The 72,089-nt window shown below is 36.9% G+C and overlaps 1 protein-coding gene across 2 annotated transcripts; it reads right to left on the bottom strand.

Moving 5' to 3' along the window:
- Window positions 1–44,581: 44,581 nt before the first annotated feature.
- Window positions 44,582–68,973, bottom strand: SERPINB7 (serpin family B member 7). 2 transcript variants are annotated; one of them, XM_043978860.1, is made up of 7 exons: window positions 68,806–68,973; window positions 66,789–66,791; window positions 65,959–66,072; window positions 57,991–58,108; window positions 54,311–54,453; window positions 48,188–48,334; window positions 44,582–44,980 (listed from the first exon to the last, which is right to left on the bottom strand). In XM_043978860.1, the coding sequence occupies exons 1-7, from the start codon at window positions 68,971–68,973 to the stop codon at window positions 44,582–44,584; spliced, it is 1,092 nt and encodes a 363-aa protein (XP_043834795.1). The 2 variants fall into 2 exon arrangements, with proteins under 2 accessions (XP_043834795.1, XP_043834794.1); XM_043978859.1 differs by lacking the exon at window positions 66,789–66,791 and adding an exon at window positions 66,692–66,733.
- Between the last annotated feature and the right edge of the window lie 3,116 nt (window positions 68,974–72,089).

Below are 72,089 nucleotides of genomic sequence, written 5' to 3'. Positions count from 1 at the left end.
GGTAGAAAAGTAGTCTGTGGAAGAAGACCAGAATAGGGGCATGAGCAAGTGGCATTATAGAATATCCCTAATTCCTCAGGAGCAGCCCCATATCCCTGGGAGGAGGAGGAAGATATAGCTTTTCTCAGGGACCAGACTCATCCATGAGAGTAGGAGTTGAGATAAAGATTCCCAGAATTCATAATGGCTACACATTGTCTCATCTGCTTCCCAGTAAAGGTTCTATTCCTTTTTTGATCTTATTTTTTGTACAAATACAGTAACTTTTTTGTTGTTCTTAACTTCCCTCATCAGCCTCAGTTCATTGTGAGCTTTAGAATTATTTACCCAGTTCTATAGGGCTTACTTCCATCTTCTCTACATTTCTTCTTAGAATCTAAGGGTGTTTTTTATTTTTATTAATTCCCTGTGCATCACCATTGGTCTCCAGAAAAATTATACTTTTCCTCTTATTGGAATAGTGTCCCTTTGTGTGTTTGGAATTTCATTCCTGAGTATTTCTTAACCCTCCTAGTCTGACATTTGAAGCATTTTATGTTTATGGTATCCTATGTATCTTTATCTTGAACTAATTCCATTCTATTTTCCAAAAATCTGGGATGTATATGAGAGTATACCCAGATTTCATCTCCTTTATTATAAACTCTAAGAAGTGGTTACTTCTTCCAAAGGTTCCCATCATTCTAATCCCAGCATGCAGTCTTCCCTTTTTAGTGAGAATCATGTCCAGAATAGGATTTCTCACTTGTGGTTGTCTTCATCTTTTGAAGGATGAAAGTATCAATAAGGCAAGTCAAGAAGTTATTAGTTACTCTGCTTATGGCACTTCAAGAGCTGAAGATGTCAGGATGATTGAAGTCCCTCATGACTGCTCTATTACACCTCTATGCCAGGACTGTGATCATTCCCTAAACTATTCATCTATTTCCTCTTTTTGCCCAAGTGTCCTATTCAGTCAGTAACGAAAATCATTTCAGCTTCTCTCTCTTTTGACCTTCACTCAAGTTCTCCACATCGTGTTTCCCTCTTCCGGCTCCTGTATTTCCTCACATGAGTATATTTTCATAAGTTACAATACTACTTCCTCTTCTATAGAGATATACTGTGTGTACACACACACACACACACACACACACACACACACACACACACTATACACACACACCTTATTAAAAAGAAATGGGTTGGGGGCAGCTAGGTGGCACAGTGGATAAAGCAGCAGCCCTGGATTCAGGAGGACCTGAGTTCAGATCCGAACCTCAGACACTTGACACTTACTAGGTGTGTGACTCTGGGCAAGTCACTTAACCTTCATTGCCCTGCAAAAAAAACAACAACCCCCAAACCCAAAAAACCCAAACCTAAAAAAAACCGGGTTAAATAAAAAGTGGTAAAGATAGGATGAAGTAACATTATAGATACATATACATATGTATATATGTACACAGATGCACATGTGCATATCTACACACATCTATACATACATATATAAAATATATAGGTAATAAACACATAAAATTATATATATGCACATACACACATATGTGTACAGATACACACACAGTCTAGCCATGTATTTCATCCCACAAATGTTCAATGATACCAAAGACGTAAAATTTGTTTCATGTATTAGGACTCCCATTTTACTTTAGTTTGTTGGGAAATTATGTATAAGCACTTGAGGCCATAGGTTTTTCTACCAGTTCTTTCCCTGTATTTTGTCTCATGAATTGCTATGTGTCTCAGATATATTCTTTTTCATCTACTTTTTGTGACTGCTATCTGTAATATCCAACTTTGGAGATACACGTCACCGCTTTCAAAGACCATTGGTATGGGACTCCATCCTGATTGGTGCAGATCAATGCTCTGTGCCTCTGTGAGCGGCAGGGTGGAATTGGTGAGAATGGGAGCTCTTCAGATTTCCTTGAGTTATCTTCGAGTCACTGAGTCTTGTCAGACTTTGGGCACTTCCAGATTCCAGAGAGAAGATGGAAGACACTAAGCCAACTTCAGGTTGCTGAAGGAAAGACTTCAGGAAGATGTGAGGAGTGGACAGTCTCCATTATGTCCCTAACCCCAGTTTGCTACATTAGTGACTGCAGGGAACTTCCCTTTGTGTAATGTGGGGACCAATTTTTAATTGGGGAGTGCTAGCTAAACAGCTCACCACAATATTGGGGCAAGGAAGGAGACCAGCAGCCTCTCTCAAAACAGAACAAGATTTATTTTAACCAGAATGAACTTAAAAAAAAAAAACACAAACAGGATCAGTAGGATCAAGGGAAAGGAAATAAAATGGGGAAAGGGAAATTATAATACCTGAAAAAATACCACCGCCCAGGAATCAGCTGAAAATACGCAGCAGAACGCCAGTCGCTTTCCAGCTTCCACCTCGAATACTCAATTCTCCTCCCCCTAACCTAGAAACACCCCACACAGCTCCAGCCAATGGGATGGCTGCTCTGATAGTCACATGACTGCCCTCACTAGGCTTCCAATCATTATAATTTTGCCAGGCCCATGTAGGCATCAGCGAGCAGTGATGACATGAGGTGCCAGAGCCCTGGCAATGGCTACAACCAGTGTGTGGAGCACCGTGCAGTTTGTGGAGCTCCAGGCCAGTGCATGCCTAGGCATAAAAACCTCAAATAACAATTAATTCTTTACAGTAAATTTCCCATTGAATCATTGATTTTGTTTCCTTTAGGAACCCTTCATTTTGTTCAACAACCTGGAGTGTGAAGAGGTATTCTTCAAATTCCTTCACCTTTTCCTCCTTGAAAAAGATCAGCCTACACTTGGAACACAGATCATATTTACTTCACTGTGACCAAAATACAAACATCTCACTCTCAATGCAAGTTTCTGCACTATCTCCCCTGCTTTCCATAATGGTTGGAAGAAATCAAGTAACCTGATTATTTGAGTCCACTATAAATGAGTGATTTCTAATTTTATCCACATCTTCACTGCAGTCTTACTGATTTTTAATGAGAATTTATGTCATAACCGAGCAGAAGCCAGGGAGTTATATGGTTTGATGAGCTCCCTGCTCTCAGTCTGACATTCATTTCTGAAAAGTGATGTTATCAATCTCTGATAGAAAATTTGGCAAACTTTTCAGTGTCTTCAGTGTTGGGCCTTCACAATCTAACTGCATTATTTTGCTTAAAATATTATTAAGGAAGGTCTTACATATCATCCCACAATTAAATGAAATTAAAATGTGTATTCCAAAAGCTAATGATAAGCATGTTATTGTCTGCCTTTTGGAATTCTATATCACTGTTCAAATCATGAGTGAAGAGAAATAAAAGATAATGATATTTAATACATTGTATAGAGTCAAAGTAGAATGCTTCTTTTTCCTTTTCTTGATGATGTAGTGACACCCTCTGGCAACATTAATCTATTACAGTAATTTTCAACTGGTTTAGTTTAATAATGATATGTATTCTTTATAGGAAATGATCAGATGTTATGTAACTAAGTATACTCTATCCAGTGTGGAAAAAATATTACAGAAGAAAAGGGAATCCAACTGGAAATTATGGTGATTATATTTTTCAAGAAATTGGGAAATATTTGAAACTGGCCTATTCTGCTATGTTTGCATCTTCTATAACCACGAAGGAACATAATTCTTAATATCTTTATGGACAAATTTTGGCAAAATATCTAAGGCAAATATTTCTAATATATTATGTCTAGAGCAGCCTCAATGGATGACTTAAGGAAAGACACAAACTTCCCAGAAGCTGAGAAAGTATAGTAAAGTAGTGTAGTATAGTAGTAAGAGTCAAGTCAATAAGCAATTATTAAATGTTTACTATATGACAAGCCCTCTGCTAAAGTTGGGAAAAGGCACTGTTTCTGGATACTTATTACCAGTTTGACCTTGAACAAATCATTTAACCTTCTAGGGCCTCAGTTTCTTCATCTCTACAATGAGGGGGTAACACTAAATGGCTTCTGAGATCCCTGCGTTCCTAAGGTAATGAAATAACTTTTGACAAAAACTAAGTAAGGTATAAAAAAATTATCTACAAAATGAAGAGATAATACTTATGATGTCTCAAAACCAGGAAGACCAAGGTTCAATTCTGGACTGTGACATATACTGACTGTGACTTTGGGCAGGTCATTTCACTTCCTAGTGTTCTGGACAATCAATACTATAAGTTATAAAGAAGGTATCATCCTGTACTGGTAGAGTTTTTCTCAACTGGAAGTTTCCTGTACTAGACATTCTTTTTTTTTTTTTTTGGTTTTATGGTTTTTTGCAGGCAATGGGGGTTAAGTGACTTGCCCAGGGTGACACAGCTAGTAAGTGTCAAGTGTCTGAGGTCAGATTTGAACTCAGGTACTCCTGAATTCAGGGCCGGTGCTTTAACCACTGCGCCATCTAGCTGCCCCCGTACTAGACATTCTTAAAGTATTGTCCTCAGACTTCCGGAGGTCCCCAAGACCCTTTCAAGGGGTCCACAAAATCAAAACTATTTTCTTTCTTTCTTTTTTTTTTTTGCGGGGCAATGGGGGTTAAGTGACTTACCCAGGGTCACACAGCTAGTAAGTGTCAAGTGTCTGAGGTCAGATTTGAACTCAGGTCCTCCTGAATCCAGGGCCAGTGCTTTATCCACTGCACCGCCTAGCTGCCCCAATTTCTCCAATTTCAAATCCATGGACACTGTTCCCCATTGTCTTTAATTTTAATTGTGTTATGGTTTCTAAAAGATGACATTAAAATATCTGTCTTACATGCATTTATAATTCCTATGCAACCTAGAATATAGTATAATTTCATGGAGTATCACAAAATATTTAGAAATTAAGTATATTTTAACATTCTTATTCAAAAGAATGTAAATCTTTTTTTAATTAAAAAAATTATTTAAAGTAATCATTCTTAAGTGACTTGCCCATAGTTACATAGCTGGTAAGTACCTGAAGCTGGATTTGAACTCAGGTCTTCTTGACTCTAGGGCTGGGGTTCTATCCACTGGGCTACCTAGCTGACTCAAGACTGTATGTTTTGTGATCTAGTTTTTCAGTCTTTTCAATTCTTTCTTTTCATTTTAGTGTACTTTTCTGATATGTTTACCCAACTCTGAGAGAACAACATTAAAGCAATACAATTAATAGCAATAGTAGCTGTTTTTACAATTCGCTTAATTTTCTTTTAAGAATCTAGATACTAAAAAAAAAAGAATCTAGATACTATGCCATATAAGAATATATACTGTTTGATGGTCTGTGACACCTTAAATCAATCAATTTCATTAAGGGTTTACTATATGCCAGGGACTATGTTAGGGGCTGGTGATTCAAAGATAAAAAAAAATGGAACAATCCCTACTCTCAGGGAGTGTGTGTGTGTGTGTGTGTGTGTGTGTGTGTGTGTGTGTGTGTGTGTGTGTGTGTGTGTGTACATAAGCTAGGAAAGGAGGGCACTAATAATTAGGGGGATCAGGAAAGATAGCGTTTGGGGCTGAATCTTGAAGGACAGAATGATTCTTTGAAGTGGAAATAGGAGGGCAATATACTACAGAGCTGTTGATGTTGGGCTGTTGTTTTCAGGCATGTTTGACTCTCCATGACCCCATTTGGCGCTTTCTTGGCAAAGATACCCAAATGGTTTGCCATTTCCTGCTCCAGTTCATTTTACAGATGAGAAAACTGAAAACAGAGAGGGTGAAGTGATTTTCCCAAGGTTACACAGCTAGTGTCTGAGGCCAGATTTTAACTCAAGAAAATGAGTCTTTCTGATTTCAGGTCCAGCACTCTCTCTGCTGAGTCACCTAGCTTCATTCCAGAACTGGGGGACAGCCAATGTAAAGGAATAGAGATAGGAGACGTGTTGAGTGGGAGAAATAGAGAGAAGCTAATTTAACTTGACTGTAATGTGAGAAAGGGAAAAATATATCATGAAGCTGTAAATATAGGTTAGGATCAGATTGTAAAGGGCTTTAAAAACCAGAGGAATTTATATTTAAAATTAGAGGCAATAGGGATTCATTAGAGTTTATTGAATAGAGAAGCAACATAAGCACATTTGTGCTAAAGGAAAATCACTTTAGCAGCTGTGTGGAAGATGGATTGGAAGGGAGAGACACTTGGGGTGAGGGGACCAATTAGAAAGTCAGTGCAATAGTCCAGGCAAGGAGTGATGAAGGCCTGCACTAAGGTTGTGACTAAATAGGGGGAAATGATCAAATTTGAGAGATGTTTCAGATGTAGAAATATCTAGATTTAGCAACTTATTGTATATGCAGAGCTAAGGGGGAGAGTGAAGAGTGAGAATAATGCCAAGGGTGACTTGTCTAAAAGTATGATTGCAATCCCTTTTTTTAAAAAAACAAACAAAACACTATCTAATGCTTATTAAATTTTGATCAACCACTCATTTTATCCTGTATGTACCTGAATTTTTAAAAATATATTTCTTGTATGCAATAAATGGGATTTAAAAAAATCCCTTCTGTCATTCTCTTCCACTTGAGGGGGAGGGGAACTGGATGTTAATCAATTTACATTTAAGGTTATGATTGTTAGGAATGCCTTTTTATCCACTTATTTCTTTTGTATTCTGTCTCCCCCCACCCCCATTTTTTTAGGAGTGAATATTTCATCACTATAACTACTTTTGCTTACACTCATTTAAACCCTAGGCTTTCCCCACATGTTCTCCCCAACAGTTCTATCTACAGTTCCTGTTTAACTGCTATATATTCCAAATTCCTTGGGTTGCTTAAATTCTTTGCTTCTCTTTCTTTTCATTTACTTATTTATTCCACCTTTTTACATCTTCTTCCTTCTCCATATAAGAATGAAGTTTAAATCTTCTTTGTCCCCCTCAATTAGTTCTCTATTCAACTTCAATTAGAATAACATTTGTTTGGGGTTCAATTAGAATAACATATAATTTTGGCACTCTTTTCTGAGAAGCGTTCATTTACATGGCTTCCTTATTTTAATCTCCACCTATAAGATTTTAATAATAGGTCTAAACAAAACAAAATCTAGTCTCTTCTGAAGTCTATCTTCCTGTTCATGGGTAGTAGGATTACATGTTCCTTCCATTAAAACACCTCATAAAAAAGTTTGGGAGTGCTTTGAGAAGACAAGAGTTGAGCTACCTGCTCTATCTCATTCCTGTGTTACTACACTGTAGATCTCAAACCACGTCCTTCCCTCCTATTTTTTGGTTGGGTTTTTTAACCCTTGGTGGCATGACTTTTCTGTCGTTCCTTTTCCAAAGAAATATCAGTTCAAGAAAAAGGCAATGGGATGTGATGAATTATTCTCAATGTGACTCCCTACCTCTGTCATTACCACTTACCCATCCTAATTTCGGTATATCCTACTTCTGAATCTCTACCCACCCCAACAATCCACCAAATAGGTTTATTCACCCTCAGTTCTGTTAAACATAACTCAGTCTAAAAAGTTGTTTCCTAAAGTCTTTATGCCCCCACACCAGAGCTATCATGAGCTCCTTGTTACTCCCTCTGCTCTGCAGCCCTTCTTCCTATCACCATGAGTATATACCTTTTGTTTCCCTGTCCAGTGTAAGACTAGACTCCTGCTATTAGTCTCTTGCAACTGGAGAGTCCTTTATTTCTATTGCTCCTATCCTACTCTCTTATACCCTTTCATGCTTGTTGAGAGAATGAATGACTATTCCTTTTCTACTCACATCCAGACTTAGTGTGTGTATATCTCTGGCTTTTCTCTGCTTATTTCCATTTCCCCATTAAAATTTTTGTTTTTGTTTTTATTTTTGTTTTTTTGTTGTTGTTGTTTTTGCAAGGCAGTTGGGGCTAAGTGACTTGCCCAGGGTCACACAGCTAGTAAGTGTCAAGTGTCTGAAGCCGGATTTGAACTCAGGTACTCCTGAATCCAGGACTGATGCTCTATCCATTGTGCCACCTAGCTGCCCCTTATTTCCATTTTCAATGGAAGATTATGAAAGAGAAAGGGAAAAGAGAATTTATTGAGCTGAAGGAAGAAATTAGGTAAATTGGAGAAGTTTAGACTATATACAATAGTCTGAATTTGAATTTGAGAAAGAGAAATTGAGAAAAATTTGAAGAAGGATAATCTCCTGGCCTATTTACTGGTCCAGATCTTCTTCTGAGTTGAAAGAGGAACTGGGTCAAGCACAACTAAGGAGGACATAAAGGAAATAGAGAGGATTAAGGAGGATCAAACATGATTAGGAAATAGAACTCTTCAGGAGACTCAAGAGGGAAGAAAAGATAACATGGAAAAAACAAGGTAAATAAGAAAAGGTAAATGGAGCAATCAGAGAGTAAAGAAAATTGAAACAGAAGGTTGTTGCAAGGTGGAAGGGAGATAGGTATGATTGTGGAATTATTGATATTAAGGAAGGAAGTTTGAAATTGGTTGCAAAAGTTTTAACCAAGTGCTTAGGGTTAAGGTGTGTTCATAAGCTCTTCATTGTGAGTAGGAGATGGTATGGGAGGTTGGTATTCCTGTCATAGTCAACTGACTATTATCAGTGTTGTAAGTGTGAGCTGAGCTGATGTACTTCCTGGAGGAGAAGGTAAAGGGGCTCAAAAAAGCCTTGTTCACACTACAGGCTGCTAGGGTAAATGAAGTGTTCCTTTAAAAAAATATTTGTTTTATTGTCAATATATGAAATAAAACAAGAATTTCCATAACATAGTAGAATAAAAAAGATGATTGTACAAATCTATACAACAAATCTGTACAACTTTCTATTCCTTTTAAAAAATAACGAAGTTATCATGTAAATTTTTTTTCTTCCCTTCCCTTCCCTTCCCTCACCCTAGAGATGGCTACCATTAGACCCAAATATGTGTGTGTGTATATATGCATGTGTGTATAGGTATGTGTATATACATATATCTGTATACATATACATATATATGCAAACTAATTCCATACATACTTGTATTTATCTGTTTTTTCCTCTGGATGCAGATAGTGTTTTCCTTTATATGTACTTTGTAATCAGTTTGTTATTTATAATAGTCAAAATTACTTAGTCTTTCAAAGTTGTTCTTAAAATCATATTGCTACTACTGTATACAATATTCTCTTGTTTCTTTAGGAGGTTTTTTGTTTTTGTTTTTGTTTTTTTTTGCAGGGCAGTGAGGATTAAGTGACTTGCTCAGGGTCACACAGCTAGTGTCAAGTGTCTGAGGCCACATTTGAACTCAGGTACTCCTGAATCCAAGGCAGGTGCTTGATCCACTGTGCCACCTAGCTGCCCCCTATTCTCTTGTTTCTGATCATTTCACTCTTCTTTATTTTGTACAATTCTATCCATGTTTTTTTCTAAAATCAATGATCTCAGTATTATAGCACAGTAGTATTCCATCATGATAATAGACTACAACTTGTTCAGCCATTCCCCAATTGAACAAAGTATTCCTAAAGGAAATAAGAAATAAGGTTTTCATAGGGTAGAGGGGATGGGGAGCATGTGAGGAGACAACTGGAGACTTAACTTTATTAGAATTCTGGAGAATAGCCTTCTTGGCTGCACAGAAGAGACAGGAAAGGGAAAGGACCATTGCAAATTTAGTTCAGCAAGAGAGGTGAGGCTCTTCCTGAAGAGGAAGGAGCTAGATGGTGTGAGGAGAAAGAAACCTCCTAAGATCAATATAACAGAGCTATAGAAACTATCAGATAAGAGATGACCCAAGAAAGGTTAAAAGAAAAGTAGTCATGATTGGTGATTCCTTGTTTGGAGCTAATAAGGCATAGGTTTGTCAACCTAAAAAAGCAAAAGACAGGTCTTTTATCTTCCTTAAGCATTTATCAAAGACATAACAGAGAATCTCCCAAGATTTAGGAAAATGAATGACAGCTACACACTTCTGTGTCACATAGACAGAAATGAAAACAGCAGGTCAAATGTAAAATAATGTTGTCAAAAATTATGAAGCATGAGAAATAAACCAAAGATATTTGACACATAAATTGTGCTTTCTTCACTATTGTTCATTGAAGGCTTGAATGTAGAAGAGAAATGACTAATTTTAGAAAGAGGCAAAGGATTAAAAAGGAAGACAGAACAAGATAAATAAGAAAAAGTAAATAGGGTAATTAGAGAGTAAAGCTAATTGAAACAGAAAGTTGTAAGATTAAAGGGAGGTAGGTGTAATTGTGGAATTGTTTGTAAATTGTTGATAATGTTAATTTTTTAAAATAATGTTGGGGGCAACTAGGTGGCACAATGGATAGAGCACTGGCCCTGGAGTCAGGAGGACCTGAGTTCAAGTCCAGCTTCAGACATTTGACACTTAGTAGCTATGTGACCCTAGGCAAGTCACTTAATCCCAATTGCCTCACCAAATAAATAAATAAATAAATAAATAAATAAATAAATAAATAAATAAAAATAATGTTAGACTATCCACATAGCCCTCCTTATTTAGAATGTGGGGACTGAGAAGGTATTTGGACTTCAGGATCAGGATTTAAAATATAAGGATGAGATGAAGTACAGTTATGCCTTCTATATCACAACTTTCCCCATCACCATTTCATTATATCATTGGTTGGCATAAGAGATTAAATGGGAATCTGGGGGGAGTTTTGCAAAAGCTGAAGATGACACACAAACCCTATAGATGACACAGAAAAATTAAAAAACTTAGAAATGAGTAAAATATATGTATTGTATTGTATAATATTAACATTATTTTATCTTTTAATACCATAATTATTCAAACTTCTTCTCTGGTACAAAAGGAGCCCCCCCCCAATTTTTTTTTTTGGTGAGGCAATTGGGGTTAAGTGACTTCCCCAGGGTCACACAGCTAGTAAGTGTTAAGTGTCTGAGGCAGGATTTGAACTCAGGTCCTCCTGAATCCAGGGCTGGTGCTCTATCCATTGTGCCACCTAGCTGCTCCCCAAAAATTTTTTGTGAATTTTCCAGATCAGGTGGGAGAAGGAGGAGGGGGGAGAGCACTGTATAAAAAGAAAGAAGGAGGAGGAGGAGGAGGAGGAGAAAGAGAACGAGGAAGGAAGGAAGGAAGGAAGCATGCAGAAGTTCACAGGAGGTAAAATCCAAGAAAAAAGACAGTAGTAGAATACATGGTTTCACATTTATAACATAAAGAAGAGGCTTGGGATAGGGACTTTGATCCTACCAGCCAAAGGAAATCAATTCAAAAGACAGACTAAATAACTACGGATTCTAATTATCTAGTTTGCTTGTCTTTGTTCCAAAAGAATTTAACCCCAGGGTTAAGAATCTGAGAGTTGATGGACTCCTTACTGCAAAAAAACTGCTTTTACCTAATCTGACAATTGAGTATGTGCCAGGGCCTTGAGCTAAAGTTTAGCCCCTAGGCAAAGTACTTAAAAAAAAAAGAGGGGGGGGGAATCTAAGTCAGCCAGCTCTGTCCTCTGACTGGGAAGAGCTAACACCTCAGTTGAAGATCACATTCCCAGGCAAGACGGAAAATAGTAGGGTACAGCAGAGACATGTAGTGACACCCAGTAGGGAGCAGCAGAGACACAACCCAGAGTGACAGAGAGGGCGATGACATCATCAGAAGCTAGGCAGCTTCTGATGCTCCTTCATACATGCGTGTTCCCCATCCATGATCCCTATGCTGATGGTTCCTTTCTCCCCATTGGAAGTTTATATATTATTTGTCACAGAGGATGCCCCAAGTGTTGTTTCCTTTGGTGGTGTGGTATTAGATTGTTTTATTGCTACTTTTCTTATTATGCTATTTCATTAAATGCCTTTAAAAAAACCTCATATTTTATTCATTCATTTGTTTGTTGTTAGTTAGTTAGTTCATTTGTTTGTTTGCCTCTGGTTGACTAGTAAAAGCCCCAATGGTTGGAGCTTGTAAACTGGTTTTCACTGGATGTGTACTCAGAGTCCTAGGAAGCCTGGGTACCTTTTCTAGAGGGACCATTTGTGAAAGGGTATGCACAAAGTACTACATACAAATACCATTCCTCTTTTCCACCTCTTCAGATGGTATTTTTTATTTTTCTCATTTTAGATATAGAAGGGTAACATATATATATGTATACATACATACATACACACATATAACAATATATTACATGAATCATATTAATAGAGTATATAATATATTACAAGTTCTCTGATCATGAGTCCAAATGTACCAACACATTCCCATAATCTTTCACTCCCCTGAGTCCCCATTCTTTTTATTCTTCCTTTTTTTTTTTAGCCAAGAATGATGTACGTATTCAGCCTCTTAAGTCAATAATCAGCTACAAGCAGTGGAGCTCAGGTGTCTAATATACACCAAAATAATTGGCATACCACACTAGAAGCAATTAAAATCCAAATCTTGAGTTGAAAGTTTTTGAGAAAGATACCATTTATGCAGAACAGATATTTACTCACCTTAACAAAGGTAAAGCAGGATAACAACTGTTTATCAAAGTTTAGTGTGTAAAATGGAGCACATGTAATCATACTTTAATGGTCAGTGGAGCTCAGGTATCTGACACTTATTGAATGGAATGTAATATAAATTCTATGACTATACTAAAGTATACAGAACCATGTCATATCAGAGAGTATAGGATTATTGTACGAAGACTACTATGGGCATCTAATAAATGCTTAATAATATACTTCAAGCACCCATAATTTCATCTGCTTAGGTATTCCCTCTACTTGCATAGATCACAATCTTTGTCCACTCCTTGATCTATTTCTCAAGTTTAGCACTAGATGACCAAAATTCTAGCCAGGAGAGTAAGCAGGAATAAGGAGTTAAAAAACAAGATGCCACAGTGGAAGACCTAGGAAAACATGAGAGCTCTGGAAGCTTGGGGCACTAGGGCACTAGTTAGTTGGAGAAACACACAAAATAATGGAAGTGGGATGGTTCCATATGTAGGTTCTGTCAATTTAAAAAAATTGTATGGGGCTGACCCTGAGCTCAATGAAAAGCAGGCAATTCTCTTCTCTCTCTTGTAGTGAATATCCTGCTGTTTCCAGGATCCAGAGATCAAATAATGTGAGTTAAATAGGCATTTGTGGGATGACCCAAGAATCTAAGCATCATTTTCTTTTCTTTCTTTTTTTTGGTGAGGCAATTGGGGTTGACTTGCCCAGGGTCACACAGCTAGTAAGTGTCAAGTATCTGAGGCCAGATTTGAACTCAGGTCCTCCTGACTCCAGGGTCGGTGCTCTATCCACCGTGTCACTTAGCTGCCTCCTCTAAGCATCATTTTTTTCCCTAAGCAACATTTTTAACAAAGCTTCTTAAACTTACATGACCCATATGAGGTCATGTAAGTGAATGTGTGGGTTGCAAAAAGTTTGGTAAATAAAACATTATATATACATACTTTACATACCTATATGCCTGGGGTAGCATAAAAATTTCTTGGGCAAAAAAGGGTGGAGAGTGGGAAAAGTGTAAGAAGCCCTGATTTATAACGTTTCTATGCAACACTACTCCAAGTGTCAAACTGACTTTGGAATGAAATCTTGGAAAAAGTTTATTTCCATGTTAAAGATTTTCTGTATTATAAATTTACAAAGATGGAAGTTATGTGGAAAATTGTTAATCATGGAATAATTTCATCTCAATTTTTATGAAGTGTGTGTGTGTACATGGTATGTTTTATTTGACCACACTATGTAAACTGCTGCAAGCAGAACATATTCATACAAAAAAGCTGCAAAGACTTGAGACTCATGGATTTGACTGTTCCCACTTTTCAGTTGCATATCTGCTATATGTAAATACTGCAGCATCATAAATGCCAAGTTTTTAAATTACTCAGACAATTGTCTTTGTCCCCAGTGTTTATTAGGCAGTTAGATGGCACAGTGGATGGAGCCTGGATCTGGAGTCAGAAAATCTAAGTTTAAATTTAGCTTCAGACTCTTACTAGTTGTGTGACCCTGGACAATTTTGGAAACTTCTTAAAAATTTTGAATCTTGGAGGTTTCATTGATCTTTTTGCATTTCTGCCATCTGAATAACTTTTTGCTTAGCTCCAGAATTGAATGTTCCTCCTTGAAGAGATGGTGTGCACAGGATATACTGAGTTGGAGTTATTTTATATGCAGCTTGAACTAGCACAGCTGTGGCAGCCTTGCCTCATTTTTCTCAAATGTAAATGGGGATTGTTGTGAGGACCAAATGTGATAATATTTATAAAGCACCTAGCATAGCACCTAGTACATAGTAGACACTACGTAAATAATTTGTTCTGACTTTCCCCCAATTTATAAAATCGGGATTTTTTTCTTTCCAGTTCCTCACAAAAAGAATTGCTTTAAATATTTGTGTACATATAGGTCCTTTCCCTCTTCTGTTGATCTCTTTGGGGTATCAGGCTAATAGTGACATTATCAGGGCAAAGTGTGAACACAGTTTTAGTGAATTTTGGAGCACAATTCCAAATTACTTTTTAGAATAGCTGGATTGATTCATAGCTCCACCAAAAGTGCATCAGTGTACCTATTTTCTTGCAGATACTCCAACATTTTACATTTTTCTATTTGTCAATTTTGCCAATTTGATGCACAAAAGATGGTACATCAGATATTAACTAGGTGACACAGTGGATAGAGAACTAGACCAAACTCAGGAAGACTCATCTTTGTAAGTTCACACCTGGTCTCAGACACTTACTAGCTGTATGACCCTGGGCAAGTCACTTAACTGTTTGCCTCAGTTTTCTCATGGGCTGGAGAAGGAAATGGCAAAGCATTCTAGTATATCTGCCAAGAAAACCCCAAATGTGTCATGCAACTGAAACTGACTAAACAACAACAAAAACCAAGGATATTAGTGCTGAATAAGCATATTTATGATTATCATAGAATTAAGAATTTTATAAAGTTAGAGAAGCATCCTCCTTACCTGGAGGTGTTTGGGGGTGCAGGGAGGAGGTTGGAAATTTTATCATTCCCTGTATTCATTGTCAATTGAAAGACTAGTTGACTATGTCATATCATTTAATATACCTCAGTGGTTTGTACATGTATATGTATGTGTATGTGTATGTGTATGTGTATGTGTATGTGTATGTGTATGTGTATGTGTATGTGTATGTGTATGTGTATGTGTATGTGTATGTGTATGTGTTTGTGTTTGTGTATGTGTGTAAGAAGAAAGAAAAAGAAAAAAGAAGAAAGAAGAAGAAAGAAGGAAGCTTATGTCTTTCATAATCATGGATAAGTGAAAATTTTGTAACCAGAAGTGCGATGCATGAGATCATAAAAGACCAAATAGAGATGTTCAATTATATAAAATAATAAACCTTTTGCATACCTAAAATCAATATAGTTAAAATAAGAGACAATATGTATCAGAGAAAATCTTTACATTAAACAAAATTACAAAACATTTCACATAAAGTCAGATATAAATCACTGGAAAAATATTACTTGCTCATGGGAAAGCCAATATAATAAAAAAAGAAAATTCTACCCAAATTAATCTACTTATTCAGTGCCATAGTAATCAAACTACCAAAAAATTTTATAGAGCTAGAAAAAAACACAATAAAATTCCTCTGGAAGAACAAAAAGTCAAGAATATCAGAGAAATCAATGGGGAAAAAAGGTAAAGGAAGGTGGCCTAGCTGTACCAAATCTCAAACTGTATTATAAAGTGGTAATTATCAAAAGAATACAGTAATGGCTAAGAAATAGAGTGATAAATCAGTGGAATAGAATAGGTACCCAATACATCATAGTAAATGACCATAGTAATTTAGTGTTTAATAAACCCAAAGACCCAAGTTTTGGGGACAAAAACTCACTATTTGACAAAAACTATTAGAAAAACTGGAAAACTACAGCAGAATTGGATACAGATCAACATTTCACACTGTATATGAAAAGAAGGTCAAAATGGCTACATGATTTATACATAAATGGTGATACTATAATCAAATTAGGAGACTATGGAGAGGTTAGTTACTTGTCAGACCTATGGATAAGGGAAGAATTTAGGACCAAAGAAGTATAGAGAAAAAATGTAAAATGAACAATTCTGATTATATAAAATTTAAAAGTTTTTGCACAAACAATACCAATGAAACCAAGATTAGAAGAAAAACAGAAAACTGGGGGAAATTTTTATAGCAAGTATTTTTGATAAAGGCCTCATTTCTCAAACATATAGAGACCTGAGTCAAATTTATAAGAATACAAGTCATTCCCCAAATGATAAATGGTCAATGAATATGAATAGGCAGCTTTCAGATTGAAGAAATCAAAGCTGTCTATAGTCATTTGAAAAAATGCTCTAAATCACTATTTATTAGAGAAATGCAAATTAAAACAACTCTGAGGTACTACCACATAGTCATCAGATTGGCTAATATGACCAAAAAAAGGAAAATGATTAATGTTAGAAGGGATATGAGAAAACTGGGACTAATGTACTATTGGTAGAATTATGAACTGATCAAACCGTTTTGGAGAACAATTTGTTCTCCCAAAGGGCTATAAAATTGTGCATATCCTTTTATTTGGCAATACCACTAGTAGACCTGTATCACAAAAAGATAAGAAGGAGGGAGACCTATTTATACAAAAATACTTATAGCAGCTCTTTTTGTAGTGGCCAAGAATTAGACATTGAAGAAATGCCCATCAATTGAGGAATGGCTAAAAAAAAACTGTAGTATATGATTTTAATAGAATATTATCATGCTATAAGAAATGACAAGCAGGATGATTTCAGAAAAACCTAGAAACACTTATATTAACTGATGTATAGTGAAGTAAGCAGAACCAGGAAATTATTATTGTACAAAGTAACAGAAATATTGTATAATGATCAATTATGAATGAATTAGCTATCCTGAGAAATACAATGGTCCAAAACAATCCCAAAGGATTCATGATGAAAATGCTGTCTGCCTCCAGAGAAAAAATTGAATGTCTTCTCAATACAGACTGAAGCATACTTTCTCTCTTTCTATGTTTCTTTCCCTTCCTTCCTTCCTTCCTTCCTTCCTTCCTTCCTTCCTTCCTTCCTTCCTTCCTTCCTTCCTTCCTTCCTTCCTTCCTTCCTTCCTTCCTTCCTTCCTTCCTTCTTTCCTTCTTGCTTACTTTTTTCCTTACTTCCTTTCTTTTTTTTATTTGAGTGTTGTTGAACAAAATAACTAACGTGGAAATGTTTTACGTGATTGCACATGTATAATTTATGTCATATTATTTACCATCTCTGGGATCAGGAAGGGGAGGAAGGGAGAGATAGAATTTTGAATTAAAAATTGTTTAAAATGAATGTTAAAAATTGTTTTTAGGGGAAAATAAAATATTTAAAACTAAAAAAAGAAAGAAAATCTTTGCATTAAATATCTCTGGTAAAAGGCTGATGCTCAAAATATATAGGGAATTAATACAAAAACACAAGATTAAGAACCATGAATTCTCAAATATATAGGTAGTCAAAGGATTTGAACTGTTTTTAAAATGAGAAAGACAAACTCTAAATAACCAGTTGGGAAAAAATGTTCGAAATCACTAATAGTCAGACAGATGAGATTAAAACAACCCTGTAGTGTTGCCTGATACTCATCAATTTAGCCTCATGCTTGTTGTTGAATATCACTAGTGTTCTGGCTCTTTTCCTATTCTCCATGATTTCAAAAAGATTACTACTCCCTTGGATCCTGCTGACTCATTGTTGTTGAATGCATTGCCTCCATATACAGGCACACCTTTTTGGCTATGGCCCTTCCAAGACTCTGTTCAATAACTCGGTCTTTGATTTCAACTGAAGTGGTCCTGAAGTAACTTTCACACCTTTTTTCAGTGCCCCCCAAACCCATCTCTCTTCCAAACTTCCTTATCTCTGTTGAGGGCAACACTGTCCTTCCAGTCACCCAGATTTGCAGCCTGTGCATCATTTTTGTCTCCTCACTTACTCACTCCATCTATCAAATCAATTGCCAAATCCTGTTATTTCTCTCTTCACAACATAGTTTGCATCCATTCCCCTCTCTCCACCCACACAGTCACTACTTGAGTTCAGGCCTTCATCACTTCTTGCCTGTAATATTGCAACAGTACCTTTAATATCCTCCCTGCTTCAAGTCACTCCCAACTTCAATCCATTCTCCACATAGCAACCAGGTGATTTTCCTAGAGTACAGGTCCGACCATGTTGTTCCCCTTCCCAATAAACTTCAGTGGCTCCCTATTACATCTAGGAGCGCATATAAACATTTCTGCTTAGTATTTAAAATACTTCATAAGTCAGTCCTTAACTACCTATATAGGTTTATTTTCTATTCCTTCTCTTCACACATATTACAGTCTGGTCAAACAGGTCTTCTTACTTTTCCTCAAACATGGCACTACACTTCCCATTCCCATGCCCTTGTACTGGTTGACTCCCATGCCTGGAATGTACTTCCTCTTCACCTTTACCTCCCAAAGTCCCCAATCTCCTGGAAGAGTGAGCTCAAGCGCTGTTTTCCCTATGATGCCTTTTATCACCTCCCTCTCCTCCCCCAAAACCACAGAAAACAAACTTGTGCTCTCCCCACCCAAATTCCCTTGTATATATTTTGTAAATAATTATGCTTGTACATGATTTCTCCCCTTATAGAATGTAAGTTCCTTAAGAACATGAACTATTTCATTTTATTTCTGAACCCTTAGTACATAGCAAAGTGCCTGGCACATAGTGGGTGTTTAACAAGTGATTGATTGATTGATTGATTGATCTGAGATAGAATTCATCTGCGTTTGGCAATTTGAATTCATTTAAATTGGCTAGGTACTATTGTAATGTCATTCTGGTTCTACTAGAGGTGTGGGGTGTCCTGGAGTCTTCTAAGGGATCAGCAGAAAGCTTTATGGTTTGTAGCAATATCAGAGCTGGGAACAGGCAGGAAAAGAAAGATGGCCATGAGACTGGCTATGTTTTTGAAGAAATGAGATACAGAGATTGCATGTATGTTGTATAAAGTTGTACACATAGCAGCTTGTGAAAGACTAGGTTATTAAAAACAGCCTGACAAGAGCCAGAGCCAAAAAAATTCATTTGGGGACAAGAGTGGGCAGTGCCCCAAATCCATAGCAAAAACTTTGGTTTAGTAAAACTATACAGCGGGTATAGGATCTTATAAATGGGGGAAGCCTCAGTCTCTAGTTATACCCTACTTATAGCTCTCCCTCTGTCTTCTGTTTAAGTGTAGCTATGAACAGCTCCAATTTGCTTTCTGCCTTTATTTCTGCCTCTTGAATGGGAAACAGTTGCTTCTGGATAGTTCTGGACAACTAGATAATTCCTTCTTTGGGCTCCAATTTGCTCTTATTTTTATTCTTTTTTTTGTGTGTGTGAGGCAATTGGGGTTCAGTGACTTGCCCAGGGTCACACAGCTAGTAAGTGTCAAGTGTCTGAGGTCAGATTTGAACTCAGGTTCTCCTGAATCCAGGGCTGGTGCTCTATCCACTGTGCCACCTAGCTGCCCCTATTTTTATTCTTTACTTTACCCTTTCTACTTTGAAATTTGTTTCTCCTTCCTGGTAAAAAGAAAACACAAAAAAGCAAAATAGAATAGTCTCTCCTGTGATATGTTTCTGTTGCACTATCTGCCACAAGCAACTCTCACTTGCTTCATCATTTACTCCCCCAAAAGCTAAAAAGCCATGAGTAAATTTTAAAAATAAATATTAGTATACATTCTGGAATTTTCCCTTCCTGACACTTTTCTTACAAAGGCATACCATTATTTGATATTCATCCTTGGTTATGAGCTTCACCTCACATTTCTACATCCTGACTCAGACATTTACTGGCTATGTGGCCCTGTGTAAGTCAGTTAACCTCTTTCTACCTCAGTTTCCACTTCTATAAAATGGGGGCAATAATAGACCATAAGGTAGTGTCGTGAGGATAAAATGAGATAAGATTTATAAAGTGCTTTTCAAATCTCAGTGGTCGTATAAATGCAAACCATTTTGATGATAATGGTGATGATGTTACTTTGAAATCTGAAGTTATTTGAGAGTTCTTTATACATTCACTTTAGTTTCTTTGGCTATCTCTTCCCTCCCTGAAACCATTCAAAATTTTATGGCCAGAATTATATTTATAGAGTTTTTAGCCTCATGCCTTTTTTGGGTCTAACCATCAATCAAGCAGTCTTTATAATAAGTGCATAGAATAAGCTGGCTCTCTGTTAAGAGCTGGGAAAACAAACACAAAAGTGAAATAGTCCCTGATCTCAAGGAATTTTATATTCTAACAAGGGAAGCAACATGTACATATACAAATATATGCAGGGTATATCTAGAATGAGTTCAATATAGTTTTGGGAAGAAGCTACTAGCAGCTTGGTAGGGGTAAAGGGGCAATAAAAGTCTCATGTAGGAGGTGGTACTTGAACTGAATCTTGAAGGAAATTGGGGTTCTAGGAGACAAAGTGAGGAGGAAGACCATTATAGGAACTGAGGAGATCCAGTGCAAAAGTTCAGAGAAAACCATAAAATCATATTTTTTCAATGAATTTTCAAAATCTGCCTTCCCGAAGTCTCAGTATGTCTTATTGTCTTATTGTGCCCACTATACCTTTCTTTGGCTATTAGAAATTCTAATCTGATATCTAAAAGAATTGTGGGACTTGTGTGAACCAAACTGATTCCATCTTGTAAAACTGACTCCCTATCAATTCTTAAGTTTAATTTTCCTTTAAATTCTACCTCCTTGCTAATCATGGGAATTGAGTGAAATTCTGTTTCACATCTGGGAAAGTGTACTTGCTTGCTCTATCCCCTCCTAATTCCCAAAACTTGCTCATCTTCCCAACTTGGAAAGTCCCTAATCTTTTCTCCAATTAGGAATCAGATTGCCTAATTTTGTATTCTGGTTTATATCTTGTTAATTGTTTTATCTTAATGAATAAAAATATGTCTACCCCTGTATTTGGGATCCTATGTCAAGCTGAGGAGGCCTGGTGCTGATTTGTTATGATTTGGCATGCATTGCCTAATAAATCGTGCTCAGAAGCTTGAACTTTTGTTTCCTCAGTAATTTCAGATTTTACCCATCACATATCCTTACTTGATGCCAAGGTTCCCATTATTAGTTTACAAAATCACAGAATTTCAGAGTTGGAAGGGACCTCAGTGCTTAGGGCTGATATAACCTATCCCTGAAAAGAAACCATTCTATAGAATTTCAAACAAGTGATCTCATCTAGCCTTTTCTTAAAGATTCCCTATGATGTTTTTGCTTGAGAAGCAATGTCCAAACTCATTTAAAGAGTTTTCATCACTAGCTAGGCATAAACTGGAGATTAAAAGGCTCCTGAGGAGATCAGCCCTTCATCCCAATCATTTTAAAGATATCACTGAATTCCTCAGCTTCCACATTAAGTCTCTTCAACCACCTTCTCAAGCTCACATAAAAACCTGATTCCTTTCTGTTTTTGCCCAAATTGGGCACCTACTCCTATCCCGCTGTTTCCTTAGGATTTCACTTTATCCTCTAGTGCAAATTCATCTCCATTGTCCATCCAGTAGCTGCATACTACTGAGAATGCTCTGATGTGTTAGGTGTTGGTTTTCTATACTTTGTGTTTCCTTGTGCATACATTTGTACTTGCTGAGCTAAGCTCATTCCCTCTTTATTTTTGAAATAGTTCCAGGCCTTCTTATCTTTGTTTTTGTTTGTTTGTTTGGTTTGTTTTTGGTCAGGGCAATGAGGGTTAAGTGCCCAGGGTCACAGCAGCTAGTAAGTGTTAATTGTCTGAGGCCAGATTTGAACTCAGGTCCTCCTGAATCCAGGGCCAGTGTTTTATCCATTATACCACCTAGCTGCCCCTGCCTCCTTATCTTTGAAAAAAACTATTAAATTTTTTTAATGCTTTGAATTTTGGCAATTTTGGAATGTCATTATTTATTACATTGTCTCTAAGGAATTATCCAGTTCCTTACTAGTGACCTCCAGCCATTTGTAAATATACTATATATACCATTGATCTACCAATAAGACATTTTGTTGCTTTCCTTTCTTGGAGTGGAGATACAGAAGAGCTCAGGAACACATACAAAATAAAAAGAATCCCAACTCAAATGTTTATTATCTGTGTGTTCTTCAGCAAGTCTCTTTCTTAGTCTTGCTTGGTCTCAGTTTTCTCATTGGCAAAATGAGAGTGTTAAACTTCACTATATCTATGATCCTTTGAAACCCTGGAATACCACAGCCATGCTGTTTTCCTTCTTCGGAGATGCTACTTGAGTCCTACTCATATTTGATTGATTTGTGTTCACTATATCATAAAAGGGCTGGTCTAAAATTCTTTACAAGCAACATTGGCCATTAAATGGGTCCTACCCATTGAAACATGCTGACCTCATGCAACCCTGACAGAAATGTAAATACTTGGGCACACATCCAGCACAAACAGCCATGACTGCTCCTCCACTTCCATGGATCTGCTGCTTCACCTGTCCCACTATGTTAATAGTTAAAATGTCAAATTCACTTTCTTTATTACCCAGTCTGTGCACTGTCATGTAAACAACCAAGACCAGGACTGTTGTTTCTAACTTTCCCAATTTTTTCCTCCTGAGAATTGCTAGGGACATGACTCACAATGATCCTTCTTTATCTGTCTTCATTGTTGCTCTCCTTAGCATCTAATTTCATTCCTTTATGTAGTCAGTTTCTTCCTCCCTTCCAAAAAAAAAAAAAAAAGAAATTAAGGATTATGGAGGTCAACTGGTCTGCAAAGTGTATACTTTCTGTTATTCAGCCTTTCAGTCATGTCTGACTCTTCACGAGTCCATTTGGGGTTTTCTTGGCCAAGATACTGAAATATTTTGTAACTTCCTTCAGTTCTTTTCACAGACAAGGAAAATGAAGCAAACAAGGTTAAGTGACTTGCCCAGGATCACACAGCTAGTAAGCATCTGAGGCCAGATCTGAACTCAGGAAGATGAGTCTTCCTGGTTCTCAGTCGAGTGTTCTATTCACTGTACCACCTAGATGTCCCATATATGTCCCAGTATTCCTTAAACTGATTTCACTTTTTTCCATGAACCCACCATTATGATACCATAATTGTGGTCCAAAAAAAATCTCATTATTCAGTACCATCTATGTAAACAGACACAAACTTCTCGTGCTCCTTTCTCTTTTAAAGTAATAATTTTTGAGTTTTAAAAAAGATTGAAACAGAATATGTTACAAATTCTTTAGTTTCCTACCCAAAGACTTCAAGGTGAATAAAGATACATTTTAGATTCCTTCTATCTATATCCTTTCTCCCACATGAGTCAGAAACCATGCGAAGATACAATATGCGTTTGGTGAATTCTGGCAGAAGACAGCACATCATCAAATGAATCACATGAGGTCTGCACTCAGTTACCTTTGTCTCCCTCAAGACAGGGTCTGAAATTACCAGTAGGTGTCATTTCCTTTTTAGACCAGTCCAAGGATTCTTTCTACTTCCAAGGGCCTGCCTACTACCTTTACTGTTTAAATGAGTATAGGCAACAGCTGCTTCAGCATTTTCAGGTGAGAACCTCCTACCCCTTGTAGAGTTCCAAGGGTTCAGAACGTTCATCCAACACTAATATGCTTTATAAATATTTGATAACTATATGATACCATTCAGATACATTGTCAAAATAAATTTAAACTAGGTCATGATCCTTGAAGGTGTGATAATTATTTCATCTTTTACAGTATCCTACAAGAGGAAGAAAAATATTTGGGCTAATGTTTCCATTCAGTAAATAATGATGAGTAATCATTTAATTTGTTCTACAACTCCTATTCATTTAGGGCCGCAATGATGAAATTATTCGGGTGTTTTAATAGTCAGAGATTACTACAGGAAGAATCAAAGGCTGATCCTGAAGTTATCACAACTGTCAATCTTCCACTGGATCTCCACTTCAGAATTTACCTCAGAGACCTTTACATTTACTTAAAATGTTTTTCCTCACTTTCATTATGGAAAAAGCTCATGTTTTTAAATTAAAGAACACTAGTATTTGTGCTCAGGTGATTCAGGAAATTCCACAACATGGGACCTTTGGAATAGCAGGTAAATCCCTGCTCTCCATGCCCCAACTCTGCCTGTTCATTGCAGAAACTAAGAATACATGTGCAAGAAGGAATTTGTTTCCAGATATGAGGAAACCATTGGACCATAGTGGGAAGATATAGGGATGCTGAGCTTCTTAGAGGACATGTAGAGAGACCTGTGTGTTCATAAGACACAAAGAATGGAAGAATGACAAAACCATAATGGATCAGAGCAAACTCGCAGGATATGGCTTTGCTAGCACTAAAGGGATCAGTGCAGCAGGTAACCATGAGGTACAGTAAGAAGCATGCTGGATTTGGAATCAGAAGGCCTGAATTCAAATTCTGAGTCTCTCACTTATTACTTGTGTAACATTAGGCAAGTCACTTAACCTTGCTAATCCTCAGCTTCTCAATTTTAAAACGAGTAATTTGGGGTAAATAATTTCTTCTATCCCTTTCAACTATAAATCTATCTTCCTTTGAACAACTTGGCCCTATCCCTTTCTGGTACTGTGAGTCGTCTAGATTACATGGATCCTGTGGGGAAGGCAGACTCATCAGAGGGCTTGATTGCTTAATAAAAAAATTGTGGAACAGAATAATATTTAAATCACTGGACAATTCTTTAAAATGATTAAACGAAACCACCTATACAATATCAATGTATTGTTACTCTGAGCACCTGTAAGATTGTTCAGCATATTTGTTTAAAGAGAGAAATGATTAGTTATTCCACTGACACTCCAAGGTTAGTATGTCCAAGAACAAGCCTGTTATTTTCCCCCTAAACTTGCTTTTCTTTATGACTTCACTATTTGTCTGTGGTATCACTATTTATTGTGTCTCTGTGCTTAACACATTAGGGTTATTTTTTATTCTTCCCTGACTATTTACCTCTCAAATCCCATTCAAGCAAGGCTTATTGCTTCCACCTTCAAAACACTTCTCCATCTGTTCCCCCCTTCTATCCCCACTGCCACCACATTATTACATACCATCATTGCCTCTTACCAGAATTACTCCTTTTTTAAAAAAAAAATAATTTAAAAAGTTTTTTGTTGTTAAACTTTAAATTTCAAATTGTCTCCTTCCCTTCCTTCCTTCCTCCTTCCCCCTTCTGATCCTGCACTAGATAAGGCCACCATTTGACATATATGTGTATATACATATATATACACACATACTATGCATACTCATATTTATCAATTTTTTATCTAGAGGTGAAGAGTATCTTCCTTCATAGGTCCTTTGTAGTTAGTTTGAATATTTGTGATACTCAGAATAGCTTAGTCATTCATAGTTTTTCTTCAGCAATATTGCTGTTACTGTGTACAGTGATCTACAAGACAGAGAAATAGAGAACAGAAGGGAAGTATAGAGACAATGAAAAGTGGAAAGATCTAAATGAGGGAAAGGAAAGAGCAAGTTGAAAAAAAGCCATGAAGGACATGAAGAGATTAAACTTGTTCAGCTTTGCCCCAAAGTATAGAACTAGAATTAGAAGTGGCAAAAATACTAATTTAGAATTGCTATAAGGAAAACTTTTTATAAAGAAATTTGGGGGCAATGGGGTTTAAGTGACTTGCCCAGGGTCACATAGCTAATAACTGTGTAAGTCCATATTTGAACTCAGGTCCTCCTGATCCCAGGGCCAATGCTCTATCCATTGTTTTACTTAGCTGCTCCAATATCAGGAAAACATCTTAACTAGGATAGATATCCAAAGGGTAGATCATAGACTCAAGAGGGAGGGAATTCTCCTTTATTGGAGATATTCAAACAAAGGTTAAGTGACACTTGTCAGGTACATTATGAGGGATATTACTGGCCAATACAGTAGACTAGATGCCCTTGGTGTGCCCTTACATTTTAGAGATTCTGTGATTAATTCCATACAATACAATACAAATACTATTCCATACAAATATTGCAAAAAGCACTGCTAAAAATATAAACACATGTCTCAGAAAGGAGAGACTGAATAAGCAGAAGACTTGAATGGTTACTGAAATCTTTTTGTGGTGTGTTTGCTTCATTGTAAATCAGAAATGAGCTACAAATATACAATATATATTTTTTAAAACCCTTTTTGGTTTAAAAAATAGTAACTCTGTGAAGATTAACTGAGATAGGAAGCCAGATCTACAATATTAAGCATTCCCTTGACCACAGCAGATCATCATTTGCTCTACAGCAAACCAACTTAAAGAATTTCCTGTGGTTAAAAAAAAAAAGTTAAAGGACTTGTCCAAGTCACACAGCTGGAACATGTCAGATGCAGGACTTGACTGAGGTCTTCCTCAGTGGGTATAAACACACCTTTGGTAAGCAAAAAGGTCTGTACAAATTAATATATACTTGGTGTTTTTAATGAATTATTTACCCACCTTTTGCCTGCATTGGGTTCTCTTTCTCCTAAAGAAAAAAATTACAAAAACTTACTTTTGTGAAATGATCACAAAGATTATAATAATAACACCTAGCATTTATATAGTGCTTTAAGGTTTGCAAAGCACTTTACAACTATTATCCTTGCTGAATCACTACCTCTTTGTGGGAGACAGGCTTGTGTACCTCAATAAAACCATGAGCTAGTGATGCAGGGTTACCCAAGACAAACAAGTCAAAGTGGAGCGTTCTGACACTGGAGAAGGAAAAGGCAAACCACTCCAGGATTTTTGCAAAAACAAATACAAACAACAACAACAAAAACCCAAACCCATGGACAGTATTAAAATGCTAAAACAACATGACATTAGAAGATGTGCCCCTCAGGTCAGAAGGTGTCCAAGTAATGAAAGAAGGGCCTGCTGTGCTATGGTCCACAGGGTCACAGTGTCCGACAGTATTGAATGAACAACAAAAACTACAAATATTATTTAATTTAATCCTCATAATAACCCTACAAGTTATTTACTATTCTAATTCCCATTTTATAGATGAAGAAATTGTGGCAGATAGGGATCAAATGTCTTTGCCCAGATAGTCACAAAGCAAATAAATGTTTGAAGTCAAGTTTTAACTTAGGCTTTGTTGAGTTCAGGCCTAGTGCTCCATCTACTGTGCCACCTACCTGCCTTGATTACCTCCTTTATTTTACATCTTGGAAGATACAACATAAACATTTGTCACGAGAACCTCCTTCATAAACTTGTTCTCAATATTAGAAGCAAAAATGAGTTTGTTTACCTGTCCCAAGCAAGTATTTTCACCAGGCAATAAGATTATCATTCAGAGCTTCTCCTCAACATTAGGCATTTTCAAGATCTGAATCCATGGCTCCTTTTTTGAAACTAATTTATCTGTACTAGTTTGATCTTTTACTGCAAAAATGAATGTGACTGGGGCAGCTAGGTGGCACAGTGGATAAAGCATGGGCCCTGGATTCAGAGGACCTGAGTCCAAATCTGTCCTCAGACATTTGACACTTACGAGCTGTGTGACCCTGGGCAAGTCACTTAACCCCAATTGCCTCACCAAAAAAAAAGAAAGAAAGAAAGAAAGAAAGAAAGAAAGAAAGAAAGAAAGAAAGAAAGAAAGAAAGAAAGAAAGAAAGAAAGAAAGAAAGAAAGAAAGAAAGAAAGAAAGAAAGGAAGAAAGAAAGAAAAAAAGAATGTGACAGGGGAAAAAAATCAAATGTGTATATACAATGAAGACGATTTATTTTAAAAATTCCCCCCAAGGGTTTACAATTTGGAAAATCAACAAGAGGTATGAAAATAGAAAAGATCTGAGTCTTTTCTATGTTAGAAAGGCTTTGAGGTTGATTATTATTCCTGCTACCCCAATAAAGAGAAAAGACCCAAGTGAAATAGCCATTCATTTTACAGTATTTTCAACTCTTCTGGGGTCATTGTGTAATGTTCTGTAGAGGCCAATTTTTTTTAAGTGAGGCAATTGGAGTTAAGTGACTTGCCCAGGGTCACACAGTTAGTAAATGTTAAGTTTCTGAGGCCGAATTTGAACTCAGGCACTCCTGACTCCAGGGCCGGTGCTCTATCCACTGAGCCACCTAGCTGCCCCCTGTAGAGGCCAATTTTACTTCACTTATTTACTTTATAGAGAACATTTTTCACCACAACATTAGATCCAGATAATCATTTATCAAGCATATACAATTTTATAGAAGATGATTTAGAGTCAACCTCAGTTCAAATGGTTTGTAGTTTAAATTCACAAAATCCCAGAATTGCAGAGTGGGAAAGGACCTCAGAAGCCATTTAGTCCAATCAAAAGTTGAGAAATAATTTCTTAAAAAAATACAGTGTGGGCCAAAAGTCACAATATTTTAATAACTTTTTGAAAATAATATTCTTTATTTTTTGCCATTTACAAGATTTGATTTTTCACATATAATGTAATTTCATTTCACACACACACACATACTGTATGTGATGCTATGGTATTGTAAATTAAGAACAAAAAATCAAGGAGTTATTAAATATTAAAATCCCTTCATGACTTTTGGCCCACCTTGTACCAAACACTTGATCATCCCAACTTTGATGAATAAGAAGAAACCTGCTACTTCCCATGTATTCCAAATTCCATTTTAGGGTATCTCTAATTCTTGGGATATTTTCCCTCTAAGCCATCCGATAGTTTTGCAACTTTAGTTAATTCTACCTCTGCCTTGTAGGACCAAGCAGAATAAGCCTAATACTTCTTCCACATAATAGCCCTTCAAATATTTGAAAACAGCTTTCAACCTGCAACCAGGGGATGTAGTACACAGAGCAATGGCCCTGGAGTCTGGAGGACTTGAGTTCAAATCTGGCTTCAGACACTTCCTAGCCATGTGGCTTTTGGCAACTCAGTTGACCCCAATTGCCTCCAAACAAACAAACAAATAAACAAACTTTCACATTCCTATAATTGTTCCCAAGTCCTGCGAGCAAAGATCTTCATTTATTTAGTTTTTAAATACATGGAACAATAAGGAAAATTTTGTTTCAGTTTTGTTTTGTTTTTTGGTGGTTCAGATAGCTAAAGAGACCTGAAATATTCAGTTCATTTTGGTCGTCTTTGGATGCTGCTGTTGTTGGTCAGTTGTTTTCAGTCATGTCTGTCTCTTCGTAACCCCGTTTGGGGTTTTCTTGGCTAAGACAATGGAGTGGCTTGCCATTCACTTATCCAGCTAATTTTACAGATAAGGAAATTGAGACAGGGTTATGTGACTTGCCCAAGATTGTACAATTAGTAAGTGGCTGAGGCCAGATTTGAATTCAGCAAGATGATTCTTTTTGATTTCTATCCACTGTACTACCTAGCTGTCCCATCTTCAGATATAGGAGATATCTATGGAAATCAGTAGTGTAATAAAACATAATTAAAACTGATTGAGGACATCCCTGCAATTTCCAGTTCTTTGCCACCATGAAGAGAGCTGTTTAGGCCATATAAGTTCTTTTCCTTTTTCCCTAATCATCTTTGGAAATAGACCTATTGTGGTAAGAGGGTATAGGTAGTTTAATAACTTTTGGGGCATAATTCCAGATTGCTCTCCAAAATGGTTGAATTGGGTCACAATTCCACCAACAATGAATTAGTGTCCCAGTTTTTGCACATCCCCTCCAACATTTTTCACTTTTCCCTTTAATCGTTTTAGCCAGTCTCGTAGTTGTAAAATGATATCTCAAGGCTGTTTTAATTTGCATTTCTCTAGTCAATAATGATCGAGAGCATTTTTTCATATGACTATAAATTATTTTCATTTCTTCATCAGAAAACTGCCTGTTCATATCCTTTGACCATTTATCAGTTGTGCGATAACTCATATTCTTATAGATTTGACAAAGTTCTTTATATACTTTAGTTATGAGACCTTTATATAAGAAACTGTCTAGAAATTTTTTCTCCATTTTTTTGTTTTCCTTCTGATCTTGGCTATACTCGTTTTCTTTGTACAAAACCTTTTTAACTTAATGTAATTGAAATTATCCATTTTAGACCTAAATTTGCTCCTTATCTTTTTTTTTTTTTTTTTTAGTGAGGCAATTGGGGTTAAGTGACCTGCCCAGGGCCACACAGCTAGCAAGTGTTAAGTGTACGAGGTCAGATTTGAATCCAGGCACTCCTGACTCCAGGGCTGGTGCTCCATTCACTGCACCACCTAGCTGCCTCTTCCTTATCTTTTATTTATTCAGAAATTGTTCACCTATCCAATAAGTCTGATAAATAATATGTTTTATGGTCTTCTAATTTTCTTGTAATATCTCTATGTCTAGGTCATGTATCTATTTTGACCTTAGAGAAGTTTCCACACACTTTAATAACATCACAATAGGTTTCTCTCTCTGATAAAACAAATCCCCCTTTATATTCATGTTTTCACTGAATTGAAGAAAGGCACTTACAATTGATTTCTATTTTGTTTTTTTTCCTCCTAGAATATACTACAGCTTAGTATTATTTTAATGCAAGGTTAGAGATCCTTAGTAACACTATATTAATGGTGGAGGCAATGCAAGTAACTCAGATTTCATTAAGTAAGAGATTCCAGACAACACTGAATATTTCTTCAGGAAATGGTTTGTTCGTATTGCTCCTTTCCTCTTAAACCACTTATTTCCATTTTCACATATGATGTTAGCAGTTTAGGTAGAGGTCTGATGATGGACCATTGTGTCTTGTCACAGAGCAACAACTTTCTCACTTCAGTGGATCTTATGACAGGATGATATCCCCAACTCTGGTTTGCTAAGTTGAAAACCCAGAGACAAGTGGAAGGAACTGGGGATCTTTACCTCGGGAAAGAAACAATTCATAGGAAATATAAAAGGTATCTTTAAATATTTGAAAGGTTCTCATCTGGTAAATAAATGTAACATGTTCTGTTTGGTCTCAAAAGGCAGAGGAAAGAATAATAAGTAGATATTATTAAAAAAGATAAATTTAAACTTGATTCCATGAAAAATTTCCCAACAATTGAACTGTCCCAAAGTAGACAAGGCTGCTATGAGAGATGGTAACTTCCCCCTTTTTGAAGATCTTTGAGCAGAAGTTGAATAACCGTTTCTTTTAGTGGTCATGGGCCGAACTAGACAACTAGTTTTTATATCCCTTCCAAAACTTAAATTCTATGTGATTCTAATACACCATTCTAAATTAACTATTTTTCTGAAAGGAGCCAAACCCCCTTGTGATCCAGCAATCCAGTGGAATTCTCCATAAATTCTAACTCCACCTAATAGTATAAAACTTGAAAGAAGCAAAAGGTTCTGCTATACATAACTAAAGAATGAATCAGGTAAAATTCTATCATCCTGAATCTAGGGACAATCCTTCATAATACCAAGGTTGAAGAACAGTACTAACATTTGCTAAGTAGTAAAAATAGTGTTTTAACATATATTCATGTCCCTTTGGAGAGCATGCTTTTTACCTCACAGTAGAATAATAAAAGCTGGAATGGACCTTAGCAATCATCCGGTCCACTGTTCTCCAGCTACCAGCTTCAGGACTTTCCACAATCTACAGAAGCTTTTTGCCGATGTATAAGCTTTCATTACCCAAAGTCCTTACTTCTTATAATCTATAGGCATGATGACAAAGAGAATAGTTCCAGAAAAACCTGGGAAGACCTGTATGAACTGAGACAGAGTTAAATGGGCAGGATCAGTAGAATAATTTATAATATAACAAATATTTTTAGAACAAACAACTTCCAAAGACTTAAGAACTCTGATCAATGCAATGATCAAACATGATCCCAGAGAACCAGTAAAAAAGAACATTATTCACCTCCAGAAATGATAAATTAAATGAGGGGAATAAAATGCACTTTTTTGGACATGGCCAATTTGGGGATTTATTTTGCTTGAGTATTAATATTTGTGCAAGGGGTTTTCTTTGTTTTTTCCCCCAAAGGGCAGAGGGAGGGAGAGGAAATGAAAATAAATGCTTGATAATTTTTAAAAAAATAATTTAAAAATATTCATCTATAGACTTGAAAAACTGCTTCCTCCTTCTCCTTGACTCCCAGAGAGCTACCAGGATGAATCTGGGGAAGGTAGAACAGATAATTTAGAAAATTTACTAGTCCTTAGGATATTTTATGTTGAGGGAAAGATCTTATCCACTTTATTTTACAGATGAGGAAACTAGGACCAAAGGGAGCCACATAACCACAGTTTCAAGGTAAGAAGGGGTCTGAGTTCATCTAGTCTAACCCAGACCTGAACATAAAATCCTCTATAGCATCTTCGTCAATTGGTCCTCCAGCATTCCTTTGAAGGCCTGCAGTGAGGAGAATCCCACTGCCTCCTGAGGCAATGACTCACCCAATTTCACACAACTGGTGAGTAGAAGAGCAGAGACTAGAATTTAATTCTCTCTTTTTTTTTTTTTTGGTGAGGTAATCGGGGTTAAGTGACTTGCCCAGGGTCACACAGCTAGTAAGTGTTAAGTGTCTGAGGCCGGCTTTGAACTCAGGTCCTCCTGAATCCAGGGCTAGTGCTCTATCCACTGTGCAACCTAGCTGCCCCTATAACTGTTTTTTATAAGTACAAAATTGTGCTAGTTATTTAAACATTTTTTAGAAGTGTGTGTTATTAAGAAATAACATGCCTCTGCTTCTCCCCTGGCTATTCTGGCAGATTATTAATCTCTAAAGACCAATTAGAGCCACCCTGTCTCACAGACTAAACATACAGGACTTTCTCTGATTTCTGGGATGAGTCCTTATAGGTAAGAGGCCACTTTCTGGGAGTGGTAACCCGAGAGTAGGGTGTCTCTTTTTTGGACAAGGATGTCATGCACACCTTAAGGCAAAGAGGCAGCTTCCCAAACAGCATTAAGATGTGGCCAGGAACCAGAAGACAAAATTATCATTGTAAACACAATATGTCAGAGCTGGTCGGGGCTGTAGAGACCATGGAATCTAACTAATTTTATAGATAAGGAAAAACATGTTTGGAGACTTGTCCAAGACCATTTACCATGTATCCAGCATCAGTATTTTCTTCTTTATTGGCATGCAAATAGTATCTGTGGTCAGTAACATGGCCCCTTAATATGAGAAGCCCATGTATGTATGTGTATGTATATACACATGCCATCAAATACATTCAGGAGCAGGCAAAATCATTTTATTTTTAAATATTAGCTAATGTATCTCATTGGGTATGAGGCAGCTGGTAGTACACCAGATAAAAGTACCTGAGTTAAAATCTGACCTTAGACACTTAGCTGTATGACCCTGGGCAAGTCACTTAATCCTGTTTGCCTCAGTTTACTCATCTGTAAAATGAGCTGGAGAAGGAAATGACAAACCACTCCAGTATCTTTGCCAAGAAAACCCTAAAGGGTCGTGATGACTTAGACGCAACTGAACAACAACAAGCAGATGGGAAGATTTTTCCTAATATTGAATGGAAACCTGTCTCTCTACTAAACAAAAGAGATGTATTTTTTAAAAATATGAGAACCTTTTAAATACTTGACAGCAATCATGCCCCACTAAATCTTCTCTTCTCCTGGTTAAACACTGGTTTGATTAAAGGTCCTTTGCCTTCCTGGTTTCCCACCTGAGTGTTCTCTACTTTATCAATATCCTTCTATATATGAGGTGCTCAGAACAGCACACCCTCTGTGTTCTGACCAGGACAGAGCGTAGAACTATCACTTCACTCATGCTGGACCCTTTGCCTCTTTTAATCTGGTACAGGATTTCAGGGCAGATAGGTGGCACAGTGTATAAAGCACTGGCCTTGGATTCATGAGGACCTGAATTCAAATCTGGGCTATACTTGATACTTACTAGCTATGTGACCCTGGGCAAGTCACTTAACCCTCATTGTCCCCTCCCCCCCCAAAAAAGATTTCATTAGCTTTTCTTGCTATAACCTCACATTGTTGAAGAACAACATCCTTGAGTACTAAAAGATTTGTTACAAGAGTTATAGTTTCTCTCTTTTTCTTCCATGGTTAGGAATGTGGTAAGAAGGTAAAGCAAAGAGAGAAAATAAATACTGGTGAATTGGAATTCACATAGGAGAGTTACTACAAGAATGAAAAATTACAAATGTTCCTATTTTTAAAAAAGGGAAGAAAAAAATTGCAAACTATAGGCCAGTGAACTTGACTTTGATTCTTAAGAAAATTCTAGAATGGCTCATGAAAGGGATGACCTGTGAGCATCCAGAAAAAAGAAAGTGATTTCTGGGCAAGATGATTGCCTGAAAGGAGGTAGGCTGCTCATCTCTACTCCACTTACTTCTGTAAAAAATCTGAAATTTCTACCAGACCAAATAAGGATTAAGAAATATAATGAGAAATTAGCAAGTGACTTCTTCCATCCCAGAACTACAAAAAAGTTCAGTCAGTAGCCCACATGTTATAAGAAAGAAGACCTCCAGAAAAACCAGCACCAGCGTGTGAGATATACAGGACTCTGTCTCTGTCTCTGTCTCTCTTTCTCTGTCTCTGTCTCTCTCTGTAAGTCTGTCTCTTTGTCTGTCTCTCTCTTGGAGGTAGCAAGTGAACAGACTCTTTAAAAAAGACTCAGAGTAGTTCTAAACCCACAGCAAGAACCCTTGGAAGCCCAGAAAAACAACTATATGGCAGCAAGTAAGATAAGCATGATGCAAACCAGGAAACTACAATGCTTTAAAATCCTTACCATCTTGTCCTGAGATATTGTAGAGGGTTCTGAAGATCCAGCACTCTGAACCTTAAAGAACCAGGGGGTTCTAACACTGTAGGGAGGAACTCAGCCTAGGAACCCAGTGACCAAGGGGCAGAATAAGCATGGTAAACCAGCTCATCCATAAGTTCAACAGAGACCTGAACCTGCCCCTAGAACAAAGTCCTCATTTAAGAATTAAAGTAAGAGGTGAACAAACAAACAAAAAAAAACCCCTCAGTATCAAATAATATTGTGGATCTCCAAATCATCAAAAGGAAAGAGTATCCCTAAAAGAAGTACAGGCAGAGTGTCAAAGATTTTCAAGTTAGTCAGTCAAGGAGCATTTAATAAGTGTCTACTATGTGCCAGGCACTGAACTAAATGCTGTGGATACAAAGAAAAGAAAAGACAGTTCCTTCTCTCAAGGAGCCCAGTCTGGTGGGGATACAACTTGCAAACAACTATATACAAACAAGATATATCAAAAATAGTCACCAAGGTAAGCAACAGAATTAAGGAGGATGAGGGGGCAGCTAGGTGGCGTAGTGGATAGAGTGCCAGCCCCGGATTCAGGAGGACCTGAGTTCAAATCTGACCTCAGACACTTGATACTTACTAGCTGTGTGACCCTGGGCAAGTCACTTTACCCTCATTGGCCTGCACCAGAATTTTTTTTTAATTAAGGAGGATCAGAAAAGATTAGATTTTAGCAAGAACTAGAAGGAATTCAGGAAGGCTAGCAGATAGAGATGAAGAGGGAGAACATTTCAGTCATGGAGGTAAGTCAGTGAGAATTCCCAGTCAGGTTATGGAGTGTTTTATTCAAAGAAAAGCAAGGAAGTAAGTATCAATGGATTACATTCTATGTAGGGAGAAGTGTAAGAAGACTGGAAAATTAGAAGGCAGCCACATTATAGTTTTGAAAATCCCCAAAAGGTTTTTATATTTGATTCTGAAAATGATAGATGAGTTATCCAAATTTATTGAATAGGGGTTGGCACATTTGTGCTTTAGGAATATTAATTTGACATCTAAATGAAGGATGGAATGGAGTAGGGAGAGCTTTGAGGTAGGAGGATCAACCAGCAGGCTATCACAGTAGACCAGATGTGAGGTAATGAGGGCTTGAACTGGGATGATGATTGTGTATGAGAGATGTGATGAAACTAGAATCGACAGACATTGGCAAAAGATTGGTTATAGGAGGTGAAAGTGAATGAGAAGTGGAAGATGACTTCTAGGATGCAAGTTTGAATGACTGGGAAGATGGTGGTGCCTTTGACATGTGTAGGAAAATTAGGGATAAGGAAAAATAATGAGTTCAGTTTTAGACATATTTAGTTTAAGATGTCTATGGGGGGCAGCTAGATGGTGCAGTGGTAAAGTGCTGGCCCTGGATTCAGGAGTACCTGGGTTCAAATCCAGCCTCAGACACTTGACACTTACTAGCTGTGTGACCCTGGGCAAGTCACTTAACCCCAATTGCCCTGCAAAAAAAAACCAAAAACAAAAACAAAAAAACCCCCAAAACAACAAACAAAAAACAAACAAACAAAAAAACCCCAAAAGATGTCTATGGAATATCCAGGTCAGGATGTGCAATAGGCAGTTAGAGTTAGGAAAATGGAGGTCAATAGAGAGGTCAGAATTGTATTATTAGATTTGGGAATCATCAACTGGGACAGCATCAATATCTAGATAAAAACAAAAGATTAAAAAATTAAATATAAATTATTGGGGAAAGACTTGGAAGGAGAATAAATAACTTAATAAAGTAGCAAACCTTACCCAAATAATGGACTCTCTAAAACCTAGCAGAGATCAAGCAGAAATCAGACTCCATTAGATAGTAAGAAATACTAGAACAATATCAAAAGATTGAAAAAATAGAACTAAAAAAACTCTGATATAAAAAACTGACCTGGAAACCAGATCAAGTCCTTTCAAATCAAGAAATATTTATTAAGCACCTACTATGTTCAGGATATTTCTTATAGGCTACACCTACATAGGGTACAAAAGACTGCATAAAATACAATTCTTCCCCTGAAGGAGCTTATAATCTAATTAAAAACTACCAAGAAGTAATTTCACAGCAGGTAAGAATTCTTTCTAAGAAAGGAAAGATATTTGGAAAATGTTCAGTTTAACTTTTTGTTTATTTAGAGGCTTATTCAGCATATGATTTCATTGACCTGGGTAATTAGGAATTAAAGATATAGAGTTCATTTTCAAATTTTGTTAAGTTGTTTCCTCTCTGCTTAGAGAAACAATAAATGTGTTGATTAACGAAGTCTACTTGAGATCTCACTATGTGTACAGAGCTTCCTGAATTTCTGTAAGTAGTACCAAAAATGGTGGAAAAAAGATCTCTGCTCTCACCTAGTTGCTAATCTAATGGGGGAAAGGGAACCACAAAAATGAAAGTGTTTTAAAAGAAAATAAAGCTTAGACCTCACCACTTATAGGCAGATAGAAATATTTACAAATTAACATATTGCTGGTGACTCAGGTAATCAGTGCTAGGTGGAATTGGTCATGAAAGATTTCTTGGAGGAAGTGAGCCTTTGGAATTATCTTCAGAAATATCTAGAACATTGTATGTATAAAGGCATGGATGGATATAATTTGGATGTGGCCCTAAAATTTCTGGGCTACATTTCTCAATTGTCCCAGCTTTAGGGGACCATGGCACAGACTTAATCTGAGTCATATCTAATGATTATACAGGGCTCTGTATGACCTCTGATTCGAGGGATTGATTTGTGAGGAACCAATGATACAAGATTCCAGAAAAAGAGTGGCAAGGTCAAATTGTAAGGTAAAATTTGGAAGTAAAGAGGATAATAGCCCCACAGGACTGAAATACATTTGCTAGTCATGTACCCTCAGATCTTTCCTGGTAGATATAAAAGGCCTTCACCTCTTAATATCTGTGACAGTAGCTCCTATGAGAGAAGAAGGAGGTGGAAGATTCCAAGAACCTATTCCAGAACTCCTCTAAAGATAACCAAGCAGAGAAGTACAGAGACTCTCTGGTTATCAAGTCATACATATAATGACCCACATATCAACCAGCCATTTTCCTAGGAAAGGAAATGATTACTTGAGCAATGCTCCTCTCCCCCATGTGTTAAGGAAGAAACTTAAGGGTTGCTTTTTCTAATTTATTTAGAATTTTATTTTTCCCAATTACATGTAAAAACAATTTTAATGTCCATTTTAAAAACTGTGCTCCAAATTCTCTTCCTCCCTCCCCAACTCCCACCCCTTAAGAAGGCAAGCAATTCAATATGTTATACATGTGTAGTCATGCAAGACATTTCCATATTAGTCAGGTTGTGAAAGAAAACAGACAAAAACACAAGAAAAATAAACTAAAACAAATGATGTTTCAATCTGTATTCAGACACCATCAGTTCTTTCTCTGGAGATGGATCACATTTTTCATCATAGGACTTTAGGGTTTCTGCAGAAGTATTGACTACCTAGTGTCTTCTTCTCACATAAAAACAACAGGGACTTGGGAGATGAAGTGGCTTGCTTGGGATAAAGGTGTTAGAAAAGCTTGTTTCAGATTTCTCATTTGTATATTAGACCTTTCTCAGGGGGTGTGGGGATGTAAGTATACATATACATATATACATATATATGTATGTATACCTATACACACACCCCCTGAGAAAGATCTAGGCCACATATCCATATATATGTGCGTGTGTATGTATATATGTATATATATATATACACACATATGTATAAACATGTATATATATATATATATATACATATATATTTTTTTATTTATTTAGAGGTCCATTGGGCATGTGACTGCATTGACATGGTAAATTAGCAATGAGAGATATACAGTTCATTTCCAAATTGTATTAGGTTGTTTCTTCTTTGCTTAGATGTTTTAGTCAGCAATCTCTACTGAGATCTCACTGTGTGTACAGAGCCTCCTAATAAGTTTGTGTGTGTATGCGTGTATATTTACATATATACACACATATGCAGACATACATGTGTATATATAAATCCATATATACATGTGTATATTCATATACAAATATTTATGTTTTATAATATACAGAGATGGAGATATGGAGATGAAGATAGAAATAGATGATATAGAAATAGATGTATCTCTAATGATAGATTGCTAGATAACAATATTTCAATATAATTTATTTCTTTGTAATTCTATGCCTTTTATTTTATGCATTTAATACCTTTATTCTTGGAAGGGTTCCATAGGCTTCACCAGACTGTCAAAGAAGTCCACAATGCACAACAAAAATATGTAGATCCCCTAAAGCCCTGATCCAGATTTGCCAACCAGCTCCAAGTTGAGCTCGAAGTTGAAAAGTGAATCACTCACCGGGAAGGACTAGAGTAAGAGACCTACAGCCATTTTCTTGATTATGTTTAGGTCTAATTTAGTCTAAGGTACTGTACTTGTTGCTGGCAATATGGAGAAGAAAAGCCCGATATCTGCTCTAATGGAGGGTACAATCTAACAAGGGGGATAAGGCACAGATAAAAATAGGTATGTTACAAGGTGAAATTGAAAAGGAAAGAGTTGATCCAAATTACACTCTAATTATAACAAGATTGTCACAGAATCACAGTGTCTCAGAGTTGGAAAGAGCCTCAGAATTTACCTAGTCTTCTTGCTGTGGAACAAGAATTACCTCCAAGACATTCCTAATTTGTGGTCTTCTTTTTTTTTTTTTTTTTTTTTTTTTTAGTGAGGCAACTGGGGTTAAGTGACTTGCCCAGGGTCACACAGCTAGTAAGTGTCAGGTGTCCGAGGCCAGGTTTGAACTCAGGTCCTCCTGACTCCAGGGCCAGTCCTCTATCCACTGTGCCATCTAGCTGCCCCGATTTGTGGTCTTCTAATCTCTTCTGGACATCTGGCAAGTGGGAACCCCACAACCTCCTGAAACAATCCCTCTGCTTTTGAACAGCTCTAAGGAAGTATAAAAAAGATTTCCTTTCCATAATGTCAAAGTATGCTTCTTTGAAGGCATGAAACTTGTATACATTATTCTTAGTTTGGGTTTTTGGAACCAAGAAGAACAAATCTTGTCCCTCTTAATAGTACCAATAGCCAGCATTTATATAGTTCATTAAGGTTTGCAATGTCCCTTAAAATTCTTTCTTTTGTTGCTCACAAAACTCTCTGGACTAGGTGCTATTACCACCCCCATTTTACAGATGAGAAGATTCTGGCCTAGAGATATTGTCTAAGTGAGTTGCCCATGGTCACACAGTTAGTAAGTGTGTGAGGCTGGATTTGAATTCAGGTCCCCTTAAGTGTAGGTCTAGCACTCTATCTTTTGATCCACTTAGCTTCCTCTTCTACTTGACAAATCTTCAAATACTTGAAGACAGATTCATGTCCCTATCCCACATCCTATGCCCCTAAATCTTCTCTCTTGCAGGCTAACATTTCCAGTTCCTCTTCTGAATTCACTCCATTTTGCCTTTCTTCTTTAAAATGTGGTACCCAGATCTGAATGCAATACTCCAGATGTGACTTGGCAGAGGATGAATATAACAGAATTATCTATATCCCTTTTGCTAGACACCACTCTTCTCCTAACAGAGAAGGACCAGAGGCTTAATTTGCACCAATTGACACAATAGTTTTTGAAATAATTTTCTCTATCTAGATAGATACATTTCATAATTCCAAAAAGATATCGTCATTTTACTTTAAAATAAAAATTTTCATTGTACTAGGTTAAGTATGGGTTAATGCTCTGCATCTATTGACATAGTTCAGTTCTTCATGGTACCAATCCTTCCAGTGTAGTTAAAGATCACATTAGCTTTTGTGACTTCTATATCATGTAATTCAGTCATATTGAGTTGGCAATGCATTCCAGATTTTGTTTCATGTTAACTATTGTCTATCCACATTTCCCGCAATGTACAATTGAGATGGTAAGCTTTTTAACCCAAGTATAAAACTTTGGGCAGCTAGATGGTGCAGGCCTGGAGACATATCTTCCTGAGTTCGAATCTGGAATTAGACAATTACTATCTGAGTAACCCTGGGCAAGTCACTCAACCCAGTTTGTGTCAGTTTCCTCATCTGTAAAAATGAGCTGGAGAAGGAAATGACAAACCGTTCCTGGAACATTACCAAGAAAACCGCACATGGGGTCACAGAGAGTCAGGCAAAACTAAAAAAAAATGACTGAAATAAAAATGTACCTTTATCCCTATTCAATTTCGCTATATTGCAGTTAGTACCTCTCTATACACTGTAATGCTTTAAAAAAAAATCTTGCCTTTGTAATCTAAAATAATAAGCACTATCCTGCTTAGGTTCACGTCAGTTGAAAATTTGACAAATGAGCCATCTCTGACTTCATCAAAGTCATTTAAAAAATATTAGATACTGAAGGGCCAGGGAGACATCCTTGGGGCTCTTCAGTAGAGCATCCCCTTCATATGGACATTGACCTATATTCTTTTGGGGTGCAGTCATTCAACTAATTTCAAATCTGCCTAATTGTATTGTCTGGCCCATGCCTATTTATCTCCTCTACAGGAATAGCATGAGAGACTTTGTTGAATGTTTCTCTTTGCTTTGCAATATTATAGTATTCTATGTCTAGCAGCTTCCCCTGTTCTACTCTATCAAGAAAAGAATTGGGGCAGCTAGGTGGCAGTGGATAAAGCACCAGCCCTGGATTTAGGAGTACCTGAGTTCAAATCTGGCCTCAGACACTTGACACTTACTAGCTGTGTGACCCTGGGCAAGTCAAAAAAAAACAAGAAAAAGAATTAATCTTAGTCTAGCATGACTTGTTCTTAATGAAATTACCCTTTCTTTTAGTGATCATTCACTCCTACAACCTTTATCTGTCAGAAGATACTCTAAGGCATTGGCATGTCCTGGGGACAGGAGAATGATTCAGCAGGGGTTTTCATGCAAGTAACAACTGCTGACTTTGTGATATATATTCACCACCATTTGATCCTTTTCAGGTATCATGTTCCTCAGACTTTAAGAAGTGCAGCAGCATCACTTTGCCCACAGAAATCACACACTCAACTTAGGGACGATGCACCCACTGATACTGGGAAAAAACAACTCAGAATACATGACACATGCCTAGCTCCTTGACTGCAGACTGTCCTCCCTATATCTTTCCTTCCTCCAATACTACAATGTTCTACAATATAAGAGGCGTCAAGAAGACTCGTCTGAAATGCCAACAGTGAAGTGACTCTAGTTTATGTCTAGCATGGGAAAAAAGTTGGTAGTCTTCTCAGCCATAGATTGAAGGTGCTCTATTGCTTCTCCCACAAATCAACTGCCTTTCTGCCCTCCTTGTACCAATGGGATCTAAATGCTTTGCTAGTTTGTAAGTTCCTTGAGTTCACCAACTGTCTGGTGTTTAGCATAGTGCTGTGTACATTGTAAGTTCTTTTTAAAAGTTTGTTGAATTTGTTGAGTATGACTTGGCACTGAATATCGCATTTGCTGACCTCTCCCACAATGAAAGTTTGTTGTCCACTAATCCCTCATGGTCTTGCTTTATTGGGTGTCAAATGGTTATTGATTAATCAGAAAAATAACAATCCCTACTAATCATTAATTCTTCCAACGGCCCTCAAACTAGTTTAAATCCATAGCTCCTTAAAGGACACTGAAGGAATGCTAAAAATTCTGGAGCATGGATGGTTGATGGTTAGATGTTTGAGGTTAGAAAGATGAGGGTATCTTTTTACTCCTCTCAAATACCACATAAGTGTCTACTTCCACTATAGGGACGCCTTTCCTGTATAACTAATAATTATGTGTATCTGTGATTTATCTGGTTCTTTTCCTATCAACAATCACTGTTGTTGTTGTTCTGCCATTTTTGTCTTGCTCCACTCTTTCTGACTCCATTTGGGCAAAAATACTGGAGTGGCTTGCCATTACTTTCTCTAACTTATTTTATGGATGAGGAAACTGAGGCAAAGAGGGTTGAATAAGTTGCCCAGGGTCATACAGCTAGTAAGTGTCAGAGGCTGCATTTGAACTCAGGTCTTCCTGATTCCAGGCCCAGTGCTCTAACCACTGTACCATCTAGCTATCCCAACAATCACTATTTAAGAGGTAAAAACTTGATATAATATTACTTTACATTTGATTGGAAATAGGATCAAACCTCTTTCCACTAATTCTTAAATTAATTTTCATACTGATGTCTAATTTAAATAAATCACTGGCCATTATAGTTAATTTAGAAACAAATGCAAATGTCCATTAGTTCTCAAAATTTTTTCAATTATTCAATCAGACTAGATAATTCTCTTTAAAAACTATGCTTCAATATGCAATAGGTTGTAAGCAATGTCTGACATAATTAAACCAGATTACATTTTCTTATCAGAAGCAGCTATGCTTTTCATTTTCAATGTTTGCTTTCAATAATGGGTTAATGTCAACATGGAGTGCAGTTTCTACTTAAATGTCTTCAAGGATCTCCTTTACTCCAGACTGTTTGATTTATTTTTTCAATGACGTGAATGAAAACACAGATAGCACATTTGTAACACTTGCAGATGATAAAAATCAGTAAGGGATAGCTTATACATTAAATGTCAAAAAGTCTCAACAGATTCGGACATTAGGCCATATCCAATAAGTTTAAATTTAATAAGGATAGAGGTCAAGTCCTTTACTTGGGTTTAAAAAATTAGCTTCATGGGGCGGCTAGGTGGCACAGTGGATAAAGCACAGGCCCGGGAGTCAGGAGAACCTGAGTTTAAATCTGGCCTCAGACACTTGACACTTACTAGCTGTATGACCTTGGGCAAGTCACTTAACCCCAATTGCCTCAAAAAAACAAAACAAACAAAAATTAGCGTCATGAGAATAAGATAAGGGAGGCACAGCTAATTTGTTTCAAAATAGTCTGTGAGTTTTAGTGGAGTTTAAACACAATATGAATAAAAAGTGTGATATGCCATGCAAATAAACTAAAACAATCCTAGGCTTCATTGAGAGGAATAATTTTTATAATGAGGGAGATGAAAATTCTGGGATACTCTGCCCTGGCCAGGTTGCATCTTACAAACTAGAGAATATATCAAACAAGACATTTTGAAAATATCAACTAGCAATATATTGAATGAAACAAGATAAGTAACAAGATTTAATTAATGAACATGATTACCAGGAAAAAAACATACACAAAAGAATATATACAAGTACTCCACATTTCACCTAGTAGGAAGAGAAAGATAGCCATCACCTCAAATATATTTATGTATGGGGATATCTTTTTGTTCCCATTTTTAAAAAATGTTAGAATCTGGTAAATTCCAATTTATACTTTAGAACTATGAATTAGAGTAGATAGGTTAAAGAGAATTCTGACATAATATCAAATTAGTGAAATAAAAGTTGTCCTTTAGACTTAAAGCCACAGATATTAGCTTCCTAGAATATTATAATCCAATTAGAATGCCTGTGGCACCTGAGAAATTTAGGAAAATAACTTAAGGAATGGAGTTTCTCCCTTACTGCCTAGAAATTTACCTTGAACATTCCCATAATGCTGATACATAATCCATTTTGAGAGGTCAGAGAGGTGCTGTGCATGAACATTTATGGAGGTAAGGAAAATGGTAGCCATTAGTGAAGCTACCAATGAAATGGATGGGTCAGAAAGTGGGTTGGACAGTAATGAATCAATTAGTTTATGTTCTTGTCATTTAAAAAAATTAACTAATGAAGCTAGTATTAGGAGAAACATAATATAAGGGGAACACTGGGCTCTCCCATTTGATTTTAATTCTATTCACTTATGGTTGTTCCCTCATGAAGCAGGGACAATTTTAGCAGGAAGTCACACCACACACACACACACACACACACACACACGTACACACTATCCCCTCAGTTTCAAGGGCATAAGACTTTGCCAGCAAACAAAATGATGTCATTCTTTCTGATAATAAACAGGAATGGGTGATCAGCCTTAAATAAAGCAGATTCTGGAATCTGCTTTTCTACAATGACATTTCCGGTGGCAGATGCTGCCTCAGTGCCGTCTTCAGTGATGTCTATGTAGGATTTATGCATCATTTTTGATAAATATAAACGTCCTCCTGAGGCAATTCCAGAAAGATCTGCCTTTGATTCATCAAAGGCATATGTCATTCCAAGAGCTTTGAGATGTCGCTTGATTTGATAAGTTTCTTCAATTCTGATACGAGGAATAAACACTTCTACAGACTGCAACGTCATTCTCTGAGGGCTGGTCCAGCTCATTAAATTCTGATAGGTCAGTTTATTTTCAACCTGGGGAGAGATCATAGGCCATTTAAATTAGGTTCTGTAAGAAATAACTAATTTCGGGGAAGCTAGGTGGTGCAGTGGATAAAGCATTGGCCTTGGATTCAGGAAGACCTGAGTTCAAATCCAGCCTCAGACATTTGACACTAGCTGTGTGACCCTGGGCAAGTCACTTAACCCTCATTGCCCCGAAAAAAAAGAAATAATTAATTTCAAGACATAGTCAGGGGGCAGCTAGGTGGTGTAGTGGATAGAGCACCGGCCCTGGAGTCAGGAGGACCTGAGTTCAAATCCGGTCTCTGACACTTAACACTTACTAGCTGTGTGACCCTGGGCAAGTCACTTAACACCAATTGGCCAGCAAAAAAGAAAAGGAAAAAGAAAAGAAAAAGACACAGTCATCACTGTGATTTGGAGCATTAACAAATATTTCTAAAGCAATAGGATTCAGGACAGATAAGGAACTGGTCATTTTCAAGAAAATTATTGATCTATAGGAGAGAAGTTGGTATGTTAAACCCCAAAGGACCCTTATCTAAAAGCAATGTGATATGGTGAACTAAATAGTAGATTTGAAGTCAGGAAGATTAATTTAAATCCTGCTGCTGACACTCAGTGACTGTGTCCTTCATAGCTCTGGGTAAGTTATTTCATTTCTCTGAACCTTAGTTTCTTCATCTGTAAAATGGATATGTTAATACCTGCCATGACTATATCACAAGACGGTTGGGAAGTTCAAATGATATTTATATAAAACTGTTTGTAGACTTTAAAGCAATCATTATTGTAGTTATTGCCATCAACCAAAATAAATGAAAAACAAATCTTCCAATAAAGTCTTCCCCTATTCTTTCACCATGGCGTGAAGGTGACTTACCTTGAAAGCTTGAAGTTTATTGTAGTGAAACAAAAGTCCTCATTCCTTGAGATCAAGCTAGCCTCAGAGTATTTGTCTGAGAACTGGCTTCACTCAGTTTAGAGAAGTTCATCACCAGGTTTGCTCACAGGTTGATTCACATTTTTTTTGGTCCAATCGATCAATAAGCACTTATTACTATGAACTAGGAGTAATGCTTAATATCAGGGATGTGAAGAAAGGCAAAAATATAACTCTCAAAGACTATGATAATTAGCATTTATGTCACACTTCAAAGTTGGCAATGTACTCACATCTGTTATTTCATTTGGGTCTCACAACCCTGTGACATAGGTGCTATCATTAGCCCCATTTTACAGATAAGGAAATGGGCACAGAGATATTAAGTGACTTTCCCAGAATCATACAACTAGTAAGTATCTGAGACAGGTTGGATCTTCCTGAAAACTCCATGTTCAGCACTCTTATCTACTATATCACCTAGCTATCATCTACTCTAGGCAGCATACACATCGAAAAATCACAGATCCTCAACAGATTGGCATCTGAGTATGATAAAATTTCTGCAAAACCCTTCATACTTCAGGTGACTTCCACAAATATTACTGCATTTAATACTCACAATAGCCCTCTGCAGATATTTCAAAGAAGGAAAAAAAATCAGAGGAGGAAATAATGGGAGAATATTTTATTAAATGTTTGTCTGGGATGGGGGAATAGGAGAGTATGTGAGTAAAAGCAGGGGTCCCCCCATTCTCCTGCTCCAGAAATTTTTATTAGCATTACTAACATGCAGCAAAACTGACACAAAAATTTCATATCCTCTTCCTGCTCTTGTCAAGCCATAGAAATGTAGCCTACAGTGGGGGAAAGGAGGAAGAGAAACAAAAGGCTAGAATAATTTAAAAACAAGAGCTATCATCCCAAAGATTACTGAAAGATTCTTATAGGCTATGCCACATATAGAGGAGGAAGAATATTTGTGATTTTCCCCATATATTTTAATTAAATATTATATAAAGACATTCTTTCTTACATCTTTTTAAATGGAATGTTATAGTCCTTGCATTTTGCTAGATTTCATGTCAAAGAAGTAATATTCATGTTACCACATGCAGTCTCCATTTTAATAATAGTTGTTGCTGTTCGGTCCTTTCAGTCATGTCTGAATCTTTGTGATCTCATTTGGGATTTTCTTGGCAAAGATACTGGAGTGGTTTGCCATTTCTTTCTCCAGTTTATGTTAAAGATAAGAAAACTGAGGCAAACAGGGTTAACTGACTTTCCCAGGGTCACACAGCTAGTAAGTGTCTGAGGTCAGATTTGAACTCCAGTCTTCCTGAATTCAGACCTAGTACTTTATCCACTGTGCCACCTACCTGCCCCTAATGTTAGGTCCTATAAAACTCATATTAAGAAACAAACAGGATTTTAATATTAAATAAAGCTGCTGTTACTGAGAGAATTAAATAATTTGATGAATCCAAGACTAAGAATAAATATCTTCTGGACTGTCTGCTATTCTGGTTTAAGTTTTCTGGTTTCTGACTCCATGAATGCAGATAATTAAGACCTGACTATATATAAAGTAAAAATGAACATTGTATTGTTATGGAAAATCACTTTTTAAACTGGGGACCCTTACATAAATGTGAACTACCCTTAATATGACCACAGACTTAGCAATTTCACCTTTACTTACATTTTTTATTCTGTTTGTGCCAAGTAAGTTATTAAAATGGAACTAAATGAAAAGGGGAGACTTCAAGATTACAGTGATTTTGTATAGACGGTACCTGCATTCCAAAGTTTTAAAGCCAGGAGTCTAAGTAGGAGTTATATTATGGGATAGTCATTCTCAAAGTGCTCCTTGAGCCCTTTGGGGTCCCCAAACTTTTTCAGGGAGTGTACAAAGCGAAAACTATTTTCATAATAATACTAAGGTGTTTTAATTTCTAATTTGTTAAATTGTCAATAGCCCTGACCACATAAACAAAAGGGTTTTTTTTGAAGTCTTTAATGTTCTTTAAGAGTATAAAATGGTCAGGAAATCAAAAGGCTGGAGAATCAATGGTATCTAGCACATCAACTAAACAATCAAAGGATTTGGGTTCAAATCTTGTCTCTGAAATTTCCTGTCACCCTGAACAAGTCACTCCATATCCATGGACCACAATTTCTTCATCTTTAAGAGGGGATTGGGTTGGATGGCCTCTGCGGTCTCTTCCAATTTTAGACCTATACAGTTCTTTCTAAATGAAAATAATCCATTGTATCCCAAAAGAAGTCATTAGTCATTTATTTTCCTTGCATGTTCCACATTCAGTATAGCTTACCTCTGATAGGCTATTTTCAGGTAGTAGTATGTACATGCTTATTCCACCAACATATTTAAGCTCAAGCACCTGCATAGCTGGGTCATTTACAATAGTCAGGTTAAATTTGCGTTCTTGATGCATGAGGTTGACTGTTTTCCTAGGGCACTGTAAAGAAAATGTAAAGAACATGGTAGAAACCTATATTACTTTTCACTCTTATTTTCAGCAAAGTATAGTTAGAACACCTCTGAAATATCACCTCAGTTTATGATCCTTAAAGGACTTCTGTCATAAAATTACTATGGAATGAATTAACAAAAGTGTCCTATTATTTCCCTATTTCTGTGATTCACTTCAATTTGACAAGCATTTATTAAATGTCCATGTGCATCAAGGATTGTGGTAGGTACACAAGACATACAAAGATAAAAATGAAATGATACCCACTGTTTCAACATCAAGATGTCTATATTCTACTTGGAAGAAAAAATATACTGACAATTTAGCCAATACAAAATAAAATCAAAATAATTGAGGAGGAGCATGGCGCCAACAACTAGGAGAATCAGGAGAGGTCTGTTGTGCCTATTCTTTTGACATAAATCTAGAAAGGAACTAAGAATTCCAAGAGAAGGAAGTGAGGAGGAAGGAGTGTTCTGGGTACAGAGGGCAGCCGATGCAAAGGATAGAGGCAAGAAATGGAATGTTATGTACAGGGAAAACAGGAAACAAGGTAGTTTGACAGGAATTTTAAGTATATGAGGAGTACTGTGAACTTGGTACATAAAGATAGACTAAAATGATAACTAAGATGACTGGATTTAGCCATTAAGACATTGTTAGTAGATGGTGGAGGAAAGGCAGTGAGCTCTCGAACTCACAACATGATTGCTCCAATAAAAACAACCAAATAATGCCAAAGGACAATTCCTGAAGCTGCAAAATCCACAGAAGAATGTGCTGAGATCACTTTTTAACCAAGGACAGCTTGGAAGATCAGAAGGAGGGAGCTGCTGTGATGAGACAGGAGTAGAGTCCAACCCCACAGTCACCCTGACACAGATCCAGTCCCAGGAAGGCCTCACTAGAGAAGGAGACCCCCAGAACCTCTGAATCAGCTGAAGTGCCAGTGTCATCTGAAACTAAGCTCACAGTCTGGTGAGAAGGCTGAGCCCTTGACAGAGGGGAGACTACAGGGGTCTATGCTGATGCTGAGGCAGAACTTGGGTTTTTCACCCTTGTTGGGAAGCAGGAGGTAGGCTTGAGTATCAGTGGCCCAGGTGGGGGAGAGCCACAAACTTATCAGAGCTGACAACCACAGCAACACAAAGCTGGTTGATTATCAAGTAGGTCTGGGGCCATCTAAGGACAAGGGAACAGGCCAGACAAGTGAAGAACCTGCTCCTCCTTAAATCATACCACCTGGGACCTCCTGAAGCTTGGGATAGTGCAGCCTGGAAACAGGAGATAAAAGTCAGGTAAAAGAAAGGCAAGATGAGCAGACAAAGGTGAGGACCATAGAAAGTTTCTTTAGTGACAAGGAAGATTGAGGTGCACCCTCAGAGAAAGATGTCAACATCTAAAGCTTCCAAGAAAAATATGAATTGGTCTCAGGCAATAGAGGTGCTCAAAAAGGACTTTGAAGATAAAATTAGAGAGGTAGAGGAAAAAATAGAAAAAGAAATGAGAGTGATGCAGGAAAGACATGAGAAAAAAGTCAACAGCTTGAAAAACCAAATGGAAAAGCTCTCTGACAAAAATAATTGCCTTAGAATTAGGATTGAACAAATGAAAGCCAGTGACTTCATGAGAAACCAAAACACAATAAAGAAAATGCAAATAAAGAAAAAAAAATAGAGGGCAATGTGAAATATCTTCTTGGAAAAACTGCTGTCCTGGAAAATAGATCCAGGAGAGATAATTTGAAAATTATTGGTCTACCTGAAAACCATGATCAAGAAAAGGGCTTAGACATCATCTTCCAAGAAATTGTCAGGGAAAATTGCCCTGGTATTCTAGAAGCAGAAGGTAAAATAGAAATTGAAAGAATCCACCAATCATCTCCTGAAAGAGATCCCAAAAGGAAAACTCCCAGGAATATTATAGAAAAATTCTAGAGCTCCCAGGTCAAGGAGAAAATGTTGCAAGCTGCCAAAAAGAAAGAATTCAAGTACTGTGAAGCTCCAGTCAGGATAGCACAAGATCTAGCATCTTCTACATTAAAGGACTGGAGGTCATGGAATATGATATTCCAGAGGGCAAAGGAATTGGAATTACAACCAAGAATCATGTATCCAGCAAAACTGAATATAATCTTTCAGAGGAAAAAATTGGACTTCAGTGAAAAAGAGGACTTTCAGGTCTTTGTGATGAAAAGGCATGAAATGAATGGAAAATTTGACTTTTAAATACAAGACCCTAGAGAATCATAAAAAACATTGGAGTTGGGGGACATACCAGGGGTGGTGCAGTGGGTGACTGTCTTGTGTCTGAGGCTGGGTTTTGGCTGGGGTCCCCCTGGGTCCAGGGTGGATTCTTTGTCCACTATGTTACCTAGCTGCCTCATGATGACATCTTTAGGGTAAAATTGAGGGGTGAAAGAAATGAACTGGGGGAGGGGGAAGGGCAGAGGTAGCATGGGGTGAAATCCCACATGAAAGAAACAGGAAAGGGCTTATAGAGTGGGGGGAGGAGCAGGGCACTAAATGAACTTTACACTCATCTGAATAGGTTCAAAGACCTTAATCTCATCAGAGTTGACTCAGTGAGAGAAAAACATATACATTCAATTGGGTGGAGTGATCTATCTAACCTTGAAGGAAAATAGGAAGGGAAGGGGATAAAGAGAGAGGGGCAAAAGAAGGGAGGGAAGATTCAGGGAGGGGACAGTCAGAAGCAAATCCCTTTTGAAGAGGGATAGGGTGAAAGAAGATAGATAATAGAGTAAATATCATAGGGAAAGGAATAGGATGGAGGGAAACAGTTAACAATAGTAATCATGAAAAAGTGAAAAGAGGGGAAAATTGTACAAAAAATATAGCAACTCTTTTTGGGAATCAAAGGAATGTCCATCAATTGAGGAATGACTGAAGAAGTTGTGGTATATGATCGTAGTGGAATGGTATTGTGCTAAAGGAAATGAGAAACAGGATGATACCAGAAAAACCTGGAAAGACTCATATGAACTGATGTATAGTGAAGTGAGCAGAATTGGGAGGACATTGTGCATAGTGACAGCAGTATTGTTTAATGAGCAATTGTGAATGACTTAACTACTCTCAGCAATACAATGATCCAAGACAATCCCAAGGGACTAATGATGAAGCATACTTTCCACTCACGTAGAAAGAACTGATAAAAAGAGCACTTGTGGATTGTACATATATAACCTATATCAGATTGGTTGCTGTCTTGTGGAGGGAGGTGGAAAGGGAGGGAGGGAGAAAAATTTGGAACTCTAAATCTTATGAAAATGAATGTTGAAAACTACCCTTACACATAACTGGGAACAATAAAATAAACATTTGTTGCATTGAAAAAAAAAAGGGATTGTTGGTGACCTTGGAAAGGGCAGTTTTACTCTACTGGTAGGATTGGAAGTCAGATTATAAGGAATTGAGAATCAAGTTGGAAGTGAAGAAATGAAGGCAAGGAATGTAGACAGGTATTTTTTCCCTAGGAGTTTGATTATAAAAGAGAGGAGAGACATATGAAGAAAATTTAAGGGGGTTATAGAGTTTAGAGAAGGGTTTTTGTTTTTTTTAAGAATGGGAGAGTGTTGTACCTGTTTGGAGATAGCACAGGAGGATATGGAAAATAAAAAACAAAATGAGAGAGAGAAAAAAGGAGGAAGAGGAGGAGGGGAAGAAGAAGAAGGAGGAGGAGGAGGAGGAGAAGAGATGTGAGGAGATGAAATGAACAGTACAAGTAGAAGAGTTGTCCTAGTCAAGAAGAGATACTTCTTCCTCCAAAATTGGAACAAAAGAGCAGGGTAATGGCCAGTGATATAGAAGAAGTTTTATGGACCAGGAAAATGGATTGGAAAAAAGATGTTTTGATAGAAGAACTTTAGCACACAAGGTGAATAATGGTGAGTCAAGAGATTGATTGAAAAACTAGTTAGTTAGGGGGCAGCTAGGTGGCGCAGTGGATAAAGCACCGGGCCTGGATTCAGTAGGACCTGAGTTCAAATCCCACCTCAGATACTTGACACTTACTAGCTGTGTGACCCTGGGCAAATCACTTAACCCTCATTGCCCTGCAAAAAAACCAAAAACTAGTTACTTAGATGAGTTGCTAAAAGATACTCATTACCGAGAAACTAGGATTATGAGGTGACACAGCTGCTATGGGGATGCTGTTAGAGCTCTGGCAACTGGACCCCTTTCGGCTTTCAGTGGGAAGATGGAATAGCCAAAAACACTGAGGATGTGCTTCATGAGCAATTAAGATTTTAGATAAATTCCAGATGGGGAAATAGATGTCTCCCTTCTCTCTTTATTTCTACCTTAGACAGTAGAAATTTATTCCAAAGTTTTCCTGTTCTGTAAATCTGGTTCATACTTCCTGTCTTAATTACTATTATAGATAATTTATATAAAAGCATGATTGATCTTAATTGTTCCTGATTTTATAATTCATTATTTGTGAAGGGGTAGGCAGAGTAATGGAGATAGAGAAGATAGACCTTTTTTTCTATGTGAATGGCAGGACAAAATGAGTACTTTGCCTCATTCCCACCTCCTGACTAAAGGCTTCTGGGACAAATGAGAGAGAATCATGTTGACAATGATTTTTAAAATGATCTTTTCTATAAATGTTCCAAAGCAGGCAAGAGTTGAGTCCAGGGATCTGCCACCCCTTAGGTAAAAAGTGAATCATTTGACATTGCCATATGATATTACTTCACTATATGGTTTAATTAAAGGAAAACATATGGTAAAAACATCAATGATTTTAAAAACTAAACTTTCTTTATAATTTTGAACTTAGTAAATAAAAAGTACAAATGATTGTATTAGCACTATTTTTTTCATACATCTATGGGGTAATGAAATATCTCTACAGATTTAGAGGTTAAGGTGATACCTAGAGAGTAGGTTCTGCTCAATGGGAAAAAAGGGTGATTATTTGGAAAAATCTATTACCACCTACATACCAAAGGTGGGGGTCAGCAAGAGGGAATATTGTTGCACAAAATATAAGTTCAATTAGAAAAATGTTGTTATTTTTAATCTAAGTTTAAATATTTCTCCTCCAAAACACCTCAGAGCCTGGTATAGTGATCAATCCAGAGTAAATGATCAATAAATGTTTGCGGTCTTTATTTTTGCTTTGTTTTTAAGCTTAATATTTTTCAATGAAAAAAATTCCATTCCCTTCCTATAATAGTAATCTAGCCAAATCTTTTTCATCTTTGACCAAACATCCAAACTGACTACATTGGGAAAATATAATTTCTTATTTGTATATATTATATATTCTATTGTCAAACACTGCAAGAAGTATACCTAGTATAAGGGGGGAATTTATTAATACAAACTTTGCATTTAAAGAAGTTTAGTTTCATATACATTTTTTGTTATTCTTTGTATGTTAAAATAACTGTACTGGTTATTAAATTCACAATTACAAAGCTTTACTTTAAAAAATCATTGTTTCCTAGCAATTCATTAGACCCTTTTGTGAGGTGAACTCCTTTTAAATATAATCAAATGTCTTGAAGAACTATCTATAGTTTTCATTCTTTGCTGCACAGAGTATAAGTTCAATTAGAAAAAGGTTATTATTTTTAATCTAAGTTTCAATATTTCTCATTCCAAATCCCCTAGAACCTGGTAGAGTAGTCAGTCCAAAGTAAATGATCAATACTTATTTGGAGGTTTTATCGTCGCTTTATTTTTAAATTTAATATTTTTCAATGAAAAAGTTATTTTTCCTCCTTCCCATAACTTGTAAATTTTTGTTTAATGAATAAACATTATAAAGTAGGAAGTTGTATAATTCAACACTACAAACATGACTTTGTGATTTTTGTAATGCAGAGAAATTGACTGTTAAAATACAGCACTTATACAATAACAGCTTTTCATTGAGGATAAATAACCAGAGGCATCATACATGTAATAGAAATTCACATACCGTGGAGGACTTGAAATGGCAAGTTATGGTTTCACTTTTCGTGAATGCCCCATCCCATTTGCCTTTGAAGTACACACCATTCACCAGCACCATTACTGCCGATGAGCTAATGCTACCCACTGGACAGATATCCTTGATTTTGCCTTTTGAAAAACATTGAGGAAAAAAGTAAATATGTTGTTTTTAATAATATAATAATACTCAATAAGATAAGACTTTTTATATAAGATAATAGAACTTTTCAATAAGACTCCCCCCCATCTTTGTACAGCTCATAACCATTATAATATCTGAAATTCTAGCTACCATTTTGATTCCACTTAGCTGGAAAAAAATGATGAGGAAATATTTCTTGGGTTAGCAGGAGCCTTCTGAAATGTTCACAATCTCAAATTTTGAATTAAATAGTTCAATAAATGCAATGAATCACAATTATATAGTTGTCTATCATTACAAAGATATTTCACACATCGGATCTCTTTTGAACTTCACAACCACTTTATGAGATAGTCTTCCACTATTATTTTACTCATTTTTCATAGGCTGTCCAAGCCTGAAAGATACTTGACTGGAGGGTGGAGCAGGGCATGGCTGAGTCCCAAACCAGAAATCATTCCCTACCAGATCCTTGCTAGGAATCATTCAATAGAAGGAACATTGAAAGGTATAGGCAGTAGTGTTCATCAGTTTCAGATTTATGGATAGGTAGTAAGGGAGAATAATTATACCACAAAGAGACAATATATTCAACAAATATTAATAAGGCACTGCTATGTATAGAGCACTGTACCTAGGCTGGAGAAGATAAGACCAAGAAGACAAATTTCTTTACCCATAAGGATCTTGCAAGCTAATATTCATTTCTTAAATGCCTATACTGAATTCATGTACTTATCAAGACACAAGCCACTTACTAATATTTGCATGAGTAGGAAAAAAGGTAATAAATACGGAGTTGGTAAGTTGGGCTGCACTAAATCTGAGAAACTGCAGGGTACTTCTAATAATCCTGGATGACTCCTTGAAATAAAGGCCTATCTTTTTTTGCATCACCTTCCAGTGATGTGTGGTTAACCCTTTCCAAAGAATTATGGTTGTGAGTCATCCAAAGGGAAATGGAAAAGCACAGATTGGGAAAAAGATATGGATTAGCCATAACAAGAGCAAGTAATAGCTGCTGTACAGCTCACATGTTCCACTGGTATCCACAGAATATCAAGACATTTAGAGGAAGCTCTCTATTATGTTTGTGAACCTCCTGTGGAGGTTTTACTGGAATACATGAACAAGAGTCAGAAAATGAGGAAACATGGATGGGTTGAGGTCTACATTATAAAAGGGAGTACAAACATGAGTGATAACATAGATCCATCAAACCATAGTAAGTAATATGTTGTGAGGAACTGAGAATCTAGTACCCTTGCACTGAGCTATTAATTCTAGACTTTAGCTAACTGTGAACAACCAGGTGGTTCCTAGAAGAATAAGGTTATATCCTGTCTCTCTATCTTTCTTATTTTTGTGAAGACAGTATATTTGAGCTATTCTAATAACCAAATTCCAGCTAATGAATGTCCAGAAGAGACAAGGAGAGTAAGCAAACTAATTAATTTCACTTCTCTTTCCAAGGCCAATTTTATATTTGTGCTTTATAAATTTGCTTTTAAGAAATACATGCAATATTTCTTATTACAGTTTCAACCACAGAAATACACTTACTTTGTTGAGTGCCCAAATTAAGCTGAAAACCCTTGCTTAAGGGAATGAATAGTTTTGAGAACAGAAAATGTACAGAATGTTTAATTAGTCTTCTCTTTCAAATAAATTGAAAATATTTGAAGTAAAATTGATACCTGCCAGAGAAAGTTCTTAAGGTATCTTTTCTGAGACATCTTCCTTGAGACATCTCAGTTATGGCTAATGTTTTAATTTTATGCAATGTTCAAGATTAAGGCCTTTTATAACTTGTACAATGTGAGTAGAAGATATCAGTTCAGAAATTGAATTTGTGACGCACACATATGTCAGTGCATTCTATCTTGTTTGTACATAGTTGTTTTCATATTGTCTCCCTCACTGTCTCCTTCATTAGACTGTGATTTCCCTGAGAGCATGGACTGTCTTTTGATTTTCTTTGTGTCTTTGGCATTTAGCATAGTGTCTAGCACATAATAACAGCTTGATAAATGCTTATTGACTGACTAAAGGGAAGCTATATATAGTTGAGGTTTGTAGTTTCATATACAATTATCTTTCACTTTTTTATTTCTTTTTTTATCTTTTACTTTTTAATTTATATTGAAGTAATTTGGGGCAGATATTTGTTAAATGCAAATTTTTTTAAATGTGAGGGTTGGGGGTTTTTTGTTTGTTTAAAAAAGAAAGTCATTTTTGTTTTATAAGAGCACAATCTTGGGGGCAGCTAGGTGGCGCAGTGGATAAAGCATTGGCCCTGAATTCAGGAGGACCTGAGTTCAAATCTGGCCTTAGACACTTGACACTTGACACTTGACCCTGGGCAAAAAAAAAAAAAGTACAATCCCTTGGTCGGTACATAGGTTCATTTCTCAAAGCAATCAAGCTCATATGCTCAATCACAAATTAATCCCAGGTTCTTACTTGGACTAAGAAAGCCAGAATATCATAGCAGATAAAGTGCTGGAGTTGGAATCAGGAGCACCTGTATGTAAATACCTGCTCTGACGTTTATCAATTTGTGACCCTCAGCAAATCATTTAATCTCTTTGATCCTTGTGCAACAATCTGATTTAAAAAGAGCCCAATCATAGGTAGATGAATTTTAATGTTTACTGTCATCAAGGTTTTAGGAATTCCTCTAGATAATATTCAACAGCTCATGATTAGGAGGAAGAAGAGGTGGATAATGGGAGTAATACAGAGCTGAAGTTTGGCAAAAGATGAATGGTATAGAACAAGAAAAAGAGATTCCAGGGCAGACAACAATGAATGTACAGTTGAAATGGCTAACTAGGGTCGAGACGGGAAAGGGAAGAAAACCAGGTGAAGTCAGAGCAAGGATAGTGACCTGAGAAAGAACTGGGCAATAGAGGTATTAGAGGTTTCAACAAGAGGGAAGAATAGGTTTAGGGGGTTAATACATAGGAAGAGATAGAATATAGGAAGTCTAGGTCAGGTAGAGTAATGGCAGGCTCTCTAATCAAGGAAGCAGAGCCCTTGTGACTGGAGAGTTAGCCACTTTACATTATTACTTTCTGCCTAAGGTATCATTGAGTGATGATGATATTCATCATATAGTCATTTATAAGCACTTACTACTATGTGCTAAGCACCGGGGAAACAAAGAAAGACATATAAAATAGTTCAATGATGTGAAATGAGAGCATTAACTACTATGAATAAGATGGGGGGGGTTCTCTTATCTATGAAAGAAACTTCTTGGTTTATTTCAGATCTTCATATTCACATGTAACTTTAGCAAGTATTATTATTATTATTATTATTATTATTATTTATTTTTTTTTTTTAGTGAGGCAATTGGGGTTAAGTGACTTGCCCAGGGTCACACAGCTAGTTAAGTGTTAAGTGTCTGAGGCCGGATTTGAACTCAGGTACTCCTGAATCCAGGGCCGGTGCTTTATCCACCGCGCCACCTAGCTGCCCCAGCAAGTATTATTTCTTTAAAAAAGTTTTGCACTTACCATTTGTTTGACTCTCCATCCATTGGTTAATCTCATTCCTGGTTTCTTCTATACCAGTTGTAAAGTCGACACGCTCAATTCTGGCATTGTATAAGCTTCTAGAACATTTTAAAAAATTCTAAAATAAAAAAAGATCTCATATTAACACAATAATCACCATCCATATATAATATAAGTATGAGCATAGGTGTGGATTGTGCCTGGGCACCCCTTGATGGAAAAACAAATTGGTATTTTGTCTCATTTTATATTTGTATTTTTAAACAAAAATTAGTTGTAATTTTCTCTAAATATCAGTTTTCATTTCTTTAGTTTGATGAATAAATTGAATGTCTTTTATCACTGAGTGTTCAATGACTTCATTTTTAAAAAACCTTTTGGCATATCCCCAGCAAAATGTGTCATATACTGTTACGTGCACAAAGTACAATAAAGCATAGGAATTAAATGTGAAAAAAAACTAATGATTCTTCTAAGATGGATCGATCTCTCTGCCCTATTACCCCTCCACTTTCTTGGAGAAAATAAGACAAGTACATTTCCAGACCTGAAAACAGAATATTTGCAATTGTGAATGATTTACAATGGCAGTATATATTTAAGGAAGAAACAATATGATGTGGTGGGGCAAGACCTGGTCTTGAAATCAGGAAGTTCAAATCCTGCCTCTGACATATGCTTACTATGTGAACTGAGCAAATCATTTAACCTCTGCTAAAATTGTAAGTGCAAGAACAGCTGAAAATCTACATTAATAATAGGAACTACCTACACCAAGGAAATAGCAATTCACTCCAAAAAGGGTTTTTCTTTTCCCCAAGGAAAATGCATGGGATTTTTCTATCTCACTAATCAGTAATTAGTCAGGAAAATTAATTGGAAATTCCTTACATTATCTCTAGAATTAAATTAGCTATATTCAGGAGCATTAGGGAAATTCTCATTCATGTCTTTAACATTAACATAAATACTCTTGCAAACTCCCTGACCTCCCTATTCTTCTACCTCCTTAAATTCCATGACCTACTCCTTCATTCCACCTCAGTCAAACATAGGGATGGCTATAAAGTAGCTCTTACCATAACTCACAAGGCTTCTACTACCTTAAATAGAGAGCCTACCATTACTCTACCTGACCTAAACTTCCTACATTCTATCTTTTCCTATGTATTACCCTTCCTAAACGTATTCTTCCCTCTTGCTGACATCTCTAATACCTCTACAACCCAATTCTTTCTCAGACCACTATTTTTGCTCTGACTTCACTTGGTTTTCTTTCCTTTCCCATTTTGACCCTAGTCAGCCATTTCAACTATACATTGTCATCTGCTTTGGAATCTCTTTTTCTTGTCCCATACCCTTCATCTTTTGCCAAACCTCAGCCTTGGATTACTCCCACTGTCCACCTCTTCTACTTTCTCCTAATCATGGACTATTGAATATGAGGACTTAACTATCTCACTCCATTCCCTCCTCCTCAAAGCTATTCTATACCTTCTCTTCATTCCTATAAACTTCTACACCCTTCCTTCCTAATTTCCTGAAAAAACTGAGGCCTATTCAGTGTGAGCTCCCTCTTCTCCCTTTCTCTTCATCTCAAAATCCCTTGATACCATCCCCCACTTTCTCTCAATCCCTGATAATGAAGCAGACCTGAAACTTGCCAAAGCCAACATGTCTACACAAGTACTTCCTGATCCCATGTCCTCACATCTTTTTCAACAGATTGCAAATTTAATCATCTCTTGATCTCAAAACTTCAATCTTTCCCTATGTAATAGTTCCATTCCTATTGCCTTTAGACATGCCCAAGACTCCCACATTCTTTTTTCTTGTTGTTTTTGTGGAGCAAGAGGGTTAAGTGACTTACACAGGGTCACACAGCTAGCAAGTGTCAAGTGTCTGAGACCAGATCCTGAATCCAGAGCTGGTGCTTTATCCACTGTGCCACCTAGTTGCCCCTTGACTTCCCCATTCTTGAAAAATATTCAGTAGATCCTTATATCCTCTCAAGCTATCATTACATATCTTTCCTCCTTTTATCAGAAATTCTTGAAAAAGTGTCTACACTCATTATATTCACTTCCTCTCCTCTCACTCACTCCTCGACCCTTAACGATCTAGCATCCAACTTTATCAATCCACTAAACTGCTCTCTCTAAAGTTTCCATCAAAATTGACAAGTCTGATGGTTGTTTCTTAATCTTCATATTTGACTTTTGTTCTGCATTTGACACTGTTGACCACCATCTCCTCCTAGACACTCTCTCCTCTATCATGCTCTAATTATAGGAGTTCCCTATAGTGTCTTCTGGTATTTTTTCTTCTCTTTTTTCTTTCTCTTCTCTCCTCTCCTTTCCTCTTCTCTCCCAGTAACTTCATCAGCTCCCTAAAGTTTAATTAAAGTTTCTATACAGATGACTCACAGACCTAAGTGTCTAGCCCCAGTCTCTCTCTTCTGAGCTTCAGTCCCGCATTACCAATTAGATGTTTCAAACTAGATGTTCATAAGACATCTTAAATTCAACTCATCCAGAATTTAAATCTTTTTAAAAAATCTTGACATTTCTCCATCTTAAATATCTTCTCCATCTGACCTCTTTTCACTATTTACATAGGGTCAGGCCCTCATTTCCTTTCACCTAGATTATTGCAACAGCCTAGGACATACCCCTGCCTCAGGTCTCTCTCTATTCCACTCAATCCTCTGTGCTGATTTTCCTTAAGAGTAAATTTGACATTACTCTTCTACTCAAGCAACAGCTCAATATTATCTATAGGGTAAAATATAAGCTCCTCTGTTTACCTTTTAAAACCCTTCACACACACAAAAACTCTTACAAACTTTTTTTCCAGTGTTTTAAAATATATTACCCTTACCTGCCACACTCTGTGATCCAGCCAAAGTAGCTTTCTCTATGTTCCTCACACACAACACTGCATCTCCCATTTTTGTGACTTTACACTGGCTATCTCTCAAACCTGGGATGTACTCCCAATTGAGTCTCTATCTCATTCCTTACCTCTGCCTCAGAGAATCACTCTTTCTTCCAAGATGCAACTCAAGCATTACCTTCTACACAAAGTCATTATTAATTCATCCAAATACTTGCATCTTCCCTCTGAAATGACTTTGTTTTTAGCTAGTGTGTTACTTATTCTCTTTAGATTTATTCTGTCTATACTTATTTGTGTCTTTGCTGTATCCCCAATTACAATGTAAGCACCTTGAGAGTCAAGATTATTTAATTTTTGTATTTGCATTTCCAATTCCTAGCACACTGCCTGGCATATAGTAGATGCTTCATAAATGCTTATTGATGGATATCTTTGAATCTACATACACGGTGGCCTCAATTTTCCAGGACTATACCAATTTCAATAAAAGTAAGCATACTTTAAACAAGGATTTGCACAATGAATACCATTTGTCAGCTTGTGTGACCTGATCTGGGGATTAGAAAATCTGGTCCCTCCACCTATTGGCACAGGAAAGAGAAACGCTGTGGTCTTACATGGTTTCTGGAGATCATCCAAATAAGGAATGCTATAGCCCAGGCCTAGATCCCCAGACTCCTAGAGTTGGGAGGACTCAATTCAAAAACAAAAAGAGAAGAATCCTCTAAATGTGCCTTTAGCATGTTGCATAATAGAGAAAAGGTGTTCATTGTTTTGTAAGTTTTGTTATCATACAATTCTAGTTACTGAGTCTTGCTATGATGGTGTTTTGCTCAGTGAAATACTAGACTATATCATTCTGTCCTGTTGAATGTAGCTTTATTCAAAAGATGTGGCTTGTTTTTCAGAGACTTCACTACCACCCCTTCTACCCAGGGAAGGGCATTCATTTATGTTTAAGACTCAATTTTCAGGATCATGTACCTTCTTAAACAGTAGATAATAACAGCAGATAATAAAAAGTCAGTTCATTTTTAAAAACTGATTAAGGTTTTTTCAAACCACATTCCCAGGATTCTTTCAGAGACAGGTGTTGATATTTGTACTGCTAAATCTCCCACCTACTGTTTATTCTCAGATGCTGAGATGATTGACTTTGGCAAATTACTGCTTTCATTCCCAAGTAAAGTTTTTAAAACCAAATTCATTACCTCCCATGCCCTCAGGAAAGGTGTGTCTCTTAGACAATAAACTTAGACTTAACCCAAGTGATTGCTGAGAGGGAAGCTTGAAGTTGGCACCTTATTATTATTAGCAGGGTGTGTAGAGTAAGTATCTTATCTCCCTCCTCCTTGCCCCCAAACCCCTCCCACCCTGTCTCCATCAATCATCAATCCAAAGCTGAGAGCAAAAGCTATTCCTATGAAGAAAAAAGGAAAGACCCTACCACAAACACAAACCCACTTTTAAAATTGTCATTAAAATGTCACTGGATCTCAAATACTTAGTTTCTCATTCAGTGACCTTCTCTTCTCAGGACACTTTCCCACATCAGACCTAGCAGATAGGAAGAAAAGGAAGTGACAAAAGAATATGCTCAAGGTACAAGTAGTAATGAGACCCAGAGTCAGGTTATATATCTCCTCCTGGTTGCATTCTATCTCCTGTCTGCATCCCTTTACATAGATGGTCCCTCGTGCATGCTTAAATACTCTCTTTTCCAGAAAAAGACCTATTTGTACAAAAATATTTATAGCAGCTCTTTTTGTGGTGGCTAAGAATTGGAAATCAAAGGAATGCCCATCAACTGGGGAATGGCTAAACAAACTGTGGTATATGATGGTAATGGAATATTATTGTACTGTAAGAAATGACAAACAAGCAGGATGATTTCAGAAAGGCCTGGAAAGACTTATATGAACTGATGTATAGTGAAGTGAGCAGAACCAGGAGAACGTTGTGCATATTGACAGCAATATTGTTTGATGAAGAACTGTGAATGACTTAACTATTCTCAACAATACAATGACCCAAGACAATCCCAAAGGACTAATGATAAAGCATACTACCCCCCTCCAACAAAAGAACTGGTGTTGATTGAACACAGACTGAAGCATGCTATTTCTCACTTTCATTTTTTTTCCTTTTATTCAAGTCTTCTTATACAAAATTACTAACATGGTAATGTTTTACATAATTGCACATGTATAACCTATATCTGATTGCTTACTGCCTCAGCAAGGGGTTGGGGAGGGAGGGAAGGAATTTGAAACTCAAAACTTTAAATAAAAATGTTTATTTAAAAAATTAAAATACTCTCTTTTCTCACCTTTTCATCTCAAATTCCTTCAAAGCATAGCTAAAGCACCACATGCTAAACAAGGCTCTTCCTAATCATTCTTGTTTCTGCTTTTTCCCTCTTGAAATTACTTTCTTATACATTCATATAAATTAATATTTACTCACCTATGTATGTGATATGCCCTTCCCACACCCCCAATGGAATGTAAATTATTTTGAATTAGTGACTATTTTTCTTTTTTGTTTGTTTTTCAACCATGCCTGGAAATCCATCTTTAGTGTTCCTTTGGAGCACACTAAATTACCTTTACCCTTCCAAATGACTCAGGAGCCTTGCTTTATTAAGCACTTAATAAATGCTTGCTGAATTGAGTAAATCTCCAAGGCTCCTTTTTTTTTTCATGGAAGGAATGTGCAGAGAATCAGACAAAGGCTTTAAACAAAAAGCAAGTATAAGAACAATAGTTTATTCTAAAGTCAAATTGCAGAATTTGAGTGTTTTCCATGTCACTATTCTGCTCCAGAGATAGGAATAATTGACTTGGCCAATTAAAACAAAACACTAATTATTTTTAAATGAGTGGATTGAGTGAGCACTATATTTATTAGGTTGTTTAGGAAGAAAGTATGGTCTTCTTAATTTCCGTCCTTGACTGAGCATTAATCACGTTTGTGTGTCTGTCCATTGTGATATCTTCTGTATTTAGTTAACTTCCTTTTTCAAGAAGTTATCTGTGGCTCTGTATCATGGGTCAGAGTTGTGGTAGGAAGTGGTTTCTGAAATTCCTTCATGGGCCTCTTTTAGGAGAAGCAAAAGAAGTGGGCTAGTCCTCAGTCACTTGGCAGATACTCCGAGAAGAGGAAGTGGTGCTGGACCAGAGTACTGACCCTTGAGTGCCAAAGGCAGTAATAATAGTTGGGTGGAGGGGCCTGGAGGGAAGCAGGCATTTATTAAGCATCAACGATGTACCAGGCATGGGCAGCTAAGTGGTGCAGTGGATAGAGCACCAGGCCTGGAATCAGGAAGACTTGAACTCAAATTCAGCCTCAGACACTTACTAGCCATGTGACCGTGGGCAAATCACTTAATCCTGCTTGCCTCAAGTTTCCTCATCTGTAAAATGATCTGGAGAAGGAAATGGCAAACCACTCCAGTATCTTTCCCAAGAAAACCCCAAAGGGGATCATGATTAGTTGGGTGTGATTAAAAATGACTGAGCAGAGGCAGCTAGGTGGCGCAGTAGATAAAGCACCAGCCCTGGATTCAGGAGTACCTGAGTTCAAATCTGCCCTCAGCACTTGACACTTACTAGCTGTGTGACCCTGGGCAAGTCACTTAACCCCAATTGCCTTACCAAAAAAAAAAAAAAATGACTGAGCAACAACAAAAATGTGCCAGGCACTGTGTTAAGCACTTTATAACTATATCTCATTTAATTTTCACAACATCCCTGAGAGATATGTGTTATTATTACGCTCATTTTATAGGTAAGGAAACCGAAGCTGACAGAAGTGAAATGACTTGCCCAGATTCACAGAGGTAGTTAGTGTCTGAGGCTAGATTTGAATTCAGGTCTTCCTGACTCCAGACCCAGTGCTTTAGTAGATATGAAAATAAAGATCAAGAAAGAAACAAGGTAGAATTTGGGAGATACCTGAGAAATGAAGTGGAAAATTTGAAAATGAATATTAAGGTGCTGCAAAGCCTAGCAAATTATAATCGCTACTTTTTACTCAGGTAGACATTACCTTTCAAATCGTTTTTAGTTATCAAAGAAATAAATGTTGTTAAAAAACCTTGTATTGGACAGCTAGGTGCTGAAGTGGATAAAAGCACTGGCCTTGGGTTCAGGAGGACCTGAGTTCAAATCTGTCCTCAGACACTTGACACTTACTAGCTGTGTGACCCTGGGCAAGTCATTTAACCCTCATTGCCCCACCAAAAAAACCCCCCAAAAAACCCCAAAACAAACCCTTGTAATACCTACACTCTGTTATTCCGTTCTGTTCTGGGCATCATAGCAAGTCAATGTTTCCTTGACAGAGAGCACATACAAACTTTAGGGGCATAGATTAACAATCTCTGGGATATTTAAATATGCAACTGTGGTGATGGGAAGACCAACTCTGAGAACCCTACCTGGAAGTCCATCTTCAAGTGTTTCTTTGGACTACAATAAATTACCTGTATCCTATATAGCTCATGGAACTAGCCTTACAACTGTGCACTAAATAAAGAGTAAATCACTTATATACAGGGTATCTTAAAACTCTTAGTGCAATTTTTAGCCTGAATAGTTTAAAACATTAGTAAACTATTCAGGGTGTTCCAAAAGTCTTCATGTAGTTTAAAGTCTTGAGAGCTGTTAAAGTTTACCAATTTTTTTTTCCCCTCACAATCTTGTGAGGTATGTAGTACGAATGTTACTATCCCCACTTTACAGATGAAAAAAGAGAAACCCAAAGAAGTTGAATGGTATACCCAGGCTCATACAATTCAAACCCATGTTTCCTGGCTTCAAAGACTTTAGATAGTGGAAATATGATTCTTCCCATTTTACTGATGGAAAGCCCAAGGTTCAGGGCATTTAAGTGACTTGCCTATGGTCCCAAAACTCAAAGCGACTTTTCTTGAATCAAGTTCTGATGCTTTTTCCATTGAAACTTGTTAGAAATAACTATGAAGTACCAAAATAATCATCCAAATAGACTTAGACAATTATCACCACCACTATCATCATCTATAAAAGTGAGAACAGCTCAGCTTACCTCTTGAAAATCAAATATCTTTTCTGCAAACAGACCGTTGGCTATTTTGAGTTGATAATCATTGCTTGGTTTATTTATTTCTGAGAGAATTGTTTTCATCTGGGATTGGAGTCCCTGGTGTTGTCAAATTGTCATTGAAAAGATAAAGACAAGTAGTTAATTCATTCCTGGAATCGGCAGATACACATATATGAATAAACACTTATCTTTACAGGATGTTACCAAAGGGTGGCAATACTTTCATGAAATTATTAGACAATACAACTTCATATATATGTATATATGTGTGTGTGTGTGTGTGTGTAAAACCATTAAGAAATCAATATTGAATTCTACATGAATAAGGTTTAGGTTGTAATCAGTGGTTTAGATACAATTGTTGTGTTCCAACTTACAAAAGTCCCAAACTATTAATTTTGTCTTTACTTTGAAGAATTGACATCTATATAGCATTTTGCATAATCTTATTTGATTCTCCCTTATGACATCTGTGAACTAGTGATTTTCAAACTTTATTTGAAAGATTTAAAAAAATATATCCTGAGTCTTTATTATTTAGCTTCAGAGAGATGAGAAACAAACAAACAAACAGAAGGTTGTAGTCACATAAAAATATAGTTTCTGGTTGGGGGAGGAAGAAGAGGAAGCAAATTTCTCTCAATTTAGTCACCCATCGCACAACATACTTCATTTCTTCTGATGGAAGTTTTAAAATAAAGTGCCCTATGTTTACCTGAGAATTTGAAGATCCTTGGTTCTTCTGAAAATGAAGTACCTGTAATTAGAGACAGAAATATTGAAATGACACCGCCTTACAAGAAACTCACAACACTCTTGTGAGCAATACACATTACTGAAGACGTCCTAGAAGCTTTTTAAAACCAAAACCAAGAACCATCCTTTTCTAATTAAAAGTTGTAGGAGAATCATAAGATTATTAGATCCAAAGATCCTTCCCAAGGTTAATAGCATCCTAGGGGTCATTTCCCATTTGCTTATGTGTTTTTCAAAGGCATTCTTTGGGAGAAGGCAGGGGAGAGAAAGACACTGGGATTTTGTTCTGCTACTGTCCATTTTATTAGGGAGGATCTCAAAATTACATATTGGGCTTTGTTCTCACGTATCATGTTAGTACTGTGTTTCCTACCAGTCCCACCTTCTACAACATCACTCCCTCAGCCTCATTTCTTCATGTGTAAAATAATGGAGTTAGGCTAGCTGGTCTCTGGGGTACCTTCCAGAATTAATCTTCTTCAGCCTGTGACTGTGATTCTATTGACATCACCAGAGAGAGCACAATCCTAGACAAGTCTGAAATTATGTCCCAACAGTTGGCACCAGATACTTAGAACTTCAAAGCTGCAGCAGGCAGGCCCAGTCAGGATAAGGCATTTCTGCACCCTCAGCACATTTGGAATATATTCCTTCCTGCATTTGACTGGAGCACCATATTTCTCTGTTATTGTCAACCAGAGGCACTAAGCCTTCTAATAAACCATATGAAACTGATTCATTACAAACTAAACACCAGGAGCGTGGAAAGTCAAATTGATTCATATTAAAAATATAAACACATAACAAATAATAAATTATTAGAGAGTATTATTCCTAATATCTCCCTCTCCAGGAGTTGCATTGAATGGCTGTCATTCTTTGTCTTAGTTGTGGTACAAGGTAATAAATAATAATAATAATAATAATAATAAAGTATTATCTATAATCTTGCTTAATCTTGTGATAGTTGTTGTTATTCCCATTTTAAAGATGAAGAAACTGAGGTTGAAGGCAATTAAATGACTTTCCCAGGGTCATGCAACTGGTAAATGTCTCCAGCAGTATTTAAAATTAGGCTTTCTTGACTCCAGGACCATCACTGAAAAGTTCATCTTTAAAAAAGAATACAGGGGGCACCTAGGTGGCACAGTGGATAAAGCACCAGCCCTGGATTCAGGAGGACCTGAGCTCAAATCCGGCCTCAGACACTTGACACTTACTAGCTGTGTGACCCTGGGCAAGTCACTTAACTCTCATTGTCCCACCAAAAAAAAAAAATACAAGATTCACTCTAGTCCTCAGATGTTGTTGCTAGGGAGTATAGTTTTTAGGAGGCAAGGGACCTGTGAAACTTTAGTTCCTTCATCTTGATATCAAGACATTATATGATCAAGGTTCAAGATCCAAGGCCTCAAGATCCAAAAATGTGAGAGGAGTCTATGTGAAGTAAAGTCACAGAAATTTCATGCCAAAGTACAGTCACCTCAACATTCAACAGGGCTCTGAAATCAAACAACTTGTTGATCTTTAGATGGTTAAAGCAGGAATGGCCCTCTCACTCTGACTACAGAGCCTGACTTAAAGCCTTATATGCGTGTGCCTGTGAGTTAACTCAAAACTTTCAGGTTATGAGGGTGACAAGAAGATAAAATGGGTTAGTATCTTTTCAGAATTCATCATGGTATCAGTCACACTTGAACCATGTATCATATGGAAATTATCTTATATTGCTTTAAACAAGGTTTCATTGGTTTTAAGACCACCCACATGTTCGTCTACCTTCCCTGACCTTACTCTTCATGGCCCCTAAATGAGGAAAGTAAACCTGATATTCTATGAGATTCCTCTCTTCTTCTTCAATTTACATTGAGCTCTCTAAAGACAGTCCATTCTTAACACAAGACAAGTGCTACAGGGGAATATGACATCTCTCCCTCTGCAGTCAAGTAATTTCCAATTAAATAATTCCTTGGACACACCATTTGGGGGCAAAAAAAAAATTCCAGAGTCCTAATGAGCTGCAGAAGATGATGTGTGAAGGTATAAACATGGATCAATAAATCAGAAACTTACCCTATCAATCTGCTTTGCACAGTCGCCTCTAGAACCCATCCGCACCAGGGAAAGAGCAATGAAGAGACTTATAGGAGAAAAGAAGACATTGCTAGTTCCTTGATTGGTATTCATCTCTTTGAAAAGATCAAAGCAAAATTCTGCATTTGCTGCAGCAAGGGAGACCATTGTGAAGCTGAACTCAGCCTAAAGGGGGGAAAATGAAATTGTTAAAAAAAAAAAACCAACATATGAATCAGCCCTAATCACATTTTCTGTGTATTTCTCTGAGCCTGAATTTCCTCCCATGTAAAAGGGTTTATCAAAAATTGTGTTACTTATTTCATGGGATTGTTTCAAAAACCAAGTGAGATATTATATACATATACACACATATATGTGTATATATGTATGTATATTCTCTATATATACATATAAATACATGTATATATAAATGCCGATGATTATAATTTCTACTCCTAAAAAAATAAGAATTCAATTAAATAGTGCTATAAATAAAAGTGAGGGATGAGCTGAGCAAGTTGACACCCAGCTGTAATAATTGCTACCAAGTAAGCTCCAGAGTTCTGTGCTGCAGTGGGTTATATTGATTAGGTACATCATAAGTTCAACATTAATATGTTGAGCCTCCAGGATTGGGTAACCATTAGACTGCCAAAGGAAGAGTGAGCCACCCCAGGTCAGAAACAGAGCATGTCAAAGTTCCTATCTCAGTCAGGAGCAGGATTGGACTCATGAGTAGCCCCTTCATATCCAACCTAAGCTAGGTAGGGAGAATCAGTATTAAAAAAGAAAAAAAAGAGTGAGGGATAACATATTGACAGCCTGAGTGCTAAATGATTATACATTAAAAGACCTAGAGGTAAATCTTTAGTTAAGTGGGTAGATCCTCTAAGTAGGATTAACCAAAAGAAATGATAAGAAAGTTCAGAGGGGTTGTAACCTACACTGGTAGACAAAGTACCCATAATTGGTGGTTACAGTTGTCCTCCTCTTTGTTGTCATCACCATCACCAGCATTTTTATAAAGTTCTAAGGTTTACAAAGTATGGCACTAATATGATCTCCTTTTACCTTCCAACAACCCTGGGAAGTCGGTACTATTAATATCCTCATTTTACAGAGGAAGAAACTGATGCATTATTGTCCAGAGATTGACATGCAGTTGGATGGTCAGTACATATCTAGTATTTCATATGAACAATGAGCTAGGAACAGAATAGGAGAAAGTGTGAAGACCTGATAACATTTGGGAAACTGCTCTGAATAATCCCAAGTTTCTTCAAGTGTACAGTATTTCTTATTTATTCCCCATTTCTCTCCATTCACATAGCTACCACATTTGGTAGCAGTCCTAATCATCTTGGGTTTTTTTGTTGTTGTTTTGGGTTTTGTTTGTTTGTTTGTTTGTTTGGTGAGGCAATTGGGGTTAAGTGACTTACCCAGGGTCACACAGTTAGTAAGTGTTAAGTGTCTGAGGCCAGATTTGAACTCAGGTACTCCTGAATCCAGGGCTGGTGCACTATCCACTGTGCCACCTAGCTGCCCCAGTCCTAATCATCTTAAGCTAGACAATTGCAATAGCCTTCTAGACGGTCTCTTTGCCTCTAATCTCTTCCCCCTCCAATCTATCCTTCATTCAGCTGCCAAAGTGATGTTCCTAAAGTCCATCTCTGGCCACGTCATGATAACTGCCCATTCAATATATTGGAGTGGCTCCCTATTACCTCCAGGATCAATAGAAAATTCTCTCTTTGGCATTTAAAGCCCATCACAATCTGGTCCCTTCCTACTTTTCCAGTCTTCTTAATTTTATTCCCCTCTCTATACTCTAAGATGCAGAGACAATTGCCTCCTTGCTGTCCTTGCACATGACTCTCCATCTCCTGATTCACAGCCTATTCACTGGCTGTTCTTCATACCTAGAATGTTCTCCTCACTTCCTCTTCCTGGCTTCTTTGCCTTCCTTCATGACTCAACTCATATCTCACTTTCTCCTCTGTCCTCTTTTCCCTAGTATCTGTCCTCTGAAATTAGATTCCATTTATAATCTATAGAAGTATGTATGTCTATATATATATATGTATACATATAAAATTATATATAGCTATATATGCACATTGTGTATACATGCATATATGCACACATATATGTATATATACACATATATAAATATATTGAAAGTATATATATATAAAATCAATGTATAACACATGTGTTTTTGCATGTTTTCTCCTCCATTATAATGTGACTTACATAAGGGCAGGGACCATTTAAAAAAATCTTTCTATGTGTTCATAACACTTACCTGGCACCATAACAAATTACCTGGCACATAATAAGTGATTATTGACTGACTAACTATGATGTTCCATCTTTTTAATAAAAATGTTCTTATAGCAATGTCATATGGTTGTGAAACTTAAAGCACATTCTCTGATGATTCAAGCTTGTGAGTAGCCCCAAGAGTAATGGAGAGATATATGCAGTAAATAGGCAGTATGCAGCAAATTTCCAATGAAAGTTTACATGTAAGAAATGCTATCATAGATATAATTTCTTTGTATAGTGCCCCTTTCACTCTTTAGACATTACCCCTCTGTAGAGCTTTGGTACTTTGACTTACTGGTTGGGACCAAGAGTAGAGTATGCAAGTGGAAGTGACGACCCACAGCAGCCAAGGAGAAAGTGACTCATACAAAGGCAAAGACAGAGAAAGAGATCATTGGAGCAATCAAGATATGGTGAGATTTTATCTTCATCTGACTGGCTTTTGCCTATGAACCACCATTCCATTATCAATGAGATGTGATACATTAAGAAGCAGTCAGAGGATCCTTTCAGTAACAATATACCAAACAAAAAAGTGGTGGTCATAGGAACTTATCTTTTCAGAGTTTCTGAGTCATCCACCAAACAGGGGTTCTTTTTCTTTTTACATGGACCTCTTTTGATGTCTAGTGAAGCCTATAGATTCTTTCTCAGAATAGAATTGTAAGATGCATAAAATAAAATATTTAGGATTACAAAGGAAACCAATTATATTGAAATATAGTTATCTATATATGCACACATACATACATGAATTCACACACATGCACGGACATGCACATACACATATACATGTGTTCAGGAACTCTGGGTTAAGAACTCCTGACTTTAAAACTGGCCATCCTGGATTTATATATTATATTAATTTTATTTATATGTATTTATAATTTACATTTCAATAAATTTATTAATTATTCATTTTGTTGTGTTTATTTTATTACTTATATATTTGT

This window comes from Dromiciops gliroides, chromosome 1, assembly GCF_019393635.1.
Source record: "Dromiciops gliroides isolate mDroGli1 chromosome 1, mDroGli1.pri, whole genome shotgun sequence".
Taxonomy (NCBI): Eukaryota; Metazoa; Chordata; class Mammalia; order Microbiotheria; family Microbiotheriidae; genus Dromiciops; species Dromiciops gliroides.
This window is presented reverse-complemented; position numbering and strand designations above follow the sequence as displayed.

Bases quoted from the DNA above. Each gene is read 5' to 3' on its own strand.
- SERPINB7 (XM_043978859.1), bottom strand. From the start codon at position 68,973: ATGGTCTCCCTTGCTGCAGCAAATGCAGAATTTTGCTTTGATCTTTTC. The intron at 58,109-65,958 runs GTAAGCTGAGCT...TTTTTATTTTAG, and splicing joins AGATATTTGATTTTCAAGAG to AATTTTTTAAAATGTTCTAG. The intron at 48,335-54,310 runs GTATGTGAATTT...TTTTCTTTACAG, and splicing joins GCCATTTCAAGTCCTCCACG to TGCCCTAGGAAAACAGTCAA.